This window comes from Lactuca sativa, chromosome 5 (genome assembly GCF_002870075.4).
Source record: "Lactuca sativa cultivar Salinas chromosome 5, Lsat_Salinas_v11, whole genome shotgun sequence".
NCBI classification, from domain to species: domain Eukaryota; kingdom Viridiplantae; phylum Streptophyta; class Magnoliopsida; order Asterales; family Asteraceae; genus Lactuca; species Lactuca sativa.
In genome coordinates, this window is record NC_056627.2 from 276,314,260 (window position 1) to 276,386,348 (window position 72,089).

A 72,089-nucleotide genomic window follows, 5' to 3' on the forward strand; every position below is an offset into this window, starting at 1 on the left:
ATAGGACATTTCAAGAGGGACTGTCCAACACAGAAGATTAACAGGGGAGCAGGAGGAGTTTGACCTCAGTGCATGGGGAGGCATCAAAGAAGCCTACTATATTTTTGGTACACTTCCAAACCCCAATAATTAGTCATAATTAAACTTACTCTCTCGTTCGGACCAAATCGCAGCAATCTCATAAAATTAGGAACCCTAGCAGGTAAGCTATGATGGCTTAGTGTATACATATGGGTCATTTATAATCAAGATTTGTAGACTTGGAGTGAGTGATTTTGCCTAATTTCCTGTTCCTTTGTTGGTTGTGGATTTAGGGCAGGGTCACTTAGTCAATTGTCTTACCAATCTTAATTATACATGACTTGTGTACACCAATAGGTTATAGAGAGACCTAGTAGGGATCATTTCATGAAAGTTCATTATTTCAAATTATCAGAACCCTCATATTGTTAGTACTCGTTAATTTCAAAGCAAAAAGTTCACGGTAATAATACCAAGAACAAAATCGAAAGCACTGAAAACATATGTGCATAATTTAGCACATCGCCCTAATAATCTTTTCTTCCAAATTGACTTAATATGTATTACGTCGAGAAGTTCCGACATCATCATCCGACATGGTTTGGCTTGGTCCTCACCATGCAAAATTCCTATGTTGTGTAAAATAAATTTTCCCTTAATCAACCGTCAAACGGAATTCTTTCAATCTATAACGACAAACCTAATACAAGCCCTTATATTGTATCTCGCTTCAGAACTCCAGAAGTACCCATGCGAGGGGTACCACACCCTTCTAGCCTACTCAGTAGATAGGAAACTCGAAGCGAAAAGCACCAAAGGAGTCTCAGAAGTCAGTAACCACCCGAAGTATCCCCAATAGATCTCATAGGAAGATCACTTGTACCACAGGTCAAGTTCAAGAATAGAGACTAAGAGCTCATTTGGTTAATCTATCGCTGCTAAGTGTATACGTGAAAGTGGTATATAATTTAGACTCAAAAAGATTTAGGATGTGTGATTCCGCCCTATCTCCTGTTCCTTGTCTGGTTATGGACTTGGGGTAGAGCCACCCATCCGAAAGTTTTGTCAATCTAAATTATATATGAATTGTATACACGAGGTGATGGTGGATGAGCCAAGTATGAGTCTTATCATGAACTTCATAGCAAAAGCCCATAGGATTACTACAACAACTGGAGATACCTGAGTGGAAGTGGTAGCGGATTGCAATGGGTTTCATAATCAAGTTACCCAAAGCAATAGGTGGATTTGATACCATTTTGGATGATTGTCTACAGATTAACCAAGTCCGCACACTTCCTGCGAATTGAAGGAAAAAGACAAAATAGATAAGCTAACTCAAACGTGTGTCCGAGAGATTAGTTAGAATGCACGGTGTTACAATATCTGTTATCTCCGTTCAAGATAGTAGAATCGTCTCCATGTTCAATCAGTCGCTTCAAAAATCTCTGGGAACTAGGCTATTCATGAGCGTAGCCTACCATCCTTAAACCGACCGACAGAATGAGAGAGCGGTTCAAGCATTAGAAGTCATGCTGAGAGCATATGTGATCAACTTTGGTAAAGCATAGGATACCCATTTACCAACTAATTGAGTCCTTTACCATACTAGCATTTAAAGTTTCTCCATTAGAAACCTTCTATGGTTGCAAGTGCAAATCCTCTCTCTACTAGACTAAAGTAGGTGACACACAACTAGCTAGTGGTCTAATTTCCAGAGAGCACCTTCACTGATCTGGAAATCATACTAAAAACTACCAAAAAGAGAGTACGAACACAAGAGCGACGTGAAGCTCCTATAGTCAGACAGAAAAGCTACGACTTCAATAGGAGAAAACCCTTGGAATTCTAGGTTGGTGACCTCATCATGTGAAGGTCTCACCCCGGAAGGGCATAATATGCTTCGGAAAGCATGGAATACTAAATCCAAGGTACATAAGACCATTTGAGATTCTTACTAGATTTGCTCCAGTAGCTTATAGACCCTGACTACCTTGAGAATTCAATAACATACACTCTACCTTCCACGTCTTTAACTTGAAAAAGTGTTTGTCCGACGAGACTATTGTTATACCACTTTATTAGATCGAGGTAACTAAGAGCCTCAAATTTGTGGAAGAATCCATAGAAATCCTAGTCAGCGAAGTCAATAGGACTAATATGATCCCTATCCCGATAGTGTGAGTCTATTTAAGTGCATAGCAAGGACCCAAATTCACTCGGGAGAGTGAGGACCATCAGAAACATAAGTGTCCACCTCTCTTCATTTAGTTCATATGTATACCTTAAACTTTATTTTGGGACGAAATTCCCTTTAACGGGGGGATAGTTTAACACCCCGTTATTTTCTATTGTGCAAAAGTCAACCCAATATCAACTATAGTCAAACTTCTTATTTTGATATATCTTAATCAAGAAGATTTAAATTCTAGATGGGTTCAAAATCCTTTTAAATTATAAGTGTTGCATGAATTTGGAGTGTAATGCATGAAAACCAAGAATTTCATCCGAGACGTGAACATCCGAGCCATGAATATCCGAACCGTGAACCTTCGGCCGTGAACCCTCGGCAGTGAACCTTCGGTCGTGAACACCTCGGACCGTACACTCATATATATATATATATATATATATATATATATATATATATATATATATATATATATATATATATATATATATATATATATATATATATATATATATATATATATTAAGTTTAGCTGATTTTATCCTCATTTCTTCATTCCTAGCCGTGAGCTCATCCATTCTCTCTCAAGTTTCATCAACAAAAAACCCTTATCTCCTCAAAATCGTAAGAAACACTTTCCTTTCATGTTGTTCATCTGAAGTTATTTGATTTCAACTTTGAATCATCATCTTTTATCAAGATCTTCAAGTGTTCTTGGGTCGTGAACCATTCTTAGGGCCGTGAACACCTCAAGGTGGCCGTGAACCCCTCTTCAACCTTCAAATTTCGATTCTAACACTTCTTTGTAAGTGTTCCCTACTTCATTGGTTGTTTCCTTTACACATTAGCTGTTAAATACACTAATTGTGTGTGTATATATATATATATATATATATATATATATATATATATATATATATATATATATATATATATAGGGTTAGGATTAAATATGAACTACAAATTTAGTGTGAATGTATGACTACTTTTGGCCCATTAGATTAAAAATAATGAAAGGTTAAGATCTTAAGGTACATGTTAATAATATAGGATAACATGTATTATATAATTACATTTAATTAATTGTAAGGGTAAATTAGTCAAAGTGGTTAACAATAATTTATGGAAAGTGAAGATATTAAAAGATGCAATTAAATTAGCTTTCAAAAAATAAAATTATTATTTTGCATTTAAAATTAATTATCGTATTTGGAGTTTTTTTTAAAAGTGATTATTATACGTACATTCTATAAGAATATGGTATAACAAATTATGCATATTGTAAATTCTTTAAGAATTCATCATTTCTTATCGTTATCATTCTGGAAAAATTTGTTGTTATTGAAGTTTGCTTTCAACGTCTCCAAAAATGCAATTCAATTTTGATTAGTAATAAATTATAAGTTCATATATGATATTCTTTAAGAATAATAGTTACATTTTGGAAAAAATAAAAGACTTTCTTGAAGACTAAAAAATTAAATATAATTGGACAACTAACATTCTTGAAGAATAATATAACATTTTTGAAATAATAAAATACATTCGTAAATAATAATACAACAAAGAATACAATAAATTTTAAAGAAGAATATAACACTTCTCTAATAAACATGCATATGATCTTTTGTTCTTGCAGCTCATGACATCAAGTATAAGTTTTAGAGTAGGTTTTGTACTTCCAACATCAAAACCTTGATAGACCTGTCATGAGGAAGATCATCAAAATCCAATTGAAAGTAGACAATATGTATTATAAATGAACCAATAATATAGAATTAGCACATAAAAGAAAAATATGATACTGACATTAGATTGAGCACAAAGTGTGAAAAACAAAATGAGATTGTAATACCTGGAAGACAAGCAAAAATAACAAAAATAATGGAAGAACATGGTAAATCCACATGTAGAAATATATTAAGACAAAAAGGTGAGAGGTTTATGCAAGATAGGATCCCTCGTAACTATCATCTATGATTAAAAAAAAAATAAAACTCATTAAACAAATGAGGATGAATGTTAAAAATTAAATTCAACTACAATATAAAAACATATAAGACAAATTACTCAATTATAACAATCAAATAAAAAGCCATTTAAAACAACTTTTATGTTTGGAAAAGTGTAATTTCATATTGTTTTTCAACCTTTTGATAAATAAAGACATCGATAGAAAACACAAAATCAATGTGACCAACAATGAAATAAAGAGCATATATAACCTAAAGTCTAAAAACACTTTATCCAAAATGGGAAAAAATATACATATGCATTATGACATTTCAAGTTGGTTAAAAATAGTTTTTGTTTTTTTGTTTTTTTTAACTAATAAAGGGTGTGCATTCTTATTTTTTTACTCTACTAAAATTATATAAAATAAAAAAATAAAAAATAAAAAATAAAAAAAAAAAAACAAATGGATGAAATCTACATATTTCTTACAGAATGGAAGTGCTAAATTTTACCAAATAAAAAACACATTCATTCTTCGTGAATATTACTTCATCAATCATTTTGACATTTACCTAATAAACCACACATTCTATAAGAATATAGGGCTAAAAGTCACGATCTATAAGAATGCGTCACCAAATAACAATGTTTATTTTTTACCTAATGAATACCACACTCATTCTTCTAGAATATTTCTTCAACAACTAGTTTTACATGTACCAAATACACAACATTCTGTAAGAATATGTGGCTACAAACCGTTGCAAATTCAAAGTCACGATGCTAGAAACTTGGAAACAAAATATTAAATCCTAAATCTGCATAATTCTTAATAGAACATGAAGAGTATTACTTTATTCAAATTAATCTCATAGATTCTACAAGAATATCTATTATACAGTGGGTAATTCTTTACCAAAACTTGTTCTTAAGAGAAAAACCCAACAGAAAAGCCAAGAAAATGCATCATAAAAAATATTATCTTTTTTTGTTTTATAAACAAATTTAGAAATTATGTAATCACAGTTATGAAATCTTATACGGAGCTATCCTTCAAATTAACTCAATAAATACATGATTCAATCTGAAATAACTAAAACCTTTAATCAATTAAATTACTTTTAGTGTTCTATTATTTAAGAATATAAAGATCAACGAACCTGGTGAGGGAGAAACAAGTTCATCATCGTCATCTTATGTGAAAAAGATTTTATGCTCTGTAAAACTTTTTTTTGCCTCCATACACCAGACGATTCATGTAGTGTTGATTAAATGGTAGCAAAAGCTCCATTGACCAAATGATCAAGAAACATAGAAGAATATCGACATCAAAAGATTTACAAAGGGTGTACATCGGGACATCAAAAATAGACATCAATTTTTGGAGAAGAAAAACTTACAGATGAGGGAGGCGCTGGCAGAGGAGGGCAGGCTTAAGGATGGAAGATGTTGACGTTGGAGGTGGCAGTGTGGGAGAAACCGAAAAGAAAGACGACACATGTCATGGTTAAGCAAGAACAACTCATACTCATCCAAATTCATTGACTGTAAAACCCTAGCAATTTCATTTAGGGAGGACGAAGGAAATGGGGAAAGGGAGAAAAGGCACAATTAGTGAAATGTTTCAAATAAGGGTTTGAAATTTCGATGGAATGGTTTTATGTTTCTAAAAGGGAGCTTCCGATTGAGGACCTTTGCTGCTAGATATTAGCATTAGATGACTTATGTTGCCAGAGGGGAGTCTTTAGATGGAGGAGGAAATATTGGGTGAAAAAAAGGGTTGGATAAATACGGGTAATACAATATATTAGGGAAATTATTAAGGAATTAATTAGTTTACCATAATTAAATATAATTGAATTACTTTTATACCCTTCTCAAATGATTGGTTGAAATTTAGCCATACATTCACACAATAGTTATGGTTTATATATGAACCTAACTCTCTCTTTCTCTCTCTCTCTCTCTCTATATATATATATATATATATATATATATATATATATATATATATATATATATATATATATATGTTATTATATGCTAAATAGGATCCGTTTGTGCTTCGGGATTTCACTAGTGGAATTTAGCATCCTATATCGAACGTTTTTATCAAATCACTCACTAACAGGTGAGTTCATACCCCTATAATCTACATTTTTAATGATTTTAAATGCTTTTAAGGGGGAAAACAAGTTGAACATAATTAATATTGTGTTAATATTTACCTGTGACAACAATCACACAAAAGGTTTTCTTATGTTTTTAAATATTGTGTTAACAATAAAAGATTACCAAATACTTCCAAAATGATTTAAAGTCATGTAGACTCTTTTTAAACACTGTTAAACTCTTTTAAGATATTTTATAAACTCTTTAAACTTATATTTGTCAAAATCATGTTCATATATGTATAAGTATATAAATAAGACTTAAAGGGCTTAGGACTAATGTGTTGCCTTATTTCCTTTTCCTTGTTTGGATGTGGGCTTAAGGTGGGGTTATTTGTCAGAAGGTCGTTTCCCTCTTAATTATATATATTATACAAATGAGAATATAAAAGGTTACTTCAGTCAATATCATTACCTTTGTTTCACGCTGAGCAAAGGGGTACATTCATGAGAGATCATGATAACCAGATAGAATATATAAATAATAATAGGTATAATTTATGAAACAAACGAGAAATCTATTTTTACTAATAAGTATATCAGTTTAAACTACTTTGTTAAGAAAAGGATAAAATTCGATCTTTACTTAAACCAGATAAACCAAAAATGTGAGCCACTACTTCACGGTATAGCAATTTACTTGTTATGTCGCGTTTTGTAACCAGAGTCTCCTAAAGGGAGAGCGGGCATTGTGTGTATAGATCTATACGGGATCGACTATCCCACATCCCGGTTGTTAGCTACAGTTTGGTCGGCAGGCCAAGGGTTGACAAATGTCACACTGTTCGACGCCAAAAGGTCGTCGTGTTTATCCTTGTCAATTAGCATGGTTACAACCATATCACATTTTAACCCTAATTAACCAGTTTAATAATAGGGTAGTTATTACACCAGTAGTTTATTTTTAAGAAATACTACTATATTAATCACTTTCCACAAACAAAACAGAATGGTTTTATGGGTTTAAAACTACTTTATAGAACAATTTTATGAGATTAAAACTACTTTACAGAACGGTTTTATGGGATTAAAACTATTTTACAGAACGGTTTTATGGGATTAAAACTACTTTACAAAACGGTTTTATGGGATTAAAACTACTTTTCACAAACAAAACAGAAAACATTCTTCTTATAATTTTATGGATAGTTAAAATTATGTTAAACTTTATTATAAGTACAATAATACTTAAACAAAATGGTTTTATGGGATTAAAACTACTTTTCAGTTGTAAAGCAAAAAATATAGGATTTTTTGGAACTTAATCAATCACTTTCTTAAAACTAAAGCAACCATAACTAATACTTATGAACTCACCAGCTTAAATGATGATCCTCCCTTTCAAACTAACTTGTATTCTCTGGAATCCAGTAGACAGGTATATTCCCGGAGCTTTTGAGAAGGCAGCCTAGTACCGTGCTGCGTCTTTTGTCTTTTACTATATATACTTTTGATGTTTGAATATGTAATGTTTAAACACTTATGTAAAAACTTATACATTATTAATGCAATGGTTGTTGTACTTTGATTACTATAATGCATGTGTTGTGATACTTGACATGACGTCCTCCACCCCCGAACGTTTCCGCCGTTTCGGTTTGGGGGTGTGACATATAAAGGAGTAACTCGCTCCAAAATTAAACAATAAATTGGCAGGCAATCCATTTACAAGAAAGGTATCTGAAGTGACATCCACTACATCCATTGCGGCTTCGAATGTTATCTGGAAATCTATGGCTTTTGGCTTTGGTGGGAGATTGGGCCTTGCTGCATACTTCTTCTTTGGGCAGTCCTTCAAAATGTCCCCTTCTTCGTTGCACCCATAGCACACCCTTTTGTTGGATGTGCACTCGTTGGCGTAGTGCCCTGTCTTTCCGCATTTTAACAAGTGACTTCCTCACTACATTTCCCAACATGTTTCTTTTTACATTTGTCACACCATTTTGCTTCGCCTCCTCTTCTTCTCGAACCAGACTTCGAGAATTTGCTCTTCTTGTTAGAACCTGAAGTTCCTTCAAAATTTCTCTTTTCGCCAACTTCAACCTTGTTGGAGGCTCTCCTCTTGATCATATCTTCAACTAACTTGGCAGCCCAGATAGCTGCCTCCAAAGTATGTTCCTGATGCACTTGCACCGCATACTCCCATGGAAGTCCCTTTGCGTACCTATCAATTTTTGTCAGCTCATCTGGGACAATACACAAAGCAAACTCCATTTTGTCTGCGAATTTATTGGTGTATTCATCGATGGACATACTTCCCTTCTTTAATGTCAGAAATTGGTTCTCTAGCTCAAGCAGATTTTGGGTCGAGCAATACTTGCGCTTGAATTGCACCAAGAACTTTGCCCAAGTCAGTTGCAGTGGCTCATTAGGGCTTAGGGTATTCCCCAGAGTGTTCCACCAGCAAACAATGCCACCTCTGAACTGACGCACTACAAATGTGGTTTGTAACTTGCCTTGGCAACCACATGTCACGAAGGCCAATTCCATTTCCGAGATCCAATCCATTACTCCTACGGGATCTTCTTTTCCAGTGAAAGTTGATGGCTTGCAAGTCATAAAGTCTTTGTACTTGCATCAATTTCTCTCCACTCCGTCCTCGTGGTTATTCCTCCTAACCACAAGCGGTTCAGTTTAACCAACATATCTACTATAATTTCCTTCCTCTGACTGGTTGTCATTTAATTCAGGTTGTTCAACATGCATTGAAGGTTCATTCATGTTTTTCAGCAATAATTTTCTCATTTCCTCCCATTGTTCATCCATCATAGCCTGAATCATGGCTTGTACTCCAACCATTGTGATCGATTCTAGTGCAGCTTCTGCTATAGGCACCTGTTCCATCACTTAGGGTTGAGGTTGCTGATTTCTATTTGCATTTCCAGCTCTACTTCGGGTTCTTGCCATTTTGATCTATACACCAAATTAGGAAAATTTAGATCTTTATTCATGATAGATATTTAAATTCTCGTTATCACTCCGAAACGTTACATGTTAGTTCTAATATCGTAGTCGTACGATTAGAATCCTGAACACATAAGGTTTCCAGATCCGGTCGGCAACAGACCATAGATCCGAACAAATAATGGCATATATGGCAAACATATAGCATTTAGTACATAAAATCATTTTATGCATCTTTCCTAAAATATACTAGTGCTCGTGTCTAAAATATGGTAGACACTCATCTCACGATCATCACTTAGTCTTCCAAGTTTAAGTCTAGATATCCTACAAATTCCTAGTTCGCTTAAACTAATGCTTTGATACCAATTGTGACATCCCCATTTTTCACGGCCAGAAGAGACCAATTTAGTTTATGCTTTTAAAATAAAATCAGAGTAATCTTCCAAAAGGTGTTGCGGAATTTGTCCCAAAAACAAAATATGATAAAAAAATTTATCAAAGCATTTCTTAAAGAAATGTATTTTTATTACATAACAAAACTTCGGGATGTCATGCTCCGATACAGACCAAAAGCATAAAGAGTACATTATAAGCCTTACAACAGTTATTTACATCTAATGACCTATAATCTAAAAATCCCTCGTCATCATCCAACTATACTCTGGGTCCACTACTTGTAATATAGAAAGCTGGGTGGGTCGGGCTTGTGATCCTGGTGAGCATATATGGTTTTTCAACCCACAAATAATAATAAATTTATTAATTTCATCCACCAACAATAACCCTGATTACTCGTTCCCGTTATCCTCACTTTACGTCCCTAAACACCTATCATAAGGGACCTAGCCTGAGGATTTTTATCGGGGTGACAACACTGCTTTAGGGATTACTTAGCAATTTATGTCAAATAAGACAACCATGAGGGGGATGGAGTACACCAGCAAACATATCGTTCGCCAATACCTACAGGTTGCAACCCTTCTAGCGTTCCATTGGACTATCTAGAAAGATCCATGGTCGTCATCTATACTCCACTAGATGACTACAACAACAACATCGAGGCCTCTCATCATTTTAACATACATCAATTATTTCCTCTACCCATGTTTTACCCAATATATTTGTAGATAAAAATACATATACAGTTAAAACTTGTATAAAACATCTATTCAAAACTCATCTCAAATATGCAAACAATATAATTACACATAGCACGTACTTTATAAAAATACTTCATATCTATGTGTAAGATGAAAGTGACTATACACTCACATGATTTAACAATGATTGGACAGCACTTCGTCTCTTAAAACAATCTTTTTCGATAAAATCAGGATGTTTTCTAAAAATCGGGCTTCACACGGGCAGAGTTTTGACTCAAAAACTCTTTTTTCGCGGGATCTTCAGGCTCTCCGGGGCTTGCTTACGATTCTAGGAAGGTATTTTAGGCTTGGGGGGTTTTAGTGTAGTTTAGAAGAGAGAAAAATGGTGAAAGATGAAAATTTTGTAAACAAAATCGGGAAGCCTCGCACTTCTATTTATAGTGTCTGAAGCACCTAATTACGTTGGGCGTAATTTTAGATTACACCTTCGTTGGGCGTACGCTTTCGTACTTTGGGTGTACCAAGGGATTAGCTTGGACGCGTCAAGGCTACAACACATGTCCATCGTGTGAAGGAGAAGGGTGGGTGACTGACTCCGGATCACGTACACGAGTACGCTGGGCGTACGCCTTCGGACCGGCCTCGGAATTTGGGCCTTGAACTTTAAAAATTCGTAACTTTCGCATACGGTCTCCGTATTTGACGTTCTTTATATCCACGCATAGGTGAGACTATGCTCAACAACTTTCGTTTAGACACCATTGGGTAATTTTGACTTTATTTTTAAAGTTATATTTTTAACAGGCCGGGACATGAAAAGTCCGTTAAAAATTCATAACTTCTTCATCCGACGTCCGTTTTCGTCTGTCTTTTTACCGTTGAAATACTATCAACAAGATCTTCGATTCTCTTTTAGGTTGTTTCGACGAAAAATCACTCGATCTAAAATTCGAGTTTCCGGCTGCATACTACTATACCACATCTTAGAAAATTCATAACTTCCTCATACGAAGTCAGATTTGGACATTCTTTTTATGCACACTCTCGGTTTAACATATACTACGACTTTCATTTAGATCGCTAAGGCTAAAAATCACTTTATCGTAAATTCACTTTTTACGTCACACAGCGCCATGTCAGTTCTGTCGCGTAACTTCGACAGGTCATAACTTCTTCGTTATAACTCGGATTTTAGTATTCTTTATATCTCTGGAATCCTTGTTTAAACCACTACATCTTTCTTCATAGATATCGGGTTTATCTAACATTTATTTTCGACACTTATTTTTATCCTTAACTTATTAAATCATAATAATTAAGTATGAAACACATAATACTCAAATAATACATCTTATTATTTCAAAACAAGTCACAAAGGTTGACCTAGACTATTGCATCATCATTAATGTCTAGCCTAGAAACACAAGCGTTACATAGAAATCAATACCCTTTGACTTTCTTAAGGAACTGAAGAATTCTGTAATGCGATGTTTCGATAAGTTTCCAACTAGGACTTCTTAAGATTATACACCTTAGGTGGATAATGTGTATGTGTGTGTGTGTGTGTTTAAACGTTTTCAAGACTGATAGATATATCTCTCGAAAGTTCATATAATTCCTTTCCATTCCTCATAATTTAAAATATGAGGATGGATTTCATAATCATACTGTGAATTTGAGAATGTGATTAACACAACTAATATGTATGTAGATCAGATCTTCAAAATCTATTAGCAGAAGTATTTCCTCATAATGATATTCATGAATTAGAGCGAAACCTTTTTCCATTTAGATTTCAAGGTGTACATGTTCCTATCCATGTGAATCTATCATTTACAACCTACAACCATAAGAAAAGGTTTAGGAAAAACCAAATTCAATTTCAGCTTTCCTTCATGGACTTTCTTGTTTATTGGCAGCACAAGGGACTACCAGTGCTTCCATGTTGTTAGAGGCTCACCTTATATTGATCAATGTACTTTCGCTGACCAACATGGCTTACTTTTGCAGTTAAATGAAGAACATATAACTCATAAGTATTGTCAACTCAACTGAAATGCAAAGAAGTAAGATCTTTCAATTAAACACAACAGGTAATAAACCTCTGGTCACGTGCTAGTGATAACTAAAAGGTTTATTGTCGGTTGACTTTTGAAACTCTCAAGAATAGTATGACTCCCACTGACTTCTTGACATATAAGTTTCTCTCTCAAGAAACATTCCTTGACGAGGTAAAACAAATATTCAAAATTTTGTGTGGATTCCCGACAAGAAAACACTCCATAGAATAGGACTTTGTTTATCTTTTGTTTCTCGATCAACGAAAGCATCAAGACTCCAATTCTAAATGTGCTAAAGTAAGGAAATCATTCTTTATTCCACATATTACAAGGTGTTATCATCCTTCTTAGTTTGAAATGGGTTTCTAGATATGATTTACAGTTACTAGAGCATGACTCTAAAACTTGATTGGAACAAAGTATGACTCATCTATGATCGAAGCATTTTCCACCCTAATTCTGAAATATTGTAAAGAAGATTAAAAGATAAACCGCATCCCGGAAACCAAGTGTTACAATAAAAGTTTTGATTTTGCTTTTGTTGCTTTTGTTGCGTCTGTTTTGTAAAAACCATCATATTCTAACAACATGAAACTTGGTAGGCACCAAATGAACCAAATTATAATAGTATATATCTACAGACAAATCAATATCATACTCCTTCATTTTGATGTTATGTACTTCATAATGATATTTTCTATACCAAATACCTCTGGTATGCAAAAGCACTCTAAATATATTAAAAGGATGGATGCACTCTGTGTTTTTAAGACTTTGAAGAGTGTGGACATTATGCTAATAAGAACTTCTAATTATAGAACGTAAGCATTATAAATTCGATGTTTTTCAAAGCTGACAATAAAAATCTTGTCACTAGAAAGAAGTTCGCAATTTAAGCATGAGTTTGAATTTTGAAAACACAATTTCTTAGGAGAAAAAGTTTATAAAAATCAAAGTTGTTTGAAAATGTCAGTCAGATTGGTTGTTTATTTCTGAAAGTTACTAAGTTTGGCCAATTTTAATATGTATATACAATGGAATACGGTCATTTTGGATATTTTTTTATTTTTTTACTACACAAAATACATTTTAGATGTTTAATAAATTTACAAAAACTGTCATTAAATAATGTGAGTGGTTCAAAAAGGGCTTTGATAATTATGTAAGCCACTAATCCTAGTAAGAAAGAGATACTAACCAATCATTAACAAAAAAGAGCCCCTATCTACATGTCGATTAGAAACTCAAATATCTAAGAGGGTAAAAAGGACTACCATACATATATTGAAAAATGGTCATATTATGGACACACCATCCTGGTCCCTATATATTATATATTATTATTATTATATATCATTATAGTCTTACTTTTAGGTAATGACTGTTATTTGGCTAACTTTTTTACTTTATTTCATTATAATCTAATAATTATTGTTTTATTAATAACATTTTTATTATTAAATTTATTAAAAATTAATAATTTTAAACTTAATTTTTATTAAGGTAATAGAAACAACAATAATATTGTTTTTATAATATAATAATATAAATAACATTATTAAAAAATTCTAAATAAATTTTCAACAATTTTTTATGATGTTTTTAATCGTAAACCCACAAATTTAATATATTTTTTTCATTTTCCATAAACCTAATATCATTTTTTTAAATGATGGGGTTAGTAGTTAGAAATTAGTATCACAAAATCATGAAACGCCTCGATTAAAACTCGGGACCTGCAATCTAAAATACAAATAAATTTTGACCACTAACCCCGTCGATTTTTTTTAACTTTAAAAAAAAAATTGTCTTCGCATTAAATGATTAAAATACCCTTACAAGTATATTAGTGTAAGTAATTTATATAAAAAATAAAGTTATAATTTTTTTTGAAACAACAAATCTAATCTACTCATAAACTACACCTTAATTTCACATATGTCTACAACGAGACTTGAACCGTCAACCTCAAGAAAAGTGACAACACCGACATCCCAATATTGCTCACCAATTAATTCATCAATATAAATTTAATTTTGTTAATACCAAAGGGTTTCTAGCTCAGCCGTATCCAATGGTCCTTTTATTTTTGAGGTTGATGGTTTAGGTCATGTCGTGGAAATGGGTGGATTTAAAAAGTAATTTAGGAGTTAGTTAGATTGTCGTTTCAAAAAAAATTAATTATATTGTTATTACCTGACAACTACATTAAATAAGTTTGTATAATCTGTCCTAATAAAAGAAGATCATTTTTGTCAACTGTCATTTTCTCATTAAATTTGTCACATGTAATTTTGTGATTTTTTTGAATAAATTTAAATCCACATGTCATTTTGTGGTTTTTTTTAATTAAATTCAATTAATATGCCACATAATACTAAATTTATATTTGTAAAGTATTAAATACATTTAATGTAATAGTAAATGCAAAGAATCTTAAAAAATATATAAAATGTATTAAAATACGTTGAATGTGATAATAAATTCAATGAATCTTAAAAAAAGTGAAAAATTTTCACAAAATAATTATTGTTGTATTCTCGATTGTATATGTAAATTTATTTCTATGTAAATTTGTGTTTTTCAGTGTTACATGTTAAAGGACTAATTATTAGACAAATATAGAAAACACATATTTTAACGTATATTTCAGTTTATAATTCATATTTACAAGATCACTATTTTAAGGTTCATAATTTTTTGGCACATTTATAAGTAAAAAAATCTTATTATTTAAAATTTTATCGATCAATTCTTTAGAATTACCATATTTACTAATTGCATGTAATTTCATTGAACATATCAAAAGCCCAAAATTTTTGGATTAACTTATTGTATGAGACTTCACATATGTACTTTTATATTTGTAAATCTTTTACCAAATAAGACACAATTAATGTTGGCTACATCATTTATATTAATTTTTAGCTAAAAAAATAAATTTTCAGGCATTTTGACTGTTTATTCAAATGACAAGGATCTTATTAATAAGTCTGTGGATCATTGAATTTTTACTTTTACAAAATCAGTGTCAATTTCATTTATAAGGTAAAAAAGGTGAATATTTATGTGGTAAGCACAAAGCGAACTATTCTTTCGCCTTTTACTAAAAAAAAGGTGAATATTTATGTGAATTTGATAATGCAAATAAATCATTTCATACTTGATGCAAATACGTAAGCATAGTTTCCACCATATGAAGATGATATGAGAAGTGAAATGATCACTTGTAATTTATTGATTAATAGAGTGATTTAGTTTAAGTTATGTTATGATTAACGCTTCAAGGATATGTTTTTATTAAAGGTACTAACTAATTACTCATTTCATGTTTACAAAAGTGATTTGGTTGCCAATGTGGGACTAGCCTAATTAATAGAGGCTTTACATCTTAGAATGGAGGTGATTAATAGAGGTTTTGCATCTTAGATTGAAGGTCGCGAGTATTAATTTGGATGTTGGCAAACTCTACTAATTTGGTGATACTAACTTCTAACCACTAAACACTATTTAAAAAAATTATAGTGATTTGGTTGAAGTTATTGCAAACTATGGTTAACGCTTCAAGAATTTATTTTAAAAAAACACCTAATAAATCATTATTCCAGTTAAATCCTATTGAAATATATCATTTGAAATTCGTCAATATTTAGTCCCTAGTTTTTAATATATTTTTTTTAAATCAACCCATGTTATACACTGGTTTTTGACAAAAATGCTTCATTAAGTTCTTCCTACATTCAGTCAAAATGCAAAGTCCTAAGATTAACAAAAAAACATATGGTTAAGTGTTCAAACATCTAATATTGAAGAAACAACATTTGTGAACTAACTTTTAGATATACGAGAATGAAAGGTCGGTGGTTTAAATGATAACATGACAATTGATATTCTAGATGATCTTCTCAATAGTGATTTTTTTATTCTAATTGTTAATTAGTTGAATGTTTCTATTTATTTCAAAGTTTTACTTTTAAAAATTCTTAATATTTACACTTTGATATTCTTTTTAATCAACCCGTGTAATACACGGGTCTCACATCTATTATATATTAAAAGAGAAACCCGATGACATCACCTTTAACAATCATGACCATTCATCGTGAAATAAAATTAAATTAAGTTAATATTGACTAAATTTGAAAGCTTGACTAACTGATTTAATGTTAATGTCATTTGTAAAAGGAATATATTCAACTTATTTAAACCTATCATAATTTTTGAAAGTAAATTTCGTTCCTTCTTAATTAAAATCGCGTTCTTAGCTGACACCTTTCGTATATTCTTTCAATTCACATCTGTTATATGAAATGTATCTACAAGATTACATGATATCGTTGCTCAATTTCAAAGAATCAAAGAATTCAAAATTTGATATCCTTTCCATAATCATTGTTGACAGTTGTGTATAAATCATGTGTTGTTGTTCGTACATTATGTTTTCTTCAGACCCTTTACAACATCATGTTTGAACAGCATCACCATTTGCAGTATCACGTTTGTCATCCATGTTCCCTCTTTAATATGGTGTTCTCAATTTTTATTAATTGTATTCGATTTTTTGATTCTCATTAGTGTTGTATTTTACTATGATCTTTGAATGCATGAATAATCTTGATTATAAATGTTAGTATTAGTTTTTCAATCTTTTATTTTTGTCTTTTAACCTTGCATTTGATGTTGCACTCTGTCAATAAGAAAAGCACAATGACTTTTGATTAACTATATGTGTGTCTGATATAATTAATTTTTTCTAAGATTGTTTTGATTACACGGTAGTTGATGATTGAAGACTACCATTTACCCTTTAGTATTTTTAATTATCAATATTATACTACTATTAATTTGACATATTTGCCCATAATTCTTGGTTTTTAAGAGCTTTAGTTAATAGCAATGTACTTTGACTTTAATATATAATGTTTTGAATTGCAATTTCTAAATTTCTTTTGAGTTGTTGTAACCGTGTTCAGTGGATACAAAGTGCATTGTAATTTTTATTTTTTTAACAGATTTAGTTAATAGCAATGTACGTATGTGTTTTTTTATTTAAAAAGTCAAAACTCTTATTTTAACATTTTTCTTTAATGTGTCCTGTCTTTGAAAGGTCATATCTCGGTCATGGGAAACCGGAAACCCTTTGACTTTATTTAAATAAATGAAATAGTTGTCCATATTTAATACTATAATTAAATTCATATAACATTTATCATTTCATAAATTATACTCTATGACTTTGTTTTATTAAATGATATATTTATCAATATTTAATGCAATGAAAAAATGATATATTGGTTGTCAATATAAGTTTAAATTAAGTAACCTTATTATGGAAGGAACGTCTCGTTAGAATGTATATGCTTATATAACAATATAATTAAGTAACATTTTTAAATAAATGAAAAACATAGAATAATGACAAGTGGAAAATAGTTAATTCAAAAATACCAAAAATTGTCATATGACAAAATGAATGAAAAACTGACATCTGACAAAATGATTCTTATTTATTAAGATAGTTTTTTTTATGTTGCTCTATCTTATTTTTTTTTATTGTGTCGGGTTTTTATAGTTTTATATTCATTTTTTATATGTTCCCCTCCGTTTAAAATTTTATATTTTAACGACTTACGCCTTTCCTTTATCAAATTCACATTTTCCAAAATCATATTCTGATTGTAACCTACCAATTTAATCATCATTAATTTCAACTATAATTTCACCCAATTTAAATTTGTATTTTCCTTATATAAAAGTTTTTAATGATCCCGATTTTCCCTCCAAAAATATTCCAAACATTTACTTTTTATGCATTTCTTAATAAAATTTAAAATTTTATTTTCCTTATATCCATAAAAAAAAATTATTTTGATAACTTATATGTTTCCTTTATCAAATTTAAACTTTCCAAAATCAGATTCAATCATAACCTACCAATTTAACTGATGGGTTTTATGCACAAGAACAATCCTATTTGCTCATACAAACCCTAATACTTGGATCTAGGTTTCTCTATTGTACATGCTTTGAATCCAAGACTAATAAACTTAGATCTAACATATAATAAACCGAATTAGGGTTTATAGAATTACCTTCGATTGTTATATAGCAATAACAATCAATTCCTTGCTTGGATTGGCTTCAAAAGCTTAGTGCCTCAAGTGTTGCACCTCTAATGGAGTCACAAACACCTTATGCAACTTGGATGAAGAGGAGAAGAAAGGAGGCTGCCCAAAAAAATGACTAGAAACCCTAGAGAATCAGTTGTCCATGTTTTTGGAGCCTAAGGGGTCCTTTATATACTTGTGTGGGCTGCTAGGGTTTCAGTCAAAACCCTAACAGACAGCTTAAACTCTAAGCAGCCCATGGAACCTTCTGGATAAGGCTATGGACGAAAATATGATGGGCTTCCATCATAATTTCGTTCACCCCTTGTTCCTTTAGCATTCCTTAGCCCAATAACTTAATTATCCAATAATTGCAGTCTAGTCCCCTAAATTTAATTAATCTCTTTTAGCCACAAAATTAATTATCAATTAATGCTTGACTAATATTAATTAAACAATATGATTTCTCCTTTAATATATTATTCTCATAATATATTAATAAATCATATTTAAACCTCTCTCTCCTTAATTCATCCTACATATTGCTATGGTGAAGGCAACCCAAAATGACCATGCTCATAATCGGGTCAAGTACATACCAAAATAGTTATGGACTTAGACACTAATCCAACAGTCTCCCACTTGGATAAGTCTAATAACTATTTTCCGTATGACTTCAGAACCTGATTAACAATCGTAGCTTTCAAAAGCTGCTGTCAACTCTGATCTTATCAGATAGCGTGTCCTCTAGATAAGGGATTATATATTCCTCCATTCTCAAGATATCGTATAGACAAAAGACATGAATTTTAATCATTCTCTCTATACTGTTTCCCGACTTCCGATTTATGACGACTGATAACAGACTACAATTGAACACATCAACTTAGTCCTGGCTTGGCCAAGCGCTAAGGTGTCATCACTAAATCATCGAGAGGCCCACAGATATCGCTTTTATCCCACTTTGGGTAAAATGAATGGATAAACTTCGACTCAAATGCTCGCTTGCATTTATTGATCGAATCACACACAACAATAAGTTTATAACACCAAGTTAGTGGTGCGTTTACTTATTATCAATGTGCAACCGACCAACAAATAACAACTCACATGTCTCGGTTTCAAGAATATACAATATTATCGTCTCACTAATCACTCGTGACAAAACCATGAAGTGATCCAAGTGAGCATGGGTTTAATCCAATACTCTAAACTTATCAAAGCATTCATGAATTCTGCAGCAAACTTGTGCCATGTCTAAACACTGCAGACAATCTACAGACAGATTCATGACAGTCTTTATTCATACCTACTCCCAACGTATGACCGACCATGGATGTTTGAATAACCTAGTTATTCTGGAAGTCAAAACATGCAAACTGAAACATAATAATAATACTTAATGCTATATGGCCCCAAACTTGTGAGAGTAAATAAAACACTTCTATTTAACCACCATATTGATTACTCATTATTTATCATTTAATGTTTCGGATAATCAACTTATTACTTGAATTACAACAACAATTGTCCCATGCTCCAAGCATGCACACTTTGTTTCCTATGGTCCATGCTTTGTGAAATAGATCACCTGAAAACTTTTCCAATGATGCTCATTTCACAATTCCTTAATCCTAATTATTAGTGTAAGAACACAAGGTTCTTGCCCCTACTAGAATATACTAGATTCTAACATTTTATGCAACGATCCCTTTACAAAATCATAGCACAAAAGTCACCAAGACTTAGCCAATGAAATTACAAAGTACTCTATCGGAAATTGCTACAAGACAATTCTATAGACGTGAAGTCTCACATTCGAAGTGCATTCCTTTGAACATCCTTCTGGCATAAAAATTTCTAATCTAGACATAGATTCTCAATATCCAACTCCCAATATGGAAACATTTCCACATTTTCCATATGACAACTCATTCTTAATAGAATCTTATCTATTCATAATAATGTCGATATGGTCCATCCAATACCATACTCCCAACTACTCACAAGCAACCAATCCTCAACGAACTTTGGATCGTTCCTTTGATAGTTGTTTAATTATTTTAGTCAAAACCAATTCTAGTCCTTTTTCCCTCTTAATGCGCTAGACATTTGAAAAAATTTTAGAATGGTAAATATTATAGCATTTGCAATCGATCCTATACCCGAAGCGTATGGGACACGATGCATAATGTCTTACATAAAGATATGATACTTTACCAATCTTTTGCCATAATATTTTATGTGTCATGTTCTCACAATTCGAACTATGAAGAGGGATGCCGTAATCATAAGCAAATTTTGAGAACACACAATGTATCCTTTGACTGAAAAAATCAAAATTTCTCAATCTAAGCTTTAGATTTTGAAACGAAGTATAATATTTTCTCCCTTAATTATAGCAAAACAACTTTTCAAACCTTGCAACTTTGCAAATTGAATCTTTGTTTTTCTATAATTAATATTGCTAACTTGCAATATTTGCCATAATGATCATACAAACATAACACTTATGCTCCCACTATCATGATATTATCATATAAGCATATCACTTATGCTCCCACTAGCTTTGACATGTATTCAGAAAACAACTGAACTTCTAGAAAACAATGCTAATTGAATTCTACAAAATTCATATTTCTAATACCAGATGCTTCGATAATCCTTTATCTAAGATTCTTAAACTTATACACCTTTGGCTTAGATAGTTCATATGTGTGCTTAAACAATTTAGAACTTATGTTACTAAGTTCCAAATGTTCAAACTAATTGCCAAATCTCACAATTCGAACTATGGAAATGGATGCCGTAACCATAATCGAATTTGAGAATACAATTTTCACAATTGCTATATTCTTAAGATCTCTCTTAGTGAAAGCATTTCCTCACAATCATTTTCATGAAGGAGGGAATCTTATTACACTTAGATTTTATGGTGTATGAGTTCCTATCCATGTGAATTTGCCAAAACCAAGGTTTGCGACAAATCCAAACTCATATGGACTGAACTTTCTTAATCTTGATTTCTTGCCCTATGGTAACACGAGTGCCCACCATGTCTTCCAAGTAGTTTAGTAACTTGTCCTTACATATCAATGTACTTTCCATCAACTAAGGCTTTAGTATGCATTCAAATGAGAACTCATATAACTCACATACACAATTAATTCAATTGGAATAGCACAGAAACAAAATAATGTCAGCACGATAGGTTGTAAACCTCAAGTCGTGTGCTAGTGATGATCGATAAGGTTTATTCTTGATTTGTGCTTGAAACCTTTCAAGACCATTAAGACTCCCACTGACTCCTTGACATATAAGATTCTCTTGTCAAGAAACATTTCTTGACAAAGCAAATACTCAAGAGTTAGTGTAGTTCTTATCAAGACAAAACACTTCACATAATTGGTCCTAGTTGGTCTTTGTCTTACCCAAGACAGCACAACTTACCAATTTCAAATGTGTAAGAATAAGAAAACTTTTCCAAGTTCCACATTTGATGAATGTTATAAACCTACTTAAAACTTTTCACTCAATGTCACAATCTTGACTCTAAGACTTGATATTGGAACGAAGTATGATTGACTTATTGATTTAACCATTTCTACAATACTTGATTCCTCTTCTTAGACATGCAATTGCACTAAGACTCACTTAGAGGATCTACTGAGACATGGTTCTTAATCTTTAAGACTTATCATAAAACACAATAAAAGGTACTCTCCCTTCTTCTTAGAAAAGGAGAAACTTTTATCTTTCTGCCTACTTGATTCTTCTTTATTCGTTCTACTATTCATTGAAACTCTTTCAATCAACTCAGAATTACACTTAATCTTATAAGTATAATCATATTTACTAAACTTTAGTAAATCATGACGAATATCTTTGTCACTCTTGTGGTGGACTTGATCAACGCACAACCTAGTGTACTTGATCTCCTTGTCCTTTAATTTACACTTTGTCAATGAATTAGCCTAAGTTTCCCAAATGTGAAAGTTTTTCATTCATCATAAAATACACATTGCATGATTCCAAGTTTCTGTCCAATTGAAACTTGGGCGATGAGAAACTCTCCCTATTTGGTAAACTTTTGATATGTCCACAAATAATACAATTAAGAATCAAATCCATTATTGCTAATAATAGAAACCTTCAAACATCAATTTTTCATACATGCCATTGCAAGGATAAATAAGATAAAATAAAAATTCATTTTATTGCGGAAAAAATTTGTCCTTACAATGCAATTCAATTGAAAAAACTATGTTATTACATATTTCTTTACAATCTATTCTAACTCCAAGTAGTAGCTCAAGAATCCATTCTTCAAGTAATGCGATCGAAATCCATTTCTTCATGATTAGATTCAGCTCACTTCTTTTCTCAAGCTTCCTCTCTTTTCTTCGATCCTACAAAACATCAAAATGTAATCTTATCACATCATGTATTAAGAATCTAGAATGGGAACTCAAAAGAGTTAGATAATGGATTTTACCTGAAGTAGAGCCATACATCTTGACTCTCCCATCTCTTAGATCTCTCGGGTAGTTAGGGCAGCTTCGTCTCCAATGCCCCTTCTCTTGGAAATAAAAGCAAATGGACTCCTTTGGCACAGCACATCGGACAATCACAGACTTAGTTCTTTCTGGACTTCCAATGTTGCCAATGTCCATTGAACTTTGGGAGTTTGATTCACCAGACAAATTTGCTTGACCATCACGCCAAATCATTGCTGATTCAGCAGCTATAAGCAAATAAGTGAGATTAATGAGGGTCACGTCGTGGTCCATCATATAGTACTCTCTAAGGAACTCACTATATGATTCAGAAAGTGACTGAAGAACCCAGTCAACAGCCAACTGACTTGAAATATCGACACCCAACATGTTTAACCTATCAATGTGTGACTTCATCTCTAAGACGTGCGCACACACAGGTTTCCCATCTTCGTGTTTACTTTCCAAAAGGGCTTGAGTGAGCTTGAACTTTTCAAGCCTTTGAACTTGTGGGTCAAGGAGAACAATTGGAGGAGATGGAGGAAGTGAAGTATGACTCTCATTTCCTTGATCGTATCTCGGAACGTCATCTTCATTTGGAAAGCTTGTTCCAAAGGATTTGGGAAGACCATTGTAAGATTCAGACATCTACAAAACGGGAGAAAATTGAAGTTAAGTTGATTAGAATTCTTGATGTAACACCCAAATGAGACATCAAGCTAGGATCCAACACAATACTCTACAACCTAGAAGAGGGATGCCGTAATCTAGTTGCAGAATATTTGAAGGTAGGTAAATGACGATTTACCAATTTCCACCATGAAAAACGAAAAGGAAGTTTAATTTTTAAATGAATTGAAACTCCTAGATCTTTTGAGATTCATTGAACTTTTCAATGGCATGTTTAATCTCGATTATGCCCTACTATTTGTGACTGGGATGCCGAGGATCACAAACAAGGTATGAATAACCATACGAATCACGTGGTGCACCTAATGCTACTATCACGTAATCAATGTGCCGGTTAGCCACACACGCTCCATTGATCTATGATAAGCATCGAGCCACCCTTCGCCACCAATGTCATCCCTAAATTAGTGTGCCGGTTAACCACACACGCTCCACTAACGTTCGACAAGGGTACGAAGTGTAATTCCATGGGTTAGCATACAATTTCACATTTTTCCTAAAGTAACTATGATTTGGGAATTTGTAAAAGCATTTATTTACTTTGTACTTCATTATACTTATAATGGAAGGTTTCTGTCCTATCCTACCCGTTCGGCTAACGACCCTCCAGTAGTCAAGAGTGCGGTGGGTAAGAGTGGATACCCATTCAATCGCCATTTTATAGGCAATTTCCTTAAGCACCCCTTATAGACCAGCTTCGTGAATGAGGCCTACTAACGGTAAGACTGACTGTTTACTCATACATATATATATATATATATATATATATATATATATATATATATATATATATATATATAATATTAGACTTTTACTGTTATATATAGTATAGGGTGTATTTTACACTTTTAAAATACTAGGTGGTTTAATTTAGTAAAATTATACTTTTAATTTCATTAAATGTAAACCAAAACTTTATGGGTTTATTAAATCACTTTTAATTATACACTTTAATTAATTAATAAAACCATAAGGGTGTGATTTGAACTTTTCAAATTACTAGGGTTTTAGAATTTAACATTTCAAAATTAAACTTTTAATTAACTTTTAAATTCCAAAACTTGAGGGCAAGTTTTGAAACATTTCAAAACATTAGGGATCAAACAACAAATAATTCAAATTAAACAATTAATTACATAATTATCTATATTTGACCTAATCTTATTTTAGTCATTAGATAATTACCAAATAACTTTAAATAATCCATGTTTATCACATAAACAACCAATATTTAAAAGATTTGAAATTACCTATTGTTTTGGCAAGGATAAACATATAATTAAGATAAAATTCGGATTTTAACTTCATAAAACAATTTAAGCATCAAATCCAAGTCAAAACAGCAGCTAAATCCCGAAATACCCTCTGCCTGACGCACTGACTCGCCGAGTTGAGTCGAGCAGAGGCAAAAAACTTGTTTTTCAGTAAATAATACAACAAAGCATCACATACAACAGAAACCAATCAAGTCTCTGATACCACTGATGGGTTTTATGCACAAGAACAATCCTATGTGCTCATACAAACCCTAATGCTTGGATCTAGGTTTCTCTATTGTACATGCTTTGAATTCAAGACTAATAAACTTAGATCTAACATATAATAAACTGAATTAGGGTTTATAGAATTACCTTTGATTGTTATATAGCAATAACAATCAATTCCTTGCTTGGATTGGCTTCAAAAGCTTAGTGCCTCAAGTGCTGCACCTCTAATGGAGTCACAAACACCTTATGCAACTTGGATGAAGAGGAGAAGAAAGGAGGCTGCCCAAAAAAAACCCTAGAAACCCTAGAGAATCAGTTGTCCACGTTTTTGGAGCCTAAGGGGTCCTTTATGTACTTGTGTGGGTTGCTAGGGTTTCAGTCAAAACCCTAATGGACAGCTTAAACTCTAAGCAGCCCATGGAACCTTCTGGATAAGGCTATGGACGAAAATATGATGGGCTTCCATCATAATTTCGTTCACCCCTTGTTCCTTTAGCATTCCTTAGCCCAATAACTCAATTATCCAATAATTGCAGTCCAGTCCCCTAAATTTAATTAATCTCTTTTAGCCACAAAATTAATTATCAATTAATTCTTGACTAATATTAATTAAACAATATGATTTCTCCTTTAATATATTATTCTCATAATATATTAATAAATCATATTTAAACCTCTCTCTCTTTAATTCATCCTACATATTGCTATGGTGAAGGCAACCCAAAAGGACCATGCTCATAATCGGGTCAAGTACATACCAAAATAGTTATGGACTTAGACACTAATCCAACATTAACATCAATAACTTCATCCATAATTTCACCCAATTTAAATTTGTATTTTCCATATATAAAGTTTTTTAATGATCCTCATTTTTTCTTTCCAAAAATATTTCAAGCAACTATTTTTAGATAATGTTGCCCCATTATATTTATTACTTTTTTCATATAAAATAATAAAATTACCAATATATATATATATATATATATATATATATATATATATATATATATATATATATAGGGAAGAGTTATATGGAAAATGAATGATTAAGGCAACACATATTTGAACCAATGAAAACATGACAACACATCACTTCCACAATAACTTCCACAATACATTACTTGTGAAGAAAGAAATGAACACGTGTCATTTGATTATTGGTTCCGGTAGATGTTGCCCTAGTTATTTGTTTTCCATAGAACTCATTCTTCTATATATATATATATATATATATATATATATATATATATATATATATATATATATATATATATATATATATATTCGATTTTATAATCAACATTAACACTAAATAAAGTGATTAATTTTTTTGTATAACATGTCAACCTACTTTTTTTATCTTTATATAGTAACAATAAAATTTATAAATTTACACAACAAGTATATATATTTCGAATTTTTTCATAGTATTATACCTTATAAAATACAATTCCCTAAAAAATAATATTCGTCATTAATTTCATCCATAATTTTAACCAATCTAAATTTGTATTTTCCTTATATAAAATTTTTTAATGATCCTGATTTCTTCCCTCCAAAACAATTTCAAACATTTATTTCTTAGATAATTTTTCCCATTATAATTATTATTTTACTCATATAAAATAATAAAGCTTAACAATATGCCTACATATTTATATTTAAGTTTTATAAGCAATATTAACACTAAAACACAATGATGGATTCAAGTAAAAATTCATCTTCTTTAAGAAAAAAAATTAAAAGTCTTGTCTTTTATGTTTTACCCATCAATCTTTCATCAAATTGCACCAATGTAATTATTTATGATTTTGAAGGTACTCATATGTAATAAAGAATGTCGTTCAACTATTAAAATAAAAAATGTTGTCTACAAAGAGGTCATTCAAGAATTATAGATATTTATCGATTTGAGTGTATCTTTTATACATTTCAGTAATACCAATAACCATATTTTTTAATAATTATTATATAATTTCTGTAGACATTTGTATGTTTTTTTATACAATCACTTACGTTTAACGCGGATTATAATCTAATAAATTATAAAATATTATGAATAAATTTTTCTAAAATGATGAACTCACGTCTACTTGTAAATCTATATTTTATTACAAGAACGTAACTTGTGCCACTAACTTTTGGACGACGAAACCTTTCCATCGACTAGTACAAAAAAAATTAATAATAAGCGTGAACATATTTAAATAAAATGAGCGCGTATGAATACTTATAAAATGTCCACCTTTATAAATATTAAGATATAAATGATTTTAGAAAAAACATATAAAAATGTTGATTTTGAAAAAAAAAAAAAAAAAAAAAAAAAAAAAAAAAAAAAAAAAAAAAAAAAAAAAAACATATAAAATGAGTCTCCACATAAAAACTTATTGGAAATTGAAAAATAAAAAACATGTGAAAACTAACTAATCAATCTTTGTGTGACCATGAATAACTAATGATCAAAATTAGACTGATGTGTAATAGGTATATAATAGAGTAGTGTATATAAAAAATGCCCATTGAAAAATGAGTTATGTAGTTGACATTAAATCATCATTCATCATGATAAAAATGTGTCTATCAACAAGTGTAACCATCAAAAGAAGTAAATCGTATTGCTTTAGAATAGGAAATTTGATAGCCAGCCTTGCATATTTAACATTATTTATGAATTCTTACATCACCATAAGCATAAATAAAACCTAATCTACATCGATCATACGAGTTGAAAATTGTTTCATTGAATTTTTTTAGATATGTTGAAGCAAAAATAAGGGAAAATATTTGGCAATAGAGCTCATATAATGAAATGGTTGCTAATTAGAACTATTTGTAGGGGTTGAAAAAGTCAGTGGTTTGCATTGAAAGGATGAAACGGTGAATGACTTCTTGTCTAAACAAAACCTGCAAATTCGAATTTACGAAAAACATTTCTGTTAATGAATCGCTTTCCTTAATCATTCACCACTAGACTATTATTTATGAGTTTTCTTTCACAAGTATATACAACACATTACACATCCATGATTTATGAGTGGATAAATGATTGTACGAAATGGAAATGGAATGAATGAGAAAAATGCCAAGCGTGAAGAGTCATGTCATTCGATTAATCAGAAGAATATCAAAATAAGGGGTTGGCATCCACCTGAAACTTGCTCAATGTGTTCGATGATTGATCAACTTGATGTACCTTTTTTTTCTCAAATGAAAAGTCGAATTTGGTCATGATGTTTCCTTTGTGTTTTTTATTACCTTCCCATTATCTTCTCCAACTATAGAATTTGATCAACCGGATGAAATTTTGTTTTTTTCTTGGATTTTTTGATATTAAATTTTGCTTTTGTTGTTTAAGACAAGAGAAAAGATTTGAAGGTGAAAAGAATGAAAAGTATATGCATTTTGGTCATTTTACTTTATTGTAATTCTTTTTTTGAAATGAACATGAAGAGAAATATTGTCCAATCATCCATTTTTGGCAGGAAGTTGCACCCCAAGACAAAGAAAAACGATTTATTCATCTTTGGTTACCAATTAAGGATAACATAACATCATTTGTATTTTATGTTTTTCATATATATTTTTTTATCCAACTAACATTGATTACAAGTTCTTAACAAGACTACAATGCCTCTCCATACTCCATACTTTTTTTTCTTTACAATTTCCATATTTTCTTATTTAGTCTTATCAAACAGCACGACTTTACCCTTCCACCAACTCAACAAGTTGTTTGAGAAAGTCTTCAACACACATATATACATATTTATGGAGAGATAAAAGAAGGGGAGTAGAGTGGAATGGAATATAGATAAGTGTGGGTTGTTGGGTGAACATTGAGATGTGCTGGATTGCATTACTTTGTCCTTCTACTTGGAACCAACATTCAAGTTTTGGTTAGGTTTTTGGTATATTCTCTACATTTATTCTTCAAAACACCTATTTGGTTCACATTGTCCTCCTTCATGTTCATCATCTAAAATATAAATCATGTACACAATGAATGTTATCCGCAATAACCCTAAATTATATAGAAACCAAAATTTTCATACTATGAAACGTAAATCAAATATATTACACCCAAAACTTCTACAAGAACCCTAAATCATATTGGAACCGAAACTTTCAAACTCTGAAATATAAATCAGATACACAACATCAAGTGCCCACAAAAACCCTAATCCATATTGGAACCTAAATTCTCATATGTGAAACATAAATAAGATGCATCATGCTTAATGCCTATAAAATGTGTAATCTATTATACTAAAACTGAAACGCTCATACTGCAACTGCTGAGACTCAAACCCTCATTTGCTTTTGCAAAGATACTAATTATACTCCAAATCTCCAAAAACCTAACTAGCACTTGGAAACAATCCGAAATTTACATGAAGTTAATTTAGTCGACATCAAATTCGATATAGTACAAAGGTAACACATCACAATTGCTGCGTAGATAAATTGGCTACCACCTCTTACATCAACTCCTATTTCTTAGGCACACAAATTGAGCCACAATATTTTTGGCATTATCCATCAACTAGACATGTCATGTCCTTGCATTCCGATTCTAGGACCATTCATAGTGGGGAATGAAAATGTGGTGTGCAGATTCCATCAACATCGGCATCCACCATTCCCATTACAGATAATAAAATCATATCTTTATATGGATCTCATGCTATAAACTACATCAAAGAACCTGCTTTCATAGTTTTTAGATGAATAATCAACGATTGTAAAAAAGTTGGGGAAATCTTTATACAAGTGGCAAGTTCTTACACAAACATATATCACAATCCCCATTGATCCCAACTAAAAAACGACATCTTTTTACTAGTGGAATGGGACAATCTTTCATTTATGTCGTGTAGTTGATCTTTAAGATCTTTGTTCTCTGTTAGCAAGTGATCGTATTCTACATGAAGCCCTACTAATTGGCTTTTTAGGGTACTGGAATTGGCTTTTCTGGACTGCACATCTTTTTCCCTTTTATCACATTCCAATTCCAGTTTTGTGATTCCTGTCTTCAACCTAGAAATCTCATCTTTTATAGATTTGGCTAAATGTGCATTCTTTTTGTTGGTGTCTTCACAGGCCTGGTTTTGTTTCCTTGAAGCTGTTATGGTCTCTGTAAGTATAACAACGGGTTTAATGAACTGTTGTAGGCTTTCTATCATCACCAACAGGAACAGTGAAACGCCTGCAAGTAATGATTTAAGCAGTAACATTATAATCAACAGTTCATGGAAGGTGGATTAATGCTAAATCTAAAGTAAATTGTCAACTAGATATAGTCAGCTGATTGTAGGCATAGGAAAATATGATAGCAAGCCAGTCGCATGAAAGATCAATTTAGGCATATGATTTCAAACTAGGGTTTACGAAAGACAATTTTCTTGCGAATTGGATATCACTTTCAAGAACAATAAATCAAAGCAATTGGGGGGAGTGACGGAAGATTACCCATGAGAGAAGCTTCAAGGATACGGAAGGCGAGAATGACGCGATTGGGGGAATCGACGGCATCGGCGGAGCAGCTACGGATTTCCACTACGGTGTAGATATTGTACATCATTACTACGAACACGGTGGCACCGACAGATGTCACAGCCAATTGAGCTTTTCCTTGTTTGAATCCGTCTAAACCGGCAACTAGGGGCTCTCGGAGTGGGGTTTTGAACAGAAGTAACAGAATGATAATCATTTCGGCGAATAAAACGGTGAATAACAGATAAATCATTCTACAATTGTTAAGAACTACACGAGTGTCGAAAAACCCTAAACCGATCGATAGCCCACGACAATGTGTTCTTGAGTTCGAACTAGGGTTCATCAACCTCCGGCATTCCTGATCAACTAGAGAGGTGTGATCAAAAAATGGGACGCGCTTTTGGTCAAGGTTGAGATTCCATTTCCAAAGGGAGTTCTTTCGGATTTCTTGAAAAATTGAAAGGAATTTAATAAAAAAAAGATATATGACATAAATAACCAGATCCTCAATATATTCTTGCAGTTATTGCTGATGAACAGATTATCAAAATATAAATTAAACTTTTTATTAGAAAAAAATATTATGTAGAAAATTCAAAATAAAATAGTATTTTCTTTATTATATTATATTCTATTAGGGAAATATTTAGAAAAATCTCAAAGTTTTGTCCCAATTTATGATTAAGTCCTAAGTTAATTTTCGTTAATGAAAAAATACAGGTTACCAAAGGGCTTCTAGCCTAGCGATATCTGATGTTGTCTTCCCTCCTTGAGGTTGAAGGTTCAAGTCCCGTCGTGAACATATGTGGATTTAAGGTGTAGTTTAAGAGTAGGTTAAATTTGTGGTTTAAAAAAAAAAGTGTTTCCCTTAAAATATTCTAATTAATGTTTTGTTTTGTAGTGATAAGGCTAAGCGGAGTAGAGGTCGCCAGTGGCCTCGCTACGCTTGCTAGCCACCTTGAAACACCGCCCCCTAGCACTCGCTAGGGGGGTCGCTACCGGGCACTCGTCGATGTTTTGGCGAGAAGAGAGAGAAACAACAACACATTTGTAACGTCCCAAAATTCAAGACTAAAAATTTCTTTTAATAAAACATTACTTTAAGCGAATTCAACATTCCAAAACGTAAACAGAGTTTCAATTTCCAAAATACATGTTCGTTATCAGAGTAAACATTCTCAGGCTGTCTAATCTATGGTGTGTGCCATGCGATCACCCTGAGCTCCTCCCTCCGCTACCGGAAGTACCTGAAACCAAAACTGAAAACTGTAAGCACGAAGCTTAGTGAGTTCCCCACCCTACCACATACCATGCATAACCACATACTGCACATACTAGGCCATGCCCGCTATCCTGGGCCTCGCCCCCTTACCTCGGGCCTCGCCCGCTACAACGGCCCCGCCGCTCCAAGCCCCGCCTGGCTTCGAGCCCCGCTTGGATACAGATCTGTTTCACTTAGGCCTCGCCTGTCACAGGGCCTCGCCCGCTAACATATAATAGCACATAAACATATCACATCACATAAGCTAAACACATATTAACGAATCTTGTCCTAAGGCCTCGCCTGTCTCTGGGCCTCGCCCTTGTCCTGCTACTGATGAGTCATGGAACCCCGTCCATACTCCTGTTGATAGTAAGGTACGGGCCCATCCCATTCTCACTCCTTCCCTAACTTGGGCCTCGCCCCTGATCTACTGCCAATGAGATGTGGAACACCATCCACACTCTGCTATTGGTGAGTTACGGGACCTCGCCCACACTCACCTCCTTACCAGGCACATACAAACATCACACAGGCAACAAGTATAAACTATCACATAAACCATTCCTTGGGCACCCGCCTGCTACCACTAGACCTCGTCCTGAATATCATACTAGCATACTGTGCCTAGGGCTAACCCCCGGGTCTTCTACTCACAACTACATGGGCCGACATTGTGGCCTTAGACCCATTCACACAAAGGGAAACTCACCTGCACGGGCTGAACTTGCTGACGATCCCACTAGCCGCTGCCCGACACTCTCTGAACTCCTGCTCCACTCGCTCCCCGAGCTACCAATATCAATGCAACACTGAGTCCAACTGACCCCCGAAAGACAACCAAGTCAACTCTGGTCATAGTCAAAGTCCTGGTCAAAGTCAACCTTCCAGGTCAACCCTACTCGCCGAGTCACCCTATTGACTCGCTGAGTTCATATGTTCAGAGTCTTTCCATTCGCGACTCGACTCGCCAAGTCAGTCCATGACTTGCCAAGTCTACCGATTTCCGAGTCATGACTTGTCCAACTCACAGAGTCTCCATTCGACTCACTGATTCGAGTCTCAACTCGAAGGGTTTGGGGTTTCACGACCTGACTCTCCGAGTCCAAGAACAGACTCGCCGAGTCCAAGACAATCTTCAACAGACTCGCCGAGTTGTTCTTCCAACTCGCCGAGTTCCTGCCCAACTTCATCTGACTCGACGAGCTGTTCATCCCACTCGTCGAGTTCCTCCAAATCTTCATGCTACTCGCTGAGTCCACTCAAAGGACTCGCCGAGTCCATTCAGATCTCCATATATGCAGAGGACTTTTGAGTCATGCATGGACTCCAAACTGTAGATCTACCCCTCCCAAGCCTATTCCTCACGTAAAGTTGCAAACTTTACGTGTAGAGAAGGAGATCTAGGCAAAATACACCATAAACTAGGGTTTAAGGCAAAGAGGCTCCATAATCAACTCAAGGGCAGATACTTTATGCTTCTCAAGACCATAATATGCTTAGATTCGAAGTAGCAACTTCAGATCTGGCTTCTAACTCAAAAGGGTAGCTAATCATGGCTAAAAAGCCCCCAAACTCACAACCAAAATAGATCTAAAGGAGGGAAACGACTTAATACCTTAAATAACTCAGAAAGTTTCCCCAAACTTCAGATCCAAGGCCAATCCTTGAAGCTTCAATGATTCCCCCTTCTTCTTCTTCCTTCAAATCACTCAAAAATGGCTTGGAAGCTTGAATGGGCAACAATGGGGTTTTGGGTTCGATGTTCTGGGTGAAAGAGGCAGTAAAGGAACCCTAGGGGAGAGAAAGAGACGTTTAAATAGGCTCCAAGTCCCGAATTTAAGGTTTTCCTCGCACAGACCGGACTCGCCGAGTCTCCTTGGCCGACTCGTTGAGTTGGTCAATTACTCCTCGACCCGGATCCCGCTCGGACTCGCCGAGTTCCTCCTTGGACTCGCCGAGTCGCCCCTTAAAATTAGGGTTTTATTTCCTTTCTTGGCCTTCCAAACTTTGGGTGTTACAACTCTCCCCCACTTAAACTAAACTTCGTCCTCGAAGTTTGCTATGGTCCACCGCCTGCGATCTGCCTCCAATATCCCACCAATTATTCCAACACCAGCTGCCTACCTTCGCTGGCCTTCCGCTCGGTTATTTCGGCTAAGACTAATCCTTGCGGATAATCATCTCGGGTCAACCCTGACCCTAAACATTCTGGAAACGCAACTTACTTAACGGACAATCCTTCTGGTACTCATCAAGTACTGCACTGAACCCATAGGGGTTCACTCCTTCTTCCTTGCGTGATTCCCTTGCCTCCCCAAGGCAATGCTCCATAACCAACTATTTTCCTCTGTCACTGTGAAGATCCTATCTTCACCAATCCATTACTCCCGCTACCTCCAGTACGGGTCATTATCGCCAGTATCCACTGGGAAATTCTTTCTACTATAATTTGGTGTCGAGCACCCCATGATTAACTAACTGAATTCCACCATACGCTGCATACCCGCACTACTACTGACTGGAAATTCTGCTATTCTTCATCTGACTTCCGGATGAACTGATACCACCCTGGTCCCTACCAACCTATCAATATCTGGATTATTACCGGCTCCCACCGATCGCTGACCCAACACAACTACTAGTCGCTCTCAGCGACTTCCGATTAACACTTTGAATTTATGATGGCAGTTAAGTTAGAATATAGTATGTGTAATCTATTGTTTGAGGAGTTTAATTAATATGGATAATGGAGTAATAGTTGCTATGTGTCTTAAAAATGATATGATAGGAGCTTGTATTATATATATTATATATAAATTATTAATTGGGGTTTTAACAATTCATACCCTCCAAGGGGAGTGACGTAAATACCCTTGGATAGAAACAAGAATAGCTTCTCTTCGGGTCATGCTCACGCTATTTTGGGGTTTTGAGCATTCAGATTTGAAGCAACTATCAAAGTAGGATAAAATAGGAGGGTAACATATCAACTGTCAAGGGTAGTTTCCAAAATGAACGAGGGCATTTTCAGCATAAAAGCAAAGTTCCCCATGTTTTTCAAAATCCCAAATGTGGGATTTAAGGTTTTTATGTTTTGGTTCTTTGTGGATGCAGGTTGAGTTTAAAGCTGGTTTGCCGAGTTATTCTTTGAGTAGAAAGGTCTGTAAGCTATAACATAAATATTGTGGATTTGGGTTGTGAGAATTTTTTTATTTAGTTCACACGTAGTGGTTTAATTTTTCATATCTAATATCTAATTTGAATGTTCCCGCATGATTCGTATTTGGTTTCATTCCAAAAAAAATATGAAAGAAATTTGGAGTTACTGTATTTCTTTCAAATCTAAAAAAAGAGTAATTTATTTGAATGTTGGTTGATTATTTATAAAGTAATATAATTAAATTAGAAAAGGAAAAAATAATAAAGTGTTAAGAGTGTTGCCACTCCTTACCAAATGCTAAGATTGGGTGCTAAATTATCAAAAATGAGGTGGCACTCCAAAATCTGACGTGGCAAGGTGTTAAGAGTGTTACCACTTCCCTTAGCCTAATGGAGATAGTAGATGACTTGGATACCATTGACGTGGAATTGGACGAGTTTTTCAAAAAAAAAAAAACAAAGAAGTTAATGCAAAAATGAGTTCCTAAACACTCTCACTGAAGAAGCGCTTAGCGAATACACCATACCTAAGATAAGCCTATAGGATTTTGAAGGAATCTCAGAAGATGAAGCACAACAGGAGCTGAGTGAGGGTGACGATGAAGACAAATTGCAGTCTTTGTACACAACACATGATCCTAAGGTGAAATGGAACAGTATGAAGCCTGTTTGTGAGGAGAGGTGTGAATCACCACACCAACTAAAGCTTTGTTTGACAAATTACTCTATAACCAGGGGTTATCCAATTAGGTTCAAGAAAGGTGATAGTGTAAGGTTTGTGGTTGTATGTGAAAGTGACCCAGAGAAATTTCCATGTCCCTATGTGGTAAGGGCTTCATGGATGAGCACTGAAAGATCACTCCAAATAAAAAAAGATGGTGAAGCGACATACTTGTGTTAGGAATTTCCATAGTGCAAATCTTTTGGATCTCATATGGATAGCTAGGCAGTTTCTGAAGGAGATGGTTAGGAAACCAAATCTGAAATGTAAGAAGATGCAAGCTATTATTCAAAGCAGATTCCATTGCAAGGTTTCATGGTCAAAATGTTATAGAGCAAAGTGTAGGGAAATTTCTTTAATTGATAGAAATTTTAAGTGATTACTATTTAAAAGTATGAGATTGTGGACATGAGTTTATGAGGTTCAATCTAGGGAGTACAATTCAAATATATGTTACTATAAACCCTGATAAGACTACTACTTACCATAGAATGTATACATGTTTTAAGTCTATCAAATAAGGATGGAAAGTTGGTTGTCGTAGAATTATTGGTCTTGATGGAAGTTTTTTGAAGGGACGGTATAAATGTAAGGTGTTAAATGTCATAGGGAAGGATAAAAATAACCATGTGTATCCCGTTGTTTGGATTGTAGTTGATATTGAGAACAATCCAAACTGGAATGGTTCTTGGAACTATTACCAGATGACCTAGAATTTCAATGAGGTTTGGATTTGTGTGTTATTTCTGATCAACACAAGGTAATGTCTTTAATTAGCTTTAATTGTCATCTCATTTATACATGTATCAACTAGTTACTAATGAAAGGTGTTAATTTAATTGGTAGGGTCTTTTGGAAGCTGCAAAGGTTGTACTACCACATGTGGAGCACAGACAATATGCAATACATGTGTATGCAAATTTTAGAAAGGTCTTTAGTGGTATAGAGTTCAAGAAAATGTTTTGGATAGTTTTCAAGTCAACTGTTGAGGGAGACTTCAAGTTGAATATGGAGAACATCAGAGAAGTCAATCTTGTTGCTTATAATCATTTGATGGCAAGGGAACCTAAATCTTGGTGCATGGGATTCTATAAAGGTAGAATAGCCTATGAGGCTGTTGAAAATGGAATAGAAAAGTGTTTTAATGTAATCATACTTGAAGTGAGAGATGGCTTCTACTCATATGGAGTGAACTTAGAGGGGATTTACTATACATGCAAACTTTGGGAGTTTTCTGGGATACCCTATGTCCATGCACAAGCAACCATAATTTACATACAACAAGATCCAGATAGATTCACCAACACTTGGTTTGGTAAGGACAAGTTTTTAGCTACTTATGGGTCTAACATCCTTCCTGTTAATGGCAGTCATATGTGGGAACCAACACCTTACACCAAACAACTACCACCTATTAAGAGAATGATGCCAGGAAGGCCTAGTATCAAAAGGAAGAGACATGTTTCTAAGCACGAAGATAGGTTCTCCCAAGTCTCCTCTAAGGGCAGAATTGTCCAATGTCAAAATTGTATGTAAAGGGGGGACAATAAATTATCTTGCAAGAATCCCTCATCTAACCCTAACCAAAGCCTAAGAAGAAAATAGGAAGGCCAAGGTTGAATCCGGATTTGACCAATTGCACAAGAGGTGGGAGAGGATCTAAAAAAGGTTGTAGATGAGGTGGTGGAGGAGGTGGAAGAGGGGGAATCAATATTTATGAGGAAGGTCAAAGTTCTACTATACCCTAAAAAGGACCTAAGGTTGAGAGTGAATTTGTCCCCCAAACGACACCTACTGTTGAGAGTAAAGTTATTTCCCAAACAGCAGATATTGTTGATAGTAGATGTATTCCCCAAACAACTGTTAAGATTGAGTTTGAAGGTGATGGTGTTGATATGGATCATATAGATCAAATATTGCATGCTTTGTGTTACATGAGAGAATTAAAATACGGTGAAGTAGAGATTGTTTTATGTCTTTATATCACCAAGGAACAACTTAAAGAATTTGATGCTTTGCTTCAACAATCCAAACAAGTTCCAAAGGTATATTTTTTAACCTTGAGAGTGAATTTTATTTTCTAATAACATAACTAACTTCTATTGTTTTCCCATGCGAGGATGTGCCTTTTGAGAATCAACATGTAGTAGAGTCTCAGCCTATCCCAAATGGAGTTAATGGAGTTGATGAAAAACAGGAGGATAATGATGATGAAAATTAAGTTGATGAAACACAAGAGGATAATGATGAAGATAAAGTTGATGGAATTAATGAAACACATGAGGAGGAGGATGATGAAGATGGAGTTGATGATACTCAAGTTAGGTTTAGGGTTAGAACTAGAAAATCTACTTTTGAAGTTTTGCCACAAAGCTCTATAGTTTTGGAGCTTTTCCACATAGATTTTAGATTTTGGCAGATTTAGTCCCGATAATTTTTAATTTACAAAAAAGGTCTTTGTAAAATTTTTTGACAAAAACAGTCAGGATGTTTAATATTTTTGTATATTGGCAGGTTTGGCCTCTGTGTAGAAAATAAATTACAAAAATTGTCCAAGTAATTTACGAAATATGTCATTACATATTTTTTTTATATAATTAGTACATGTGTTTAAAAAATTACAAAAATAGTCTCGACCTAATAGAAAATTTGTAGATTACACCCTCCTCCCCGCGCAATATATTACCATGTTTCATCCCTATATTTTTTTGGCCCTACGCTTTTGCCACATGACTTTTGTTATAGGTTTGCTCCTTACACTTTTAGTGTTACTCAAGTTAAGTACCCCTATGCAACATGGGTAGTAATTTACTAGTTATAATTAAAATTATAGGAATGGGAAATGTGAAGCAACATGTTTCATGGTAAAACCAATTGAAGAAAAAGTTTGTAAAATATTTTAACAAGTTCAATCATGTTTTTATTTGTGTTGCCACTTTGGATCTAACTTTTGTTAGAATGGCTAATACACACAATCACTATTCTTCTTCTAAATTTGCATCTTTTGTCTCCAGCGAGAGTTGAACTCTAACGTCAGTTTTCCAGGATGGATCGGTGGAGGGATATAAGGGATCAAAGGTAAGGTTTTTGGGAAAAACCTTGTGCCATGACATGGTGAATGGAGAACCACCAGTCGACATGCGGGACATCACCATGTCGTGGTGAGCATTGACCTAGTTAACCATTAACTTTTAACTAGTTTTACTTTGAGTCAAACTTGAAGGACTATAGTTTTACTTTGAGTCAATGTCACAACAAGGCAGTTACTTGACTCGCAAGGCCCACTCACAAAGAAGGCACCCCCGGTGATCAAAGAATTAATTGAAGAGTTCTCTAAGCATTCTAAAGAATACCATAACCCACGAAATGAAGTAACTAAGGGGTAGTGAACACGGTCAACGATGGCATGGCAGCGATGATGGCTAAACTAGACATTTTAGATAGAAGAATGACGAAGATGGATCAAACAATCCATGCTATCCAGGTGGGATGTGAAAATTCTAGGGGACCTCACTTAACTAAAGAATGTGACTTGGATGAGAATGGAAACAAAAAGGCGCAAGTTTTCTATTCAAGTGGCGACAGATACGATAAAAATTGGCAGAAACCCAAGAAGGAATGGCTCCCGTATGAAGAATACAAAAAGGCAAAGGAAGAGAAATACAAACAAAAAGAGAGGGGTTTCTATCAAAAGGAAGAACCGGTTGTGGAAAAAAGAGCCGATTTAGAAGAAATGTTCACAAGATTTATAGCCGCATCCGAGAAGAGGCACAATGATCATGATGCTGCAATACGAGATACCAGGACTATACTTAGGAATCAGCAAGCATCTATACTCAACATTGAGAAACAGCTTGGGCAACTAGCACATCAAGTGAACGAGAAAAGACCAGGTGAACTTCCAAGTAAAACCGAGAATAACCCGAGAATGGAGAATGTGAATGCTATAACATCTAGTTATAGAGAAATTTTCACTCCTCTAACCCCTGCACAGAAGGTCTCAACTAAGGTGCAAGTAGAAAAGACAGAAGAGTCGAGTTCAGAAACCCAACCTGACTCGCCGAGTCCCTCTAATGGACTCGACGAGTCCATGCCCTGATGACAAATCTGTTGTTTCCTTAAAGCCTTAAAGGCCTCCTTTGCCATTTCCAACTCGAGCCATACCTGATGAAAAGGTCAAAGCATACAGAGCTTACATAGAACATGTTAAAGCCCTTCAAGTCAACATTCCATTTGTTGAAACGATGCTTCAAACACCCAAATATTTAAACTTGCTTAAGGGTCTCTTTGCTGCTAGAAAAGATATCGCAGAAGTCGCGGAATTAGTATTAAATGAACTACCAGAAAAGAAGGGCGATTCGGGAAGCATCTCGATTCCTTGCCAATTTGGGAATATACTTGCTACTCAAGCATTGACCGATACGGGTGCAAGTATTAACTTAATGCCTTTTTCTTTCTTCAAGAAGCTAAATTTACCGGAGTCGAGGTTTACTAATATGAAGATCCATTTAGCGGAGAAGACAATAATTCGTCCAAGAGGTGTTTGTGAAGATCTTCTCATAAAAGTGGAGAAATTTGTATTCCCCGTGGACTTTGTAGTGCTTGACATGGAAGAAGACCCCGAAATTCCAAATTTTTTGGGGAGGCCATTTTTAAATACCGCATGCGCATTGATAGATGTATGCGAGTCCACACTAACATTGAGGGTAGGAAATGAGTCGGCCGTGTTTAAAGCTATACCAGAGATTAAGCAAGGAGAAACAAGAAAAGAAGAAGTTTCCTTCATTGATTTTGATGATGAAATACTCCAAAAAGAACTTGCACTCTTACAAGAAGAAGATCCAAGTAAATTTCTACTATCTTCTGGAGGAAATGATGATGTTGAAAAAGTCTTAGAGGAGATAGAGAAGCTGCTGAAAGGAACTGTTTCAGAAAACACAATGGAATGTGAGGAATTCACACCGACTCGTCGAGTCGAGTTGACAGACTCGATGAGTCCAGTCGAAAATTTCAACAATTTGGGTTATCTTGACCTGCCTGTAACCTTGCCTGATTTGGACATGAAGATCTTTCCTAATTCTTTAGAAGATCGAGCAGCAGAAGGCGAAATTGTTAAAGCGTATGGTGAATTCCAACACGTTCAAGTAGCTTGCCTCGATACAATGATGCAAGAAGATGAAGACATTCGACTTGATGAGGAGGCAAGTTTTGGAGAAGAGGAAAATGCAAGGGTTAGGAAAGATGATGCTGATAACCCATTCATTGAGTCACGTATAACCAAACCTCGAGCCTGAGTTTTTACCAACTATGAAGTAATTAAGTTTAAAGAAGGAAGAGTACAAAAGAGGGTGCAAGAGAATGGGGTGAAGAAGAAGAAGGTGGGGAAAAGGAAAATTCATGCAATTGAAGTTGATGCTACAAGGAAAAAGAGAGAAGAATTGAGACGGGCATACAAGAAGAAGATACACGCTTACAAGACAAAGTATAAACCGCAAAAGATTAGGCGTGCATTCACGATGCAGGAAAATGAAGAAACGTAGATGGGAAGGAGTCCAGCTAACGACTCCTTAAAAAGAAGCGCTTGACGGGAGGCAACCCGTTGTGAGAGTTTGCTTTCTTTTATCTTTCTTGTTTTAGTTTTTGTTTGATTTTCGTTTTTAGGATTTTCTTTTTCTGTTTTCATCTTCTAAATCATCAAACATTACTGCCTGAGAGTACGTATGGGCTGAGTGTGGGGTGGATTGGTTTTTTTTTTTATAAATACATGACAAAATGATATAATTTTTGAAATTTTTGCAAGTGACTCGCCGAGTTTGACCCTGACTCGACGAGTCTATTCAGAATCCAGATGAGTTTCAATTCACGACTATACTCACCGAGTCTGACCCTAACTCGACGAGTCGATTTTATTTACAGAAAAAAAATTAATAATTATATTTTTACATCTGGTAAAATTAGGGTTTTTACCCTAATGTGCTCATATTCCATTCATACTCGCCGTGCGCCTACTCGTATTCTCTCTCAAGCACTCATCAAGTTCTTCAACTTTTCTTCAAAATTCTCGAATTCCATCAACCAAGGTACTTAATTTCTTCAATAATTCTGTTAAAGTCATGATTTTTAGATGTTATAAGGTATCAAATTTATAGAACACCCGTCTTTGAAGTTTAGTGAATTTTTAGGGTTTTTGATTTTGGATTAATTGTGGTGTTTTGGATGGATATTCTTGCTCTAATACACTTTATGGACATCCCTGGAAAAACCCTTGGAAAAATTTTGAGTTTTTGTGCGTGCATTGGAACTGACCCGTCGACTGACTCGCGCAGTTCATCAGACTCGCCGAGTCATTCAAGGACTCGACGAGTCCAGTCAGGAGCCCAAAAAGATTTTCTTTTAATGTGTTTCTGTGTCTTTTGGATTGTTTGTTAATCGTTTTAAAGGAACCATGTTTTCAAGAGGACAAGGCTCTTGAGGAAGTCAAGGAGATTTCCCTTGGTTGCATTTTCCACAAATCAACTCAAATTCAACAAGAACCAAGTGGAAGAAGAAGCTTGCGGAGCTCCAGAAAAAGGAGATATGTGCTCCCAATACAATTGATTGGGAATGGTTGGGGAGAGTTCGTTATGAAGAAGAGTTGGCCCCTTATATAGTCAAGACATTTGTGCATAATGGAGTATCCATTACATGTGATGGATGGAGTCGTGTCTTCCGTATTCAAGAGTCGATTTATCGTGAGATGTGCCTGGAGTTCTTTTCCAGAATACACTTCCAGGGTGTGGATGATTATTAGAACCCTATAAGTGTTACTTTTTGTCTTGGGGGCGAGATTCGTTATTGTTCCATGGTCGAACTAGCTTGGAGATTAGGGATATATGACCAACAAGTGGTCAACACGGATGCATTTCATACATTTTTGGAGCATTGCCACAAAGCATTTCCGGATGGGATCACAAGTTCAAGTTGGTGGAGCACCATTGCTAATAAATTTTACATTCCGAAGTCGGCTCAAGAAAGGAGCATACGATCACCAACACACCGCCTTATTCACCGACTTTTTTCAAATACCATTAACCAAAGGAAAGATGATGACAAGGTTTCTAACCTTGATGTTTTCTTTCTTTGGAGCATCATTACACCCAATACTTTCTGCAACATTCCATGGTGCATCGCTTCATACTTGGCAGAGGGAGCGGTCAAGGACCGTAAAACTTCAAAAATTAATGGTGGCATGTTTGTGACACGTTTAGCCCATTCTTACAGGCTAATGACTAATGGTGCTTGGAACTTGCTGACGGAGATCCCGACATCTCCCTTTAATCATATTCTTTTTTGCACGGCACGTATTATTGAAGATTATGGAGGAGGTCATTATGCTATCCCACGTGACGATCCGGTGATCGGGCCCGAGGCTCCGGGACGGAGGGTTCGATCGAGACGTGAGCGGAAAGTGGAGGAGGATCCGCCGGTGATTCCGGTAGACAATGACGGAGTACCAATGGATTGGTACAATGTCGAGATGAGGAGGCTCCAAGACCAAATGGCGAGGGGCATTAATTTTAGTAACGGATCCCATGTGCGACTTTTTGACCATTTTCATATTCCACACATTGATGGGGGTAACTTCCCCTACATTCCTTCTTCGAACGAGATGATTAACGCAAGGCGGAGTGGAGCTGGTGGGAGCGGGGCTGTGCATGGCCATGATGAGGAAGAAGATGATGCTTAGTTTCTTTTATGTCTTATTGAACAATTTTTTTATTTGTTTTTATTTTTTTTGGTGTGTTTTAAATTCTTAATTAGGACTTAAACTCTTATGTGCTTGATGTTTTATTTGCCTTGGTTTATTTTAGAATTTGGTTTAGGAAATGCTTGCATAAGGAGTCTAGAGTATGTGAGAAAAACATGGAAACGAGTCAAGAAATGTCGACGTATCGAGTCTAAGTGTCGAGTCCGGTCCTAAGGGGTTTAGGAGTGAATGTTTACTGAAGCAATTGGGGGGTTTTTGAAGTCCATTACAAGCTGGATTCAAGACAGAATTTCTTTATTTTTCACCCAGCGATGACTCGCCGGGTGCAGTTAACCTAGTCGACGAGTCGCAATACATTTTCACGATTTCAATAATTCCGCGCTATTACTCGACGAGTCGTTTATATGACTCAACGGGTCCTTCATTTATCTACCACAAGGGCTGCTGATTTGATGCTGATAGCTTCACCACTTGACCACTTATTCTTTGCAATCAATTCCTGAAGATTTTAGAGTATTTTTCCTGCATATTTGGAGCTACCCACATGCGATTTGATGTCCACGATATGGATGACCTGTTCACATGTCTAAAGTCGATTGAAGTAAGAGCTTAATAGAAGATGATCAGCCTATCAACTGCTATCCCAGGGGAGTTTGTTCCAATTCCCTCTATATTTGTTTTGTTTTTTCTTTTCATGCAATATATGCAATGAGGACATTGCATAAATTAAGTGTGGGGTAGGGGGTTGATGTCATCTTAGTAAATGTAGAATCCTAATGTCCTAATTTAGGTTAATTTTTATATTTTTGCATACAAAAAATGTTTCTTGGGACTTAATTTAGAAAATTTTGGTGAAAGTAATTAGGATTCCATGTTAGAGTTATGTTGATGATTGCATGAAAACTCAAATGTTTAGTTGAGCCTATATACGTTCTAGTGTATTTGTGGCTTCCTTATTCCAGTGAAATCATAGGACAAAAACACGACCTCGCTTAGCCCGAAGGATGCAATATGTTTAGCATCGTGTACCAGAAATGTATCCAGGAAAATTATTATTTTAGCCAATAAAGGTTGAAGTTGAGTGCCCCTGCTTAATCATGTAGGGTTTTGAGTGATAAAAATTGAGGTACATGTAAAAAAAGAGAGAGAATTACAAGAAAAGTTGTAAGAATTTTGGAGAAAATAAAGTGAAGATCAAAAGATCAAAACCCCAAAAGTTCAAAAATTGAAGATACCAAAGATCAAATCAAACAAGGTGGTGAATTCAAAGAAATCAAAGATCAAATTTTCAAGGAAGTGAAGAATTCAAAAGAGCTCTATAGTGGTATCATAAATTGTAATTCTTGATTATGTATGCTTGGGTTGCTCAACCAAAAATACCTTGAGGATAGGAGGTTTTCTACGGATGGATTCTGTGGGATTCATAAAATGAGCATTGTTCGGGATAAGTGGGTGAATGTTTTGAGGATTGTAAGTATTTGGAATATTGGGGGGTTTTAGGAAAATTTTAGACACAAATGTATGCGTTGCGGTCTTGGCATAATGGTTGGGTTGGATTGGAGTTGTCCTATGTGATTCTAATGTGCTAAAATTCGGTTTTGTCTGGGAGCAAGCAAAAGTCAAGTATGGGGTATTTTGATAGTGACATATTTAGCCTTATATTAAGTATAGATTTTTATCATTTATTAGCTAATTTATTGCATATCATGGACAAAAGATACTTAAAAGTGTTTGAATTGTGTTTTCAGTCCAAAAGCGAAGCTCGGAAGCAAAAGGAAGCAGGAGAAGCGGTTGGGAGTTCGGGAGTTTAACAAAGAAGAAAAATACTAAAAATACAAGGTACTCGGCGAGTCTCATTGAAGATTCGAGAAGATAAAGACTCCGTGACTCACCGTGTACGGGAATTAAGGGATGGACTCGGCGAGTCAGTTCGAATCTATAAAAACAGTTGTCTAGATCAACACAAGGTATTCTGGAACCCTTGGGGAGGAGCAAGCTACGAGTTAGAGTCGGGAGAGATCTGGAGAACGAAGATACAACCATAAAACCAATTCCGAAGGAGATTTGAGGAAAATTTACATCATTCTTACTTTAATCTATTGTTCTTCATCATGTTTAGACTTTTAGATTTCGTTTTTGTGCTGTTAATTACCTCAATCATGAGCTAAAACGTTTAAACTTCTGTTTGGGGAGATAATATTGGTACTGTGGTTTGATTCATGGTAGGATTAATTTAATATTGGTGATTTTGGTGATTCTAGCTTGTTAAAGAACCTTATGTGTGAATGACAACTATTTTTTTTGTTAATAGGAAGATAATTAAGCTGCATGAACATCTCTTAATTGCTACCTCATATAATTTATGTGACCACTTTATTATATGACTAGGATCAGCGACTGTGAAACTAGAATTAATAGAAAAATAGGTAAATTCATGTGTGAGCTTGTGTGATGACCATCAACAAGAGGTTAACTAAAGGACCAAATTAGTTAGCTATTACAAGTCTAAATTAACCCGAATAAATAATCTAGTGAATTAAATTAAAATAGACAACTGGCCACTGTTTGAGTTAGTTTGTTCTCTAAGGATTAGTGCAGCGAACGTGAATCTAATCACTTGAATCGGTAGCCAATAGAAGAATTAATCCATTGCACTATTACCATAATATCAACCATATGATCAATTGAGTTGAACTAAACAGAAGTTCCCTTCGTCATTGAATTTAGTTGAATCTTTTCTTTTCTAGTTTTAGGTCTAAGTAATAGTTAGTAAGTTTCTAGTCTTGTAAAACTAGAGAAACCTCCTTTTTATTATTTAATTTTAGATAAAATTAGTTTTTAGTTTTAATTTACCGTTCCCTGTGTTTGATACCCTACTTATTTAGCTTTACCACAATTGATAGGTCCACTACCTTTGTGTGTTCATTTTATAATTAAAAGTAGGTTTAAAACTAGTTCGTTTCACACACATCAAGTTTTTGGCGCCGTTACCGGGGAACGGTTCTAAATTAGAATTAATTTCTATTTTTATCGATCCTTTGCGTGGGATTTATCTTACATAAAGTTAATTCTTAGGTAATTTAGTAAGTAAGTTAGGTTTTAATATTTATTGGTTTTTATTTTAAATCTGTCAAACTTTTCTGTTTTTGCCTTGAACTCGCCGAGTGCACTCGAAGCAACTCGGCGAGTCCATCGCTGATTCGCAGTTTTAGTTTTTATTTTATATTTGTTCTTTTTACGTGTTTTTCTTGTTTTATTTGCAGTTGTTTCATGACCCGAGGATCTGAGACACCTTTAGTCCCTTCACTAGAAGACCCGGAATCCGCCCTAAAGAAGAGCAAGGGAAAATCTGATTAAGAATCCATTTCTTCAAAAAACTCGCCACTAAAGAATCTAAAGTCTGTTTTCAGCAAGAAGAAGAGTAGCAAATTAGGAGCTTCCAGCGCCTCTATAGCAATAGAAGACCCAATCAAAGAGGACACCGAGTACGAAACCGAAGGAGAAGAAGACCCCACTTTCGGGCACGAATCCGACTTTGACGACGAATTAGCCATTATCATGGCTAACATCGATGAAGTCCCCATGGGGGAATGGAAGAAGAGGATGTGTGACAACACCGGCCCGGGACTTGTGCAACCCGTAATTCCCGCTACTGCTATTTTTGAGCTAAAGGGCCACATACTCGCTCAACTCAAGGAGATCCCTTCTATGGAAAAGACCACGAAGATGCTTACAAGCACTTGGATGAAGTCAATGATGTAGCTGATTACTTTAATGTTCCAAATGTGCCTCGCGAGACCCAGCTACTTCGCATGCTTCCAGTTACATTCAAGGGTGCTGCAAAAGATTGGCTCAAGTCACTCCCTCTCGGGTCGGTCACCACGTGGGCTAAGATGAAAGAAGAATTTATTGACCATTTTTGCCCACCTTCTAAAATAGCCAAGTTGAAGAAGGTCATTGCTAACTTTGAACAACATGCTGGAGAGTCACTATATGAAGCTTGGGAGAGACAGAAGAGCCTGCTAAGGAATTGCCCACACCATGACCTTAATAGTCAATAAGAAGTCTCCATCTTCTATGACGGAGTCAATGTCACAACAAGGCAGTTACTTGACTCGCAAGGCCCGCTCACAAAGAAGGCACCCCCGGTGATCAAAGAATTAATTGAAGAGTTCTCTAAGAATTCTAGAGAATACCACAACCCACGAAATGAAGTAAGTAGGGGGTAGTGAACACGGTCAACGATGGCATGGCGGCGATGATGGCTAAACTAGACATTTTAGATAGAAGAATGATGAAGATGGATCAAATAATCCATGCTATCCGGGTGGGATGTGAAAATTGTAGGGGACCTCACTTAACTAAAGAACGTGACTTGGATGAGAATGGAAACAAAAAGGCGCAAGTTTTCTATTCAAGTGGCGACAGATACGATGAGAATTGGCAGAAACCCAAGAAGGAATGGCTCCCGTATGAAAAATACAAAAAGGCAAAGGAAGAGAAATACAAGCAAAAAGAGAGGGGTTTCTATCAAAAGGAAGAACTGGTTGTGGAAAAAAAAGCCGATTTAGAAGAAATGTTCACAAGATTTATAGCCGTGTCCGAGAAGAGGCAAATTGATCATGATGCTGCAATACAAGAGACCAGGACTATACTTAGGAATTAGCAAGCATCTATACTCAACATTGAGAAACAGCTTGGGCAACTAGCACATCAAGTGAACGAGAGAAGACCGGGTGAACTTCCAAGTAAAACCGAGAATAATCCGAGAATGGAGAATGTGAATGCTATAACATCTAGTTATGGAGAAATTTTCACTCCTCTGACCCCTGCACAGAAGGTCTCAACTAAGGTGCAAGTAGAAAAGACAGAAGAGTCGAGTTCAGCTAAACCCGATCCGACTCGCCGAGTCCCTCTAATGGACTCCACGAGTCCATGCCATGATGACAAATTTGCTGTTTCCTTAAAGCCTTACAGGCCTCCTTTGCCATTTTCAACTCGATCCATACCTGATGAAAAGGTCAAAGCATACAGAGCTTTCATGGAACATGTTATAGCCCTTCAAGTCAACATTCCATTTGTTGAAATGATGCTTTAAACACCCAAATATTTAAACTTGCTTAAGGGTCTCGTTGCTGCTAGAAAAGATATGGTAGAAGTCACGGAATTAATATTAAATGACCTACCAGAAAATAAGGGCGATTCGGGAAGCATCTCGATTCCTTGCCAATTTGGAAATACACTTGCTACTCAAGCATTCACCGATTCGGGTGCAAGTATTAACTTAATGCCTTTGTCTTTCTTCAAGAAGCTGAATTTACCGGAGCCGAGGTTTATTAATATGAAGATCCATTTGGCGGACAAGACAATAATTCGTCCAAGAGGTGTTTGTGAAGATCTTCTCATAAAAGTGGACAAATTTGTACTCCCCGTGGACTTTGTAGTGCTTGACATGGAAGAAGACCCCGAAATTCCAAATTTTTTGGGGAGGCCATTTTTAAATACCGCATGCGCATTGATAGATGTATGCGAGTCCACACTAACATTGAGGGTAGGAAATGAGTCGGCTGTGTTTAAAGCTATACCAGATATTAAGCAAGAAGAAACAAGAAAAGAAAAGGTTTCCTTCATTTATTTTGATGATTAAATACTCCAAAAAGAACTTGCACTCTTACAACAAGAAGATCCAAGTAAATTTCTACTATCTTCTGGAGGAAATGATGATGTTGAAAAAGACTTAGAGGAGATAGAGAAGCTACTGAAAGGAACTGTTTCAGAAAACACAATGGAATGTGAGTAATTCGCACCGACTCGCCGAATCGAGTCGACAGACTCGATGAGTCCAGTCGAAAATTTCAGCAATTTGGGTTATCTTGACCTGCCTGTCACCAGTCCCATGCCTGATTTGGACATGAAGATCTTTCCTAATTCTTTAGAAGATCGAGCAGCAGAAGGCAGAATTGTTAAAGCGTATGGTGACTTCCAACATGTTCAAGTAGCTTGCCTCGATACAATGATGCAAGAAGATGAAGACACTCGACTTGATGAGGAGGCAATTTTCGGAGAAGAGGAAAATGCAAGGGTTAGGAAAGATGATGCTGATAACCCATTCATTGAGTCACGTATAACCAAACCTCGAGCCCGAGTTTTTACCAACTATGAAGTAATTAAGTTTAAAGAAGGAGGAGTACAAAAGAGGGTGCAAGAGAATGGGGTGAAGAAGAAGAAGGTGGGGAAAAGGAAAATTCATGCAATTGAAGATGATGCTACAAGGAAAAAGAGAGAAGAATTGAGACGGGCATACAAGAAGAAGATACACGCTTACAAGACAAAGTATAAACCGCAAAAGATTAGGTGTGCATTCCCGATGCAGGAAAATGAAGAAACATAGATGGGAAGGAGTCCAGCTAACGACTCCTTAAAAAGAAGCGCTTGACGGGAGGCAACCCGTTATGAGAGTTTGCTTTCTTTTATCTTTCTCGTTTTAGTTTTTGTTTGATTTTCGTTTTTAGGATTTTCTTTTTCTGTTTTCATCTTCGAAATCATCAAACATGACTGCTTGAGAGTTCGTATGGGCTGAGTGTGGGGTGGATTGGTTTTTTTATAAATACATGACAAAATGATATAATTTTTGAAATTTTTGCAAGTGACTCGCCGAGTCTGACCTTGAATCGACGAGTCTATTCAGAATCCAGATGAGTTTCAATTCGCGACTAGACTCACCGAGTCTGACCCTGACTCGACGAGTCGATTTTATTTACAGAAAAAAAATTAATAATTATATTTTTACATCTGGTAAAATTAGGGTTTTTACCCTAATGTGCTCATATTCCATTCATACTCGCCGTGCGCCTACTCGTATTCTCTCTCAAGCACTCATCAAGTTCTTCAACTTTTCTTCAAAATTCTCGAATTTCATCAACCAAGGTACTTAATTTCTTCAATAATTCTGTTAAAGTCATGATTTTTAGATGTTATAAGGTATCAATTTTATAAACACCCGTTTTTGAAGTTTAGTGAATTTTTAGGGTTTTTGATTTTGGATTAATTGTGGTGTTTTGGATGGATATTCTTACTCTAATACACTTTATGGACATCCCTGGACAAACCCTTGGAAAAATTTTGAGTTTTTATGGGTGCATTGGAACTGACCCGTCGAATGACTCGCGCAGTTCATCAGACTCGCCGAGTCGTTCATGGACTCGACGAGTCCAGTCGGGAGCCCAAAAAGATTTTTTTTAATGTGTTTCTGTGTCTTTTGGATTTTTTGTTAATCGTTTTATAGGAACCATGTTTTCATGAGGACAAGGCTCTTGAGGAAGTCAAGGAGATTTCCCTTGGTTGCATTTTCCACAAATCCACTCAAATTCAACAAGAACCAAGTGGAAGAAGAAGCTTGCGGAGCTCCAGAAAAAGGAGATATGTGCTCCCAATACAATTGATTGGGAATGGTTGGGGAGAGTCCGTTATTAATAAGAGTTGGCCCCTTGTATAGTCAAGACATTTGTACACAATGGAGTATCCATTACATGTGATGGATGGAGTCGTGTCTTCCGTATTCAAGAGTCGATTTATCGTGAGATGTGCCTGGTGTTCTTTTCCACAATACACTTCCAGGGTGTGGATGATTATTATAACCCCAGAAGTGTTACTTTTTGTCTTGGGGGCGAGCTTCGTCATTGTTCCATGGTCGAACTAGCTTGGAGATTGGGGATATATGACCAACAAGTGGTCAACACGGATGCATTTCATACATTTTTGGAGCATTGCCACAAAGCATTTCCGGATGGGATCACAAGTTCAAGTTGGTGGAGCACCATTGCTAATAAAGTTTACATCCCGAAGTCGGCTCAAGAAGGGAGCATACGATCACCTACACACCGCCTTATTCACCGGCTTATTTCAAATACCATTAACCAAAGGAAAGATGATGACAAGGTTTCTAACCTTGATGTTTTCTTTCTTTGGAGGATCATTACACCCAATACTTTCTGCAACATTCCATGATGCATTGCTTCATACTTGGCGGAGGGAGCGGTCAAGGACCGCAAAACTTCAAAAAATAATGGTGGCATGTTCGTGACACGTTTAGCCCATTCTTACGGGCTAATGACTAGTGGTGCTTGGAACTTGCTGACAGAGATCCTGACATCTCCCTTTAATCCTATTCTTTTTTGTAGGGCACGTATTGTTGAAGATTATGGAGGAGGTCATCATGCTATCCGACATGACGATCCGGTGATCGGGCCCGAGGCACCGGGACGAAGGGTTCGATCGAGACGTGAGCGGGAAGCGGAGGAGGAACCGCCGGTGATTCCGATGGACAATGACGAAGTACCAATGGATTGGTACAATGTCGAGATAAGGAGGCTCCAAGACCAATTGGTGAGGGGTATTGATTTTAGCAACGAATCCCATGTGCGACTTTTTGACCATTTTCATATTCCACACATTGATGGGGGTAAATTCCCCTACATTCCTTCTTGGGACGAGATCATTAACGCAAGGCAGAGTGGAGCTGGTGGGAGCGGGGCTGTGCATGGCCATGATGAGGAAGAAGATGATGCTTAGTTTCTTTTATGTCTTATTGAACAATTTTTTATTTGTTTTTATTTTGTTTGGTGTGTTTTAAATTCTTAATTAAGACTTAAACTCTTATGTGATTGATGTTTTATTTTCCTTGGTTTATTTTAGAATTTGGTTTAGGAAATGCTTGCATAAGGAGTCTAGAGTATGTGAGAAAAACATGGAAACGAGTCAAGAAATGTCGACGTATCGAGTCTAAGTGTCGAGTCCGGTCCTAAGGGGTTTAGGAGTGAATGTTTACTGAAGAAATTGGGGGGTTTTTGAAGTCCATTACAAGCTGGATTCAAGACAAAATTTCTTTATTTTTCACCTAGCGATGACTCGCCGAGTGCATTTAACCTAATCGACAAGTCGCAATACATTTTCACGATTTCAATAATTTCGCGCTATTACTCGACGAGTCGTTTATATGACTCGACGAGTCATTCATTTATCTACCACAAGGGCTGGTGATTTGATGCTGATAGCTTCACCACTTGACCACTTATTCTTTACAATCAATTCCTGAAGATTTTACAGTATTTTTCCTGCACATTTGGAGCTACCCACATGCGATTTGATGTCCACGATATGGATGACCTGTTCACATGTCTAAAGTCGATTGAAGTAAGAGCTTAATAGAAGATGATCAGCCTATCAACTGCTATCCCAGGGGAGTTTGTTCCAATTCCCTCTATATTTGTTTTGTTTTTCTTTTCATGAAATATATGCAATGAGAACATTGCATAAATTAAGTGTGGGGTAGGGGGTTGATGTCATCTTAGTAAATGTAGAATCCTAATGTCCTAATTTAGGTTAATTTTTAAATTTTTGCATACAAAAAATGTTGCTTAGGACTTAATTTAGAAAATTTTGGTGAAAGTAATTAGGATTCCATGTTAGAGTTATGTTGATGATTGCATGAAAACTTAAATGTTTAGTTGAGCCTATATACGTTCTAGTGTATTTGTGGCTTCCTTATTCCAGTGAAATCATGGGACAAAAACACGACCTCGCTTAGCCCGAAGGATGCAATATGTTTAGCATCGTGTACCAGAAATGTATCCAGGAAAATTATTATTTTAGCCAATAAAGGTTGAAGTTAAGCGCCCCTACTTAAGCATGTAGGGTTTTGAGTGAGAAAAAGTGAGGTACATGTAAAAAAAGAGAGAGAATTTAGTCAAACTGGTAAAATAGGGTTTTGAGCGACCTCACTTGACTCAAAGAGCTGAAAAGACAATACTCAAAGTCTTGCAGCTTCAACTATACACACCATCTAAACCAACCAGAGGTCAATCCTCAGTTTACACCCTAAAATCATGAGTTGACCAAAAGTCAAACTGGTAAAATAGGCAACGGTTAACAAAAGTTACAAATTATCACATTGTGACATACGAAAATTTAGTTTGGAAAACCCCTAAGGTCGCGCCATGACCTCAGGTCAGTCATGCTGCTAAGCCTGACTTAGCAACCACCTTTTCCTTAAGGTCTTAATCCTTTAATACTTAAGCTGTAAACTTCTAGAACCCATCAAAACATGGTCTTAATGGAGAAAAGTTCCAAACTTTATACATTTGGGAGCCTTTGATGCCAAGATCTCTTAACCTAAGTCAAAAGATACCAAAATGAACTCATGACCTTGCGTGACATCAATTGCAAGATAAAAATCATATCAATCAGTCACAAAGGGTCCATAAGACCCCAAGGTTCAACCTTTGGGCCTGGAGTTTTCCAGATTCCACCCTTAAACAACTAGAAAGGACCAAAACTAAACCAAAAATCTTGATATTTCATATATAAAGCAAAAAGAATGGAACTTTAATACTTACAAGGTTAGTAGGAAGGTTTATGATTGTTGGATTAGAAATGAACAACAACTTATTGCAACAAGTGGCACCTTCAAGCTTCACCGAGAAAAAAAAACTACTCCAAAATGGATAAGGTTTGTATGGGAGGGTTTCTTTGAGATGGAAGCTAAGTGAATGAAGAAATCCTAGGGCTTTGTGCCATTAAATAAGCCCAAAAATTGAGGCTTCTAGGGTTTGGACCAGCAAACCCATCGCGTCGCGAGCTTCATTTAAGGTTGCGCTAAGACCCTTAACTCAGTCTCGCCGAGACCCTTAACTTAGTCGCGCCGGTACAATAAAAAAACATTTAAAATTAAAGAATTGAAATTACTAACCGAGAAAACGAATGTCACAAACTGGGTTTTGTAAATTTTAAAACCAATTACTATGGGTGTGCAATATTTGATTTTGAGACAAAAAAAAAAAAAAAAAATCAAAATCGAACTGATATTAATTCTGGACCAAACTGGATTTCAGATTTGATTTTTTGTTTGGTTTCACATCAAACCGAATTATTAACTTAGGTAATCATTTTTATATGGCATGGTAGAGTTCAGATCAAACCAAACTAAATTACCAAATTTCATTCATGAATTATAAATTTGGTTTATGTTTGGAAGTTAAGTCTTACGTTTCGACATTGTATTTTATGTTTGGGTTGGAACTTTTTATTTTTTTATTTTTTGTTTGTATTTTATGTTTGGGTTGGAACTTTTTATTTTTTGTGTGATTTGAACTTCATATTTGAGGTTGGAATTTTTTTATATGTAAAACTTCAAATTATATGTATGAAACATTGAAATTTGGATTTTATTTGTAACATTAATAATTGGTTTTTAGATTTTCTAAACCGAACAAATCGGTTCGATTTAAATAAATCTCTATTTTAATAAAAGAATAGGTTTAATCTCATATTGACAAGTGTCATGCAATTAGAACCCCTCATTAATGTTATATATCATTTATCATGCCACTTGTCAACCTATTAATTATTCATTTCAAATTTCAAATTTTAAATTTTCCACTCTAATTTTATTAAATTGATAATTGATAATTGATTCTTCATTTTAAATTTCAATATTTAAAATTTATCCCTTTAATTATATTAAATTAATAACATTAGATTAAAAAATAAAATAAAATTAATATAAATTATAAAATGATATAACTCCACGTATTTATTTAAATCAACGATTATAATTTTATATAACTAAAAAAATACCTCTTAAGTAATAATTTATTTAAAATAATTCATTGATAATTTTGATTTTTTAATACGAAAGCTTAATTAATTTTATAGCCGTGGTGATCACGGGTTATAAACTAGTAAATCCCTATTCTAATATCCCTATTCTAATAAAAGAATAATTTTATTTTTCTTTTGACATGTGTCAACATATTAGGCCTCATAATTAATGCATATTTTATTTTTCTTTTGCCATATGTCACCATATTATATCTCCTAATTAATGCATGTCAATTATCAACTTATCTACCCTAATAAATAAGAAGGATTTTGCCACATGTCATTCTCTCATTCAATTTGCCACATGTCATTTTGTCATAATTTAGAGAGACATTTATTTTCCACTTGTCATTTATTTCAATTTCCATTTCTAATATATTATTAATTAGTTTTCATAAATTAAACCTACCATAATCATATTAATTTCAAATTTCAAATTCTAAATTTCAATTTCAATTTCAAATAAATTTACAGTTTAAACCTTTGTGTTTAACATTTTGTTATAATTAATTTGTTTAGTATACGGGTCTGATAACTAAACAATAATTTTAATTTATTTATTTTTTAGATGTTTTTTTTCTCATAATTTTTATTTATTTCAAATTTCAAATTCAAATAAACTTTTTATTTAATCGTTCATATTTAACATTTTGTTTTAATCAACCCGTATAATATACGGGTTTCACAACTAGTTGATTATACAAGTTCAAATTTTAAATTTTAAATTTCTCACTCTAATTACATTAAATTAATAACATTAGAATAAAATTAAAATAAAATTAATACAAATTATAAAGTAATATAATTTTATATATTTATTTAAATCAATGATTATAATTTTATATAACTAAAAAAAAATCTCTTAATTAATAATTTATTTAAAATAAGTGATTAATAATTTTGAGTTTTTTACTATTAAAGTTTAATTAAATTTGTAACCGTGGTTCTCACGGGTTATAAACTAGAAAATAAATACACCGGAGAAACCTCAAAACACATATTTCGTTGGATTCTGGCCAAAACAAATTTAGTATTGATATGTTCATTGTCGGATTAAAGTAACCGGTTTGGACACCTTTTGTGATTTATTTGTTAACAAACTTGATGAGCGGTGGAATCATCGGTGATAATTGTTTGGAGTAGAGGTTGAGTTAATGTACGGTAAAGCCATTGTTAGACAATGGAGTCAACCTTGCACCATTCCAAATCGGTGGGTTTGCTGGAAGGTCCATCAAGATGATGTAAACTAAATAACCAATACAATGGACATTAAAGAGCTCGCACCATGAATCGTAACTGAGATGTAAGATTTGATATTAGTAATACCATAAATCTTATCAGTAGGAGTGGAGGTTGTCTTGAAAGAAGAAGTGAAGCAATACAGGAAAAAAGAATGATGAAGGTTAGAAGAGATGGATAGGCGAAGTTGTCGATAAAATAGAGAGGGGGAGGGTAGGATTGGCTAAGGTTTAAAAAAAAAGCTTATACCATGTTAACAAATGATTTTTCTACAACTCACATATTTACATTCCGACATTATATAATTATTAGGGGTGTCAATTTATGATACGATAAAATAAAAGATCACGTCAAGAAACGAAATTATGACAGAATCAAAATTTGAGTTCGTATCGTGTTAGTGTCAAGTGTAAAAAACATGATGTCCTGTCGTGCTGTGTTGGTGTTAAAATTTCAATACGAAATTGGCACAATTTAGCATGTATTTTTGTGTTTGTTATGTTATATGTGATTAAGTATTTAATTAAATAAATAATAATTTTAGTATGTTATCTTTGTCTTGTCGTTTCGTATTTGTTGTGTTTCAATCGATTCGTTTCTGTGTTAATAGAAATAAACACGACATCATGTCGTGTTGTGTTTCATAAAAACCGTGTTGTGTCAAAATAAAAAAAAAATAGAAAAAAAAACCACTGATTTGACACCCCTAAATACATGTTGGCTAACTAAGTCACACTAAAATACAATATACAAATATATAAACCCAATACACAAAACATAAATATATGGCTAAGATTGGGTGTTAATTGGTCGGTTTATTGGTTTGGTTAATTTTTTTTTTTTTTTTTAATTTCAAAACTAACAGTTACAAAATCAAAACTCTCTTTCTTTTAAGTACGTATGAAACAATAGGAAGCACTAATTTTTTTTCTTATTCATGCAAACAGTTTTTTTTTTCTTAACACTTTTTTCTTGTCTTTCAACATTGCAATAAATCAATAAGACAATAACCAATAACTAAGAACTATCCTAATTGGCCCAATTTGAGAATGGCCGACTAAATTATAGTAAAACAGTAAACCGAAAAAACATCACTCTTAAAAAGAAGAAGCCTAAAAACCATATTAATCTAAAGAGATTGGTCATTGAACATGAAGGAGGGGCTTTCGGGTTCTAAATTCTTATAAAGTTAAAGCCCATCACGACAAAGTATATCGGAACGTTTCTAAATTTGTGATAAATATAAGTATATAATAAGAGAAATTAAATATCTTTCTATTTTTGTTTTTATAAATTTTTTTTATCCAATTAAACCGGAATCAAATCGAATAAGGATTGTCTTATGTGGTTAACTGGTGTGATTAACCCAAAAACCAAATAATCCAAAACTCATTCAGATTGGATGTAGGGATGAGCAAAATGACCGAACTGGCCCGAACCGGCCCGAACCGGACCGGACCGGGGAACCGGCTTCGGCCAAAATCAAGAACCGAACCGGCCCGGCGGTTCTACCGGTTCCCGGTTCCTACCGGTTCTTGTCGTGTCTTCAAATGTTGGAACCGTTCCTTGAAAAATAGCATCATAAGGTACCGGTTTTTGCCGGTTCTACCGGTTTTTTCCGGTTAAATCGGTTCCGGTTAAATCGGTTCCGGTTCTTACCGGTTCCCGGTTCCAAAAATCCACAAAAATAACGTCCCGGTCCCGGCCCGACCGGTTCCATCGGGTTCCGGTTCCGGTGCCGGTTCCGGTTCCGGCCGGTTCCCCGGTCCATATGCTCATCCCTAATTGGATGGATTATTCGGTTTCAGTTTCTTTCAACATTATTACTTGTGAAGTAGATGGTGAATTTTTTAAAATACACTTTTGTCTCAATTTTTTTTCCCATCATTGTTTCGTTTCACACAGATTTGATATGATTTTCTATTATAACATTGTCTTGGGATATCGATGTATTTAAAATAATACTACTAAAAGCTTGAATATAAAACTATTATAATTGTTTTAAATTAAACGATTAATAATTTATGTAGTACAAAAACTGATAGTTTAAATAATAATTATAGTTGTTTCAAAAGCAAATGCATATTCAATTATATAGCAACTCTAATACAAATTATTACCAAAGTAAATGGAACATTTTCAATCCAGCTACACTACACACTTGAATTATATCTTTCCAAGGACAAAACTTGACCTTTTGTCTCCTTTTGTCTTGTGACAGTTTCACCTTCCACCACCGCCACCACTACCGGAGCCACTACCAGTTCCTTTGCCGGCACCGGCGCCCACTCCAACTCCAATTCCGATGCCTATCCCGACTCCGAAACCTCCTCCTTTTCCACCACCACTACCAACACCTGATCCTCCACCTAAACCACCACCACCACCTAACCCTCCCCCACCTCCCAAGCCGCCCCCATGACCGGAGCCACTTCCAATGCCACCGCCACCACCACCGCCAGTGCCGCCACCCGCACCAACACCTCCGGCTCCACCTACTCCTCCCCCAGCTCCAAAGCCGCCTCCATGGCCGGAACCACCTCCAAGACCACCACCTCCACCTCCACCACCACCTCCTCCACCTCCACCGGCACCAACTCCTCCAGCTCCACCACCAACTCCTCCCCCTGCTCCAAACCCACTTCCATGACCGGATCCACCTCCAACACCGCCGCCGCCCCCACTACCACCACCTCCACCACCACCGACACCAACTCCTCCGGCTCCACCACCAACTCCTCCCCCTGCTCCAAACCCACTTCCCTGACCAGATCCACCTCCAACACCACCACCGCCTCCACTACCACCACCTCCACCCCCACCGACACCAACTCCTCCAGCTCCACCACCTACTCCTCCTCCAGCTCCAAACCCACTCCCTTGACCGGAACCACCTCCAACACCACCACCTCCGCCACCACCGCTGCCTCCTCCTCCACCAGCACCAACACCTCCGGCTCCACCACCTACTCCTCCCCCAGCTCCGAACCCACCACCATGACCTGACCCACCTCCAACACCGCCTCCACCGCCACCACCAAGTCCTCCTCCACCTCCAACACCTCCTCCCGCTCCACCACCAAGTCCTCCCCCACGGCCACCTCCTAAACCACCACCTCTCCCTCCACCCCCACCAAACCCGCCTCCTCCGCCAATACCCCTACCACCACGCCCAAATCCTCCACGGCCATCACAATCTCTCCTCCGACTAAACCGACAGTCATCACCCCACCGAGTTGTTTCATCATTGCCATCTCCAAGAGCAAATGCACTCAAGTGGAAGACAATGGCAAGCCCTAACAGAATCACACAACCCCATTTTTGAGAGAAACCCATTGATGCCTCTGCTCAAACTTTCCTGAGATTTGTTCTTCTTCCTCCGGCCAGGGATCGATACATATATATACAGCGTTGTGCTGCAACTTGCAACTTTAGATTAGAACTCACAACTCACTAGTATACGTAAACTCATTAATGTTGCATGAACATGCGAGGCGTTGAAGTGTTAGTTGGGGAGTTACTATCAAATTTAATATATGCTTGATTAAGTCAAATAGCAAAAGCTGGATAAAGTTTTTTCACTAATAAAAGGTTTTATTTTATAAAATATCATATATCTAAATGTAGTTGAATGTATTTGAGCTATGTATTATTTATAATATATATAATAAATAACATTAAAAAGTTTCAAAAGAAAGCTAAGTTTTTTTCCTTTTGAAATGTACTTTAACTGTTCAGAACATTAATTTGGTTTAAAGATAGACATTTTTGTATCATAATTATTGTAATTATATTCAATTATCAAATGTTAATAAAAAACGGTGTTGTGGTCCCCGAACAACATCCACAATTATTTTTTTATTAGAACTCATTTAGACATACTATATTCAAATCAATCCCATTATTTTGTCACATATACCTTATACATGAACATAATTATTATTTTTTTGGACTAAAATGCAATCTAATGGAATTGATTATTTTAAATTTATAAGCATCATTTATAGTTATCAAGATGCATGTATTAAATGATAAAAAACTTCATCTGCCCATAGCCCCATATATTAGTTAAGTTTTGAGGGTTGTTCTAAAAAAGAGGTTAAGTTTTGAGGGATTTTTCTTTTCTTTTCAAATTTTTATTGAAAAAGTGCTATTTTTCCAAGATAATGTGCCAATTTTCTTTGAGATTTTTTTTACAATTGTGATAAGAATTGAAACGATGCCATATTATTTAGATTGGGTCAACACCGACACGGGCTCTACAGGAAAATTCAAAAGTAGTTCGACCCGTCATCAATGTTGGAACTACAGTACTACACTGTCAAAAAGCAATTAAGCGTTACGATTTGCTTTTATGTCTTAAAATCCTAAGTATGGTAAACAATCATCTTACTTAAAATTTTAAACATCCCATCATTTTTTTCTTGACTCTCACTACAAGAAATAAGGGCAATAGCGACGACGAGTACTATTAGATGCGACACGTAATTTGCGGGTTATGTGCTGCCGCTAATAGTGTGCGTTGCCGCTAATGGTGTCAGCGCTAATAGTAGAAAACCACGATCCACGTCAAAACAATCAGGTTAACTGTGTTCGTTGATCTAGACCTAATCGAACGGCTAAAACGATGTTCGCTCAACGTATTAGCAGCGACCTCAATGGCGGTGACACCGTCGACGCTAATGCTAAAAAAAAGCGTTATTTTTTCCCTCGTAAGGGTGTCGTTGCTAAAACCCTAATGTCGTCGCTAATACCTCATCGTCACCGCTAATAAGCGTCGCCGCTAAAGGTCATCGCAAATATACCCCTGTTCCTCTACCGCTTTCTGTAATCTGTTTCTTTCACCATAACTATCGTCAACGACTGTTACCGAAACAGAATTACCAGCGACGCAGTCTCTATCACCGGCGACGACAAGAGCGCCATCACCGGCGACGGGTGATTCCTGAATTTTACAGGTGCTTCTTGATTTTTTTTTCTCGATTTTTTTTTTCTATCCACCGACTATCTACGTGATAAACTAATGATTTGGATGTTTGATTTTGTGTATTAAGCTTTGTTGACCTCTAATTTCGGGTTGTCATCACCACCACCAAAGCTACCAAATATTTTTGCCACCACAACACCCCCAACAACACCACAACCATTCTGATTTCATTCCACCATCTGTTCTATTACATTTCATGAAGTATTCTAATTAAATTTCTCGTTTTTTATTCATATGTATGTAATGTGTATGATGTATGGAAAAAAATTGTATAATGAATATGTGTATGGGAAAAATTGAAAAAAAAAACTAGGATGCAATAATGAAAAAAAAAAAATAGTATGATGCTATAATGTGTATTTGTATGTATAATGTGTGTTTAAGTGTATTTGTATATATAATGTGTGTATTTATGTATGAAAAAAAACAAAGTAGGATGCTATAATAGAATGTGTATTTATTCTTGTAACAGCCCGGAATTTCAAATATTGATATAATTATGATTTTGGGGGTGTTTTAAGAGGGGACTCGGCGAGTTGGAGCCTAGACTCGCCGAGTAGGATCGCAGACCGGGTCGTGGGTTCGCGACTGGACTCGACGAGTCCGATATGGACTCGGCGAGTCGACGCTGTTTAGCGAAAACCCTAACCGTTCAGGGTTGGGACGTATAAGAGGCACTTATTGGCCGTCATTGTTCATTTTGGCCTTCTGAGAAGAACCCTAAATCGATTGGGTGCATCTGGAGCAAAGTTTAAGGGCCATTGTTGATCTTGGAAGGGTTGTGGTGCAAGGAAGAGAAGGGTTTGGCTAAAGGAACAGCAAGGGAGTCACGTTCCGAGGATTTGGGGACGCAGAGGGCGCATTATTCAGGTAAGAATTCGAATTATGCTCTGCTATGTTGATGTGTCATGGAATTAGGGTTTATGGAACCCCTTGGTGATTAGATTAAGTGTTACCCTAGTCCCCCAAACGACTATAGCCCTGTATTAGGACCTTAGAGGTCCAGAAGGTCCCATTCTTGTGTATTTCGGGACAATACTTACCTCAGGAAGCAGTTTGATCGACTGCATGGCATGGACTCGACGAGTCTGATGAACAGACTCGGCGAGTAGCTTGAAGAATAACTGGGACTCGTCGAGTTGTTCTTCAGACTCGGCGAGTTGAGTCGGGGTGGCCCCACGATTCTTCCAGGAGGAACTCGTCGAGTAAAAAGGGGATACTCAACGTGTAGAAAAGGGAATTTTAAGGAATCGGTGAGTCAAGAGCGAGTGGACTCAGAGTCGTTGAACTCGGCGAGTCTTGGGGGGTGACTCGGCGAGTTAGGTCGCGGGTTAAGCAAAGTTTTGAGTATGGGACTCGGCGAGTCATAGGGTTGACTCGGCGAGTAGGGTCAGTCAGGGGTTGACTTTGACCTTGTCTTTGACCAAGGATTGACCAGTGGTTCCAGGGGTATTTTGGTAATTGTTGTTTATTGTTTGAGTTCAGTGCATTGGTGGCTGTCCAGAGGTGGAGATCGTATCAGTGATCGGAGCAGCTTGAGCTATCTGTTCAATCGGCAGTTTCGAGGTGAGTTATCCTCACTATATCGCTAGGGTTTATGGCACCAAGGCCGACCCTTTTATCGGATGGAAATCCGGGTAGTCGTCATTGCATGTTATGGGCCGGAAGGCGTTACTATGTTGACCGGAAGGTCATGGCCTGGAAAGGCGTATGTATGCATTTAGTATGTTGACTGATTCATAGAGTAATGTTATGCTAGTGACCGGCCAGACCGGTATCTTGTTTAGAGTAATGCTATGGTAGGTGATCTGTTGATCGATTGTTGTCTATGAACTGCTATATGATTATTTGTTATGTTATGTATGCATTGTATGCTTATGGGCCGGAAGGCAATATGTTATGGGCCGGAAGGCAATATATTACGGGCCGGAAGGCGATTATGTTGTGTTGAGGACCGGAAGGTCAGGGCCTGGAAAGGCGTATATGTGGTTGGTATTCTGGGGGTATCTCACTAAGCTTTCGGGCTTACAGTTGTGGTTTTATGTTTCAGGTTCTCAAGAGTCTGTGGCAAGGCAAAGGCGTGATCGTACCGTTCCTCGCGTTGGTGTTTTATGTTATGAACCTGGGAAATTACTCTGTTTAAGAATGTATTGAAAACCTTTTTGTAACAATGTTAATAAAATGGGTGATTTTGAAAAGTTTTAATTGTTTTGAAATTTTGGATGTTACAATTCTATTATATGTGTAATTGTATGTATAGAAATTATGTATGTAGTTTGTGTGTTTGTATGCAATTTGGATGCTATAATGATATAGATGAAAAAAAATGAAAAAAAAAGTATGATGCTATAATGGAAAGTATTATTTTTCTTATACGTATTTGTATGCAATTTGGAAACTACAATGTTGTAATGCAAAAAATGAAAAAAAAAGTTGGATGCTATAATAGAAAGTGTATTATTTTTGTATATGCGATATGTGTAACTTTTATTCATATTGTAATTTTGCACGCTATATATGGGGTTTAGTTGGGTGATACTCTTCTACATGATGGCGAATGTTATGGGTCTAGGACATAGGGGTGATGGAGTCGGGGATCCACCACCTCCAATAGGCTTTGGTCGTGGACAACACGAACATGATGGTAAGTCTTATTATGATATATTTATTAGCTATTTTTATTCATTTATTATAATCTATCATGACTAATATTTTTAATTACATTTTTCAGTTGAACTTCCTAAAAAAGAAGTGGCATAGGAAAAAAACATCCAACTATCAAATCAAATACGGACAAACAAGGAAAAGCCCGTGGATTTGGATTTCGATAGGGAGCTCACATATTCCCCTGTCAGGAACTGTGGTAATTAGTTTACCTGTGAGATTGGGAGGTATATGTGGATGAACATCCTGTTGAACGTATCTGGTTGGGACAATGTTTTCCTCGCGTTAAGGAATGTCATAGTCGTGCATCTAAAGGTAACTTGTATAATATTTTAAGTTTAGTTTTGACTGATATTTAATTAACTAACTTTTTTGTATTTATAGAATAAGTTAGATTTGGATAAGGTTAACTTGGATCCCAAGCGTGCTCAATTGTTGTAGAGCATTTATGCGACTTTACAAAGAGTTTATAGAGGCCGGAAAAATAAAGCGCATACTTATTTTCAGAATGTAGGGGGGCTTACAGATATCCCAAGGGCATTAGCCCCCCCTCCCCCCGGTCACACCCCCAAACCAGAACGGCGGAAATGTCTGGGGGCGGATGACTTCATGTAGAATATCATAACAATTAAATAATAGATAATCAAAGCATTACAACCATTGTATTGAATATTTAATAAGTTTACATTGTACTTAAAAACATTGTTTTCTTGACATCAAATGTACATGACAAAATAAATAACGTGATGCGACGACACATCCTCCTCCAAAAACTCGTTGGTTACCTGTTTACTGATTTCCGGAGAATACAAGTGATTTTGAAAAGTGTCAACAATTAAGTTGGTGAGTTTATAAGTGTTTTGTATGGGAATGATTTTATAACTGTTTCGTGTAAAGATGATAGTGTATACTTCCAGAAAATTCAATATTTTCTTTAAAATGAACAGTAAGTCTTAACCCAAAGACTAAATATGTAAGTAATGATGTACTGAAAAGTAGTGTTATGAAGTTTTATCTTTATGTAAAACTAGGCTTGGTAATTGGGTTGGGTTCGGGTTGGCGGGTCACAGGTTGGTAGGTTGGCGGGTCAGAAAACATAAACTCAATCCAACCCGTATAATATATGGGTTGACGGGTTGGCGGGTCACGGGTTGGTGGGTTGGAAGCCTTAACCCAACCCAACCCATATAACCCGTTTAAGTATATGGGTTGGCGGGTTCACAAGTTAATGGGTCAAACCCAACCCATATAACCCGTTTAATAAATAAAAAACACATTTTAAAAAATGAGGTTTTTTCTACATAAATTTATAAAATGATTAAAGTACTTAACATAAAAAAAAGTTTTCAACACAAATTCATAAAGTCAATAACATCCAAATAAAAATGAAAAATGTAAACATTCATAGAAAGTGAATGTGCTCTTAATTCGTGACTTGTGAAAATAACGACATGTATTTTTTCTGTTTCTGATTAACGAACCGGAAATGCCGATTAGTCACATACGAATACGAAAAGAATACAATGATACGGAATATTATGAATACGGATGGAAATCAAATTTCATTAATAATTAAATATATCATTTTTTAAATGTAATATATATATATATATATATATATATATATATATATATATATATACGGGTTGGTGGGTCAAAAATCTCAACCCAAACCCGTCTATTTTCGGGTTGGGTCAGTGTCGGGTTACGGGTTGGGTCGAGAGTTGCCACCCTTATGTAAAACTACTTGAATGTATGTTAACCTGTAAATCAAATGTTTTGTCGATACTCTATGTGAGTTATTATAACTATACTAATGCGACTCGTTGCCTGAACGACATGCTTCAGACGTCGGAACTGTTACGACATTTGTCACCCTAGACTGGCCGGTCTAACTATAACCAACAGCCGAGGTCCGAGGTTGTCAATCCTGTATAGATCTATACACAAGTGTCACGCTCTCCCTACAAGAGACTCTAATTATAATGCATGTCTTAGTAAGTGTACTCTGGTAGGTACGGTGAAGCTAGATGTCTCAAAACCAGTATCAATCCATTTATGTGAACTGAACACTCATTTTTTTTGTAAATGAAATAATTATACCTTTAAATAATTATATGTTTCTTCTAAATGATAGTTTAGTTTTGTGACTCCAAAACTATTCAAATTATATTTTATCTTTTTTATTTGTTGAGACTATTTATATACTTTTTTGTATAAATACAAAGTTGTTGTCTTGTCTAATGTCAAAATGTAAGGTCAAAACATTTATATTTTTGGATTGTAACTCATAAAATGGTGAAATAACTAGAATGTGCTCCTTGTTGTTAGAAAAGCTATATTTTGGTAAAAAGCTTCCAAAAACCTTTTAGTTTTACAAATCATAATTTCGATCATGATTTTTATAACATAGATCATGTTTTGTTTTTGTTAGTTTTGCACTTGAAAACTAATATAACACAAATATATGTATAAAATCTAGTGATAACAATATCTTATGCAAATAATGACTTATACTTTAACATAAAGATGAAGCATGCAAGTATTTGTATGATAAACAAATTTTTACTTGTATTCCCCCACCCCCCCACCCCCTAAAACATGTAAAATCTCCAAAATGTGGGGGTATGAACTCACATTAAGTGGATTTGTGGGTTGTTTTGAAGAGATGGTGTGAAGATTTTCAAGCCTAAACACTTGAGTGTGGTTGATGAACTCCTTGAAGGTGATATTATCCTAAGAGTTTTAACACATAAGAGTACGTGTAAATATGATGAAACTAACATGAAAGTGTATAAATACACTAGCTTTTGAAGAAATACTTACCAAATTCTAAGAACAAGCTTGAAGGATTTAAACTTGGAAGATTATTTTGACTTGGTTCTTGAGAGAATATGAAGTATTAGGAAGTAAACTGGAAATGGTGGGGTTTATGGAGGTGATCTCGTCTAAAGATAAGGAGTAGAAATTGATGGGATATTTGCTTGGTTAACTGTTGGTTAATTGCGTTGATATAGGCTAGATATTGTTTTACATGGGAAAAGGGTGAAACATCAAATCATAAAGTCAACTTCTTATCTCTTATTCCCACCGAAATCACCTTAGGGAGGACTAAATTGGTGATTTCAGCCAACGCATGACCGAAATCACCTTATACCCCATGTGATTTCGGTCCTAATCCCTCCTCAAATAGGGTTTTCGGTCCTAGTGGTTTGGATCTTGGGTGTTTTCGGCCTAGGCATGTGTTCTTGGCCTACCACCACCGAAATGTCATGTTCTTGGGTCCCCAAAACCGAAATCTCAAAGGCATGGCATAAATCATTCATCAAATCCTAACTATTTGACTTGGCTTGACTTTTAAGTGTTTATTACGAATATGATTTTCAAAGTATGTGAATATACCCTTAAGGGTATATAAGCTTATGTACCCAAACTCATTATACTACGTTGTTTCGTATCATATAATACATTATAATTGTCCCAATGTTCTTAAAATTTAACTTCTAACTTAATCTACTTCAACGATTTTTATAAATTACACATATATCTTCCTCTTACATAATTGTCATTTTCAACTACAATATATATATATATGTATATATATATATATATATATATATATATATATATATATATATATATATATATATATATCCTAGTAGGTGTTCGACAAAAAGATGTGATATAAGGGAAAGATAATAATGAAATTTCGAAAATCTTGAAAGTAAATCAAGTTGAGGGTTGAAGTTTAAGAACACTATAATGAATATATCACACAAAGCGACGTATTATAGTGTGTTTGGGTACCTAAGCTTATATACCCTTAAGGGTATATTCACTTTTTCCACACACACACACACACACACACACACACACACACACATATATATATATATATATATATATATATATATATATATACACACACACACTTATACAAACAATGCCCTTTTGGCTTTCAAAGTTTTATTACAACAAGGTTACATTGTGGTTGTACTTATACATAGATACATTTTAAACATTTATTAACACAAAATTTTCCAGTTGTCACACCCCCCGAGGGTGTGCCACGTGAAAATTGGGCGCAAGCAGTTGAACATTTTCAAACGCCTAAATTTTTAAAGCGTTCTACGTCAAATAAAGAAGTCTGTGCATAACAAGTTGTAAACAGAGGGAGATCGTGCTCGTATAGCAATGCATGTTTCAAAGAAGTTATGATATATTTAAATGTTTATATAAATTATAATTAATCTAATTTTTAATGTTAATCGAAGCATTTCGTAAGACTAATACTGATCGTCAAAGGGTATTTAGTAGTTCTGCAGTCGAACAACTATACGTGCTTAATTTGTATTTTCATATAATTGTTTATATCGTGAATGGTATTTTGTAATCTAATTTTTATGATGTTTATCATTTTTTAAAATACAGAATGCTTTACTGCATGAGATCAGTTAACAAAATCAAGCTTCTTCTGAAGCCAACGGTCTAACACCAAAGGATACACAAAATTGTTTTGAAAAAATATTGGGTGTTCGACGAGGCCATATCAAAGGCATCGGATGTAAACATTCTACGGTTGTGTCGATGTACGCTCAGGAAGAACCACTAACACAACCACCACCACAATAGCAGATGACAAGACTATTTAATTTTGGTAATTGTTTCAAATGTTGGTAATTGTTAGGTTAGTAATAGTTTCAAACTAGATTATGACCCGTGTTAAACGCGGGGAACATAAATTAAATACATATCACATTAATAGGTGACTTTGTTTTAGGTTGAATTTTAATAACAAAATGTTAGATTCATATTTAGACTTTTTTTAACCAAACTTATTAGATAAAAAATATTTAATATTTATATTAGAGCAATTTGGTTTTTTAATATAGTAATTTTTAACATAAATGATCTATGTGATCTTTGTTTTATTACAACATACTGACTTCTTGATTAAAATATGTTGTGTAGTAGTTTTATGAATTGACTTTGTTCGGTGTATCAACCTTCATTGAGGCTCATATGACTCTTTTCATATCAGCTCTGTAAAACCAAAAGCAACACTGTTACATGTATCAGCAACATTAAATTCTTCAAAGAAATTCAATAAACAGTACAAATAAAGTGAATTGTCATAACTATAAACAACAAATTCAGATATTATAATTTGGTCGATTTCAAAGTATTTTTTCCTTATAAAAATTAAAATATGATTTTTCAGGCTACACCCAATCACACACACACACACACACACACACACACATATATATATATATATATATATATATATATATATATATATATATATATATCTTCCGATCAAATAAATTATTACAAAAAGAAACATGTTATGAACAAAAATATAATATTAGTTTCATAATTTGCTAAAGGTTAACACTAATAAATAATAATGAACTTTCACAAATCTTGCATTTTGGGCACTACATCCAACTAACAAATGAAATTCGATTTAGAGGATTGATTCAAGAAGTGCATCCATGACTTCCTGTAGCTGAATTTTGGGAAATGTTAAGACCTACTAAGATATAAGGGAATGGTCTGCGAGGCTACGGTTGGTTTCTATAGGGCAATGTAAATTCAAAATCGTTAGCACATATCTTTCCTATCTACTTCAATTATCAAATTTAGATCAAACTTGTCAAAATCAAATTTTTCATTGAAATAAATATCATAAATCTACAATTTACACTTTATGTATTATTCTTAAATGATATATTACCTTTTCATCTTTAATGGTCACTAACCTCTTTTTGTCGTATTGTTGTGACACACATCTATATAAAAAAATAAGAGAAATAACTATAGAGAAGAATGTTGACAGAGTGATACTTCATTGAAAACGCAGCAAAATTCTTCATAAAGCCGCTAAGATTCTTCTATAGACCGCTAGAAGGTCTATATAGTGACAATCGGTGTGGCATCCATGAGAACGCACCATTTAAAATAACAGTTTTGATTAATGTAATTGAAAAAATCATTTAGAATGCTTACCAATTGTGACTGTTTCCACTTGGATGTGAACATTAACATTCTTATAGAGAAATGGAACTTCAAATGAACCCTACATAGTCAAATCAGCAAACATGACAACACAAAAAGAAGCATAACAAAATTTCCAACAAATTTCAAAATTTTAAGGTTTAGCTGAACATTTTTTTCAATTTATCAAAATTTTATTTTATTAAAACCTTATATGAGTAATCAAGAATCTAAATCAAGTGAAAGAAGTAATTGTTCATTTAAATCCAGTAAAAAAATTACAATATTGTGAAATTGCATATAATTTACATGTTTGCTTGTTGTCTTGGAGGTACCCGACAACTTGGATATGTACTATTATTTGATTAATTAGTGCATAAATTACATTATAGAATATGAAATTTAAACGATTGCTCAAATTCATTTATACTTGATTTAACAATAGAAAATGGACAAATTTAACGATTGCTCAAATTCAATGGTAAATGTTTACTAATAAATTTATCAATAAATTCACAATGAACTATAAATAATTGTTTTAGAATGGTTAAAAGATTTATAAAAGTTTATAATTTCATAAAAAGTTATAGTTTGCTAATATTTATATTGAAGTTGTAATGAATAACATTGTAACAATGCTAACAAATTCATTTTCAAACAGAATAATAGAGTAAAAAATTATTAAAATTCTAAATTCATATGAGTTTAAACCCAAGAGATAAATAGATGAATAATTCAACAATTCATAAAACCCACAATGTATTTAAATGATCAAAATTCTAATCCAAAAAACGAATAGCATGAAACAAAGTAATCAAAAACCAAACCCAAATACCAAATAGTATCTAAACATAATATGAAATCAACCGTACTCAAATCATCCAACTACTCATATAAAATCATGAAAATCATATATTATTTTTCTTTCTTTAGAATTAACAGTTTTGGTTTGCCTTCTCCAGAAGTACGATCTGTCATTGATGTTAATGATCGTTTGGTTGAGGACATTATTTCCAAATTATCAAAATCGTCAACATCTTCCAAGTTGTGTTTTAATTCTTCATGTCTTAACACTTTTTTAAAGGATGTCCACTTAGTTAGTGGACTTGTTGCAATACTTTTATCAAGATTCGAAGCGGATGTGACGTTTTCACCAATAAACAAAACTACATCCTAAATATAAAAAATAAATTCATATGTCAATCTAAAAGTTAATAATATTTTAAAGTATTTAAAATATTAGATTTAGTTATATTGTATTTAAAACCTTTAAATGTAATGTGTCTTGACATCCGAATTTCGCCGATAAAACGTTAAACGAATCAGATTACGGCTCCTATATTTGTAGTACATATAAATATGTTAGTTGATCAACTAACATATCAAAAACGAATCTAATAAGTGTAGTGTTTGTAGTATGTTTCGTAAAATAATGTTACTTGTTCGATATTAATTTTTTTTTCCAATTCAACAGTGATTTTATTATCAACATTGAAGTTTGAGATTCATAACCATCAACATTGTTCTTTAAATTATAATGAGAAATTTGAATTTTGAAAGCCAACTTTTTATCCAAAAGTAATTTCAAAGCAGACGAATAAATCTTCATATTACCCTCCTAAAAATGAAAAAATTAACGGTTATAAAAATAGTCAAACAAAAAGTAAAAAGTAGTTTTATGTAAATGAAGTTAATATCGATAACCTCATTAAACTTTTGAAGCACCTCTTGTGTGTTTTTTCCCAGAAGTTTCTTTGCGTCACGATCAAATAACGTAAGTGACACCACACCGGTAAAGTCTTATACTATAATGGTGATTTTGAAACTAAAACCATTGATATAAACAAATTCAATGATACAAAATTAGAAAATTTTAATCGAAGATTATAATAATATGTATAAAAAAGTTATTGAAAACCTTGGAACAAAAGATACGTCTTTGTTCATGCAAGTTGAGGT

The 72,089-nt window shown here is 34.8% G+C and overlaps 2 protein-coding genes and 1 non-coding gene across 3 annotated transcripts; all 3 read right to left on the bottom strand.

The window, feature by feature from the left end:
* Window positions 1-29,887: 29,887 nt before the first annotated feature.
* On the bottom strand, window positions 29,888-31,171 carry LOC111893379 (uncharacterized). Its single transcript, XM_023889443.2, has 2 exons — window positions 30,665-31,171; window positions 29,888-30,401 (listed from the first exon to the last, which is right to left on the bottom strand). Exons 1-2 carry the CDS (start codon window positions 31,032-31,034, stop codon window positions 29,992-29,994), a joined length of 780 nt encoding a protein of 259 aa, XP_023745211.1. The 5' UTR covers window positions 31,035-31,171; the 3' UTR covers window positions 29,888-29,991.
* A 16,352-nt stretch (window positions 31,172-47,523) lies between these two features.
* LOC111893390 (small nucleolar RNA R71) lies at window positions 47,524-47,630 on the bottom strand. Its single transcript, XR_002850869.1, has one exon. It is a non-coding gene; the product is annotated as a small nucleolar RNA R71 (small nucleolar RNA).
* An 11,072-nt stretch (window positions 47,631-58,702) lies between these two features.
* On the bottom strand, window positions 58,703-59,815 carry LOC111893374 (glycine-rich cell wall structural protein 1). The gene has a single exon (XM_052763705.1). The coding sequence runs from the start codon at window positions 59,813-59,815 to the stop codon at window positions 58,703-58,705; it is 1,113 nt and encodes a 370-aa protein (XP_052619665.1).
* Between the last annotated feature and the right edge of the window lie 12,274 nt (window positions 59,816-72,089).

Excerpts from the sequence above, each read along its gene's own strand:
- LOC111893374 (XM_052763705.1), bottom strand. The coding sequence starts at position 59,815 with ATGGGTTTCTCTCAAAAATGGGGTTGTGTGATTCTGTTAGGGCTTGCC.
- LOC111893379 (XM_023889443.2), bottom strand. The coding sequence starts at position 31,034 with ATGAACCCTAGTTCGAACTCAAGAACACATTGTCGTGGGCTATCGATC. Across the intron at positions 30,402-30,664 it reads CCTTGAAGCTTCTCTCATGG|GCGTTTCACTGTTCCTGTTG; the intron begins GTAATCTTCCGT and ends CATTACTTGCAG.